Source organism: Crocodylus siamensis, chromosome 1 (genome assembly GCF_052110815.1).
Source record: "Crocodylus siamensis isolate JL-2025a chromosome 1, ASM5211081v1, whole genome shotgun sequence".
NCBI classification, from domain to species: Eukaryota; Metazoa; Chordata; order Crocodylia; family Crocodylidae; genus Crocodylus; species Crocodylus siamensis.
The window spans coordinates 330042105-330114193 of record NC_143395.1 but is presented as its reverse complement, the minus strand read 5'-3'; the positions used below and the strand labels follow the sequence as shown (position 1 = coordinate 330114193).

At 44.7% G+C, this 72089-nt stretch overlaps 1 protein-coding gene across 3 annotated transcripts; it reads right to left on the bottom strand.

The window, feature by feature from the left end:
• Positions 1 to 34464: 34464 nt before the first annotated feature.
• On the bottom strand, positions 34465 to 37713 carry LOC149874843 (uncharacterized). Of its 3 annotated transcripts, none has more exons than XR_016439973.1 (4): positions 37177 to 37713; positions 37016 to 37085; positions 36599 to 36757; positions 34465 to 34668 (listed from the first exon to the last, which is right to left on the bottom strand). XR_016439973.1 is itself a non-coding variant. In XM_090031702.1 (4 exons), exons 1-4 carry the CDS (start codon positions 37605 to 37607, stop codon positions 34601 to 34603), a joined length of 696 nt encoding a protein of 231 aa, XP_089887828.1. In that variant the 5' UTR covers positions 37608 to 37713; the 3' UTR covers positions 34465 to 34600. The 3 variants fall into 3 exon arrangements, 1 of the variants encoding a protein (XP_089887828.1); XM_090031702.1 differs by having other exon boundaries at positions 37209 to 37713; XR_016439972.1 differs by lacking the exons at positions 34465 to 34668; positions 36599 to 36757 and having other exon boundaries at positions 36975 to 37085.
• Positions 37714 to 72089: the final 34376 nt, after the last annotated feature.

Below are 72089 nucleotides of genomic sequence, written 5' to 3'. Positions count from 1 at the left end.
AAGCATTAAAATTAGTGTATTACCAGCCCAGTAACACAGGGGAAAGAACAAAAGTGCAGCCTTATTATAATGATGGCTATTACCAAAAAAATCTATTACGGTCACTTGGCATAGGAGGAGCTATTAATCAAAATGCTGGAAAATATGTTACCTGGAAAAGTACAACTCTCTCATGACAGAGAACAAACAAACTAAACATAATCAGTGCCAGACAGTAGAGAAGTCACCTGCTTATATGGAATCATTGTGAAAACCTTTGATTGTGCTAATATAGTCTGTAACCTTTACTTTTCTTATGGCTCACATTTTTTTTTACAATCCTGAGGTTGGAAAGTAGTGACATAATTATAGATAGAATGGGAAACAGACAATGGATTCACAACAATGATGACCCAGAGCTCTGCCCTGCCACTAATTTCTGGATTGCATGCGTGGATTTTCATATCATATTGTATCATATCATATTATACCAGGGCATACAAAGGGACTTCCTCCTCTGTTGCCATTGACTTGATCCATTTCTCACTACACACTAGTTCTGATGAGTTGAAAGCCATTCCATATCAAGCATAGATCCTGTGCGTTGTATTAGGCTCTTTCCAGGTTGCAAAACTTGAATTTCTGTCAGGAATGACAAAACAGAAGTCCCCACCTGCTGGCTAGCAAACTAAGGAGGCACAATAATACTATACCAGCTATAATAATATAAATTTGTTAAGCTCTTTCCTAATTCAGGGGGATCTCCTGCAAGTTTTTCAACCTTCTGACAGGCATATCAGATCTGCAATTAGCCTTTATATTGTGTTTATGCAGCACATAAACATTAACATACCTATTCTGCTCCAGGAAAAAAAAAGAAAAAAATCTTTCCTTTTCTTTTCTTTTTTCCCCTTTAATAAGCAGGGGAAAAAACTTCACATTCTGTGATAAAAATCCTCTGCAAGACTGTAATACTTAGATGTGTAGAACTATAACACTGCTAGAGTATTGGTCAGTGTTGTCATTGGCTTATACTGAGTCTTAAAAACCACTAGTATTATAGGGTTTAATCCATTTTATGGCTGCCTGAGAAAATGCTGCATAAGCTCCGGCTTCTTTAAAATGCTGGAGCTATAGAATTTAAACTCGCTCCAAGCAACTCAGCATATCACTCCAGTCCTAAGGGAGATTCACTCGGCAACTGCTTGTCAACTATCAGATTTACTTTTAAATTGCTTTAATGACTTTTAAGATGTACAGTTTGGACTTACCACTGGAAAAAAAGCAAGATATTGGATCAGAAGTAGGGCAACATAAAAAGCAAAACACTTTCCAAATATACCCCAAACTGAAACAGCTACACCTGTTCTTGACTTCTTTTAAGGACACTCATTTCCTCTCATAACCCTAACCATCCCACCCCAGTGCTCCACTTATTTTGTCTCACGCTGAAATGTCTTTTGTGTGGTTACAATATATATTTTTGTGTATTAAGCTTCCCTGCTGCTATTCCTCCCATAAGAAGTTAGAATGGAAAAAGCTCACACTATTTCCCCTTCTCTGGTGATGTTAACTGTCAAGCACAATTAAGATGAAGCCCCACACTACAGTGAAATGGAAGCAAACAGAAAAACAAGCAGCTAAAAAGCAATGTCTTTGCACTGGACTTGTGAGGTTCTTTGAGGAATTTCTTTGAATTGAAAGAACCCAGAACAGGAAGTTTAGAAGTTCATATAAATATTGATTTATACATTTTTTAGTACTTCTTCTGTAGCTTCTGATTTTCAGAGATACTAACACTGCCAGTGACTATTATTTCATAGATTTCATAGACATTAGGGCTGGAAGGGACCTCGGGAGATCATCGAGTCCAGCCCCCTGCCCAAAGGGCAGGAAGTCAGCTGGGGTCATAGGATCCCAGCAAGATAAGCATCCAATTTACTCTTGATTAGTTTCATAGATTGGGGGTGGGGAGGATTGATTGTACTTAAAACTAAGATGATGCCCACCCCCCATTTAATATGGGAATAAAAGCCCCTCATCTTGCATTGGGTACTGAGGGGTGGGGCAAAGTGATGGCTGTGGCTCTGACTCTAGCCTGGCCCAGCCCAGATTGGACTTAGAAGTGGATGGAGCTGCATCCACTGCTGCAAAGGGTGGGGTGCAGATTCAGTGTTGTGGGGGGGAAGAGATCCTACAGGGGGCAGGCTCCAGGGTGCACAGGCTCTTAGGAGTACAGATATCATTGCGGAATAAATTGGGGCGGGGGGGCAAGCAGAAGGGGTAAGGAACAGGCACTAGACCACTTGACTCCATGCCATCTACCCCGCTCTACTGTGTGGCTACCCTTCCCCAGTTGCCTACCTGCAGTGGTTGGTGGGAAAGGGGGGATAATTAGATGCTATGCCTGGAAAATTATAATAAATGTATATGCATTTTCCATGTATAGAACCTAATTATTGTATGTGTGTGTGGGGGGGGGGGGTTGTTTTAAATTCAGTCATATTGGATTTGGGTAAATACGGTATTACAAAAAACAAATGTTATGAATTAGGAGTCTAATTTTAAGGACACCATACTGAAAGAGTTATCCTTACTACATAGGAAATAGGAGGAAGTAATAGGACTTTCCAGAGATTTAGTCTTAACCCATAAAGCTCATAAAGTCATCCAAACTTTAAATCAAAGCAAATTTTGAGTCAAACCTTTGACTCAATTTTTACTGGTTTAATCTATGTACCATAACAATCGATTTGAATTGTGTTTGTAATTGCTGTTAGACCTTGGTTTCAAATATTTCAAATATATTGAAGGAAAATGATTCGGAATAATTGCACATGAAAGATGTTCCATTCTCTTACGATTCTTCAACTCTGGCATTAGCTATGGAACCCAGGTTTGATTTAGGAGTCTGGGATAGGCTTTGAAAAGTAGAACAGATCTCCCTTCTCCCCAGCACTGAAAGGTCTTTATTTCTTCTTGTTATGGTGTCCAATATGTGTAGCATGGCTCAAATTAATCCATGGTGTAAACTCATCTGTAGTTTAGGAAGATCCATCATGGAAATAATTGGCACATTACCTGGAATTGATGTCAGTTTTAACTTCTCAGAATAATTTCAGTCCTTAGCTCTGCCAATGTAGACAAAGATTATCACATTAAAAGCTACAGGCAGTAATTGACATTGTCATCACCTTTACTATTGAACAATTTTTACAGGATGTGAAAGTCTCTGCTCGATTTTGTATTAACTATTTAATTCCGCTGACATATCACACAAGCATAACCAATTTTTTTTTTACTCTTCCATATGAATGCACACACAACTAAGAGGACAATTTCTGATATCTTTTGAATTTCCAGTTATTCAAAACCAGAGAGTTTTCAATAACATGTCACTTGATAGTCTTATATGATTGTACTATAACAGTTTAGTTCAAATGGCCAGAACATTTCCATTTTAAAAACCAAATCCAGTCTTCTAGGCATCGAGTTTGCATATATTATTTGGGCTCTTCAGTCTCACTTCACTAAGTGGCTTCTGAGGAACAGTTAGGCACCAACTCTGAGGTATTTGTTCAGTATTTAAATGGATTCTCTCCCATTATTATTCATTGAATCAGACTTAGTACAGCTCCAAACCGACACTATTGACAATTGAATTATGAGAAGTGATGTCAGGGATAGCACTGACTATTAATGTACAGTGTTCCATTATAAAAGCAAGATCCAAGGACAAAAGTGAGAGTGACATAGTGAAAATGACTGAGCATGGAAGCTTAAAATGATTTTCCCTGGCTTATAGTGTTCAGCAGGATGAAGAAGTCTTCACCCTGAAAATGAAATTGTGTGTGGGGTGGTATTTGGGACAGGATAGAGGAAAACAATGAGCTCAGTTGTTATTCCACCCTGATTCTCTGGAGTAATACTGTGATAATTGTAATCCTAAAGTCAGTAGTGTAGCGGGGAGAGGCTAAGTAGGGCACCAGCCCCAGGTCCTGGCTTTGAGGGAGTACCAGTATTGCTCCCTCTTCTAAGGAGTCTTTACCATGAAGGGGCAGCTCTGCAATACCTGGCCACAGGATCCAGGAAGGCACAGGCCTATGCCCAGTAGTGCATCTGGAAGGGAGTGGGGGCATGAAAGTTATACCTCTACCTGGAAGGCTTTGCCATGGAAGAAAAAGCCATGAACTGGGGGTTGGGAAAGTGACTGAAGCACAAGGAGAAGTTCCTAGTGAGTTTGTGCCATTGCTTGTCTGCCAGTGGCAGCATCGCAAAGCCATGCTGCTCACGGGAGTGAGGACATTCAGGCAGGTAAGACTCTTCTCCTCTTGCCTCCCTCTCTCTCTTCCCTTCTCCCCTCCCAACTCCCTTGGTCAGCATAATTTCTCCCCCCCGCTCCCATTTCTGCCATAGGCACTGAAAAAGCTGACTATAACTCTGCCTGGGGTGATAGCAATTCTTTTAGCTTTCCCAGAGATGATAGAGAGGGGAGCATATCTGTTTTGCTGGAGAATTAATTTATGTGGGTCCCCTTTCCCAGCATGTAGATGTGGGAAAGGGGACCCACATGTAGACGTGGGTGTACATGCTCATGGTTGTAGGGAATTAGATGTGATGAAACTTAAATGAGGAAGCAAAATAAGCTATCTCAAAAGTTTTTAATCTGAAATAAATTTTCCCAGAAAGTACTGCAGATCCAAAAGGGATTTTAAAAATGTATTTGTTATTCAAAGCACACCTTGAAAATACGTGCTTAAGATTCACAGCAGAAAAAAAATACACAGCCCCAAGTATTCAAGCCTATGGCTGCCAAGTTCTAGAATGAAGCTTCATAAATAATCCTATAAGCATAGGCCCCAAAGATAGTGCATGCATTAAGATATAAAATAGTTCATATTTCTTCTGTCACCAGTTTAGTTTTTTGGGGACTCAAGAAGGATGGAATATGATAGTATTTAGAAATATAAAGCCACTCTTCTAATAAATGAAATAGAATATGACCCTAGATATCTTTAAAGAATTTGTATTTAGACAAAGAAGATCATTTTAATATTGTTTGAGTCACCTCATATATATGGGACTATTAAACAATAATGCAAAATACGCTGTGTTGTGGTGAATAATTCTATCACTCCAAATGGTTTGAGTATCAGAAGGAATGTTCATTATTAATTTACATACCAAGCAAATTTGCCAGAGATTGTGCAAATTGAGCTTCTTACACTGATTATCTTGTGTCTAAGTGATCGCCTTTAAGTTTATATGGAGCAACTGATTTTAATTTTTAAAAAAGAATCAGCACCCTACCTAGAAAATCTTGGAATAGAGATTCCTTAATTATAAGTTACTAGAGTGATGAATATTCTATGAATTATACAGCATTTTCTGTTCTACATAGTATAATGTAATGATCCTGGCAAATGCTTTGCCCCACCTCCGTTGCTCTTATAACCTTGTGTAGCATAGCAGGAATGTTGTCACCTATGGACCTTTCTTCCTGGGTAACTTCGTATTTCATACATCTCAGCTTGATGAAAAAAAATTGTATACCCTAACTTAGATGTCTTTCCCATCTGGAGTTCACTATTCCTTGGCCTCTTTACCTCTATGGCTATAACTTCAACTTATAGTGAATAGTAAGGTTGGAGTGGTTGTTGTAGCCACGATGGCCTATGAAATCAGCCCTGAGGAGACTACTGGTATTGGCTACTTTACTACTTCCAAACCTGTCTTTATTCACCAAAGACACTCCAGCAGAGAAACAGACTGCATCTTTGGATTAGACACTTGAATACCCAGTATTAACCCACTACAATACAAAAAGGAAAAAAAAACACACCAAAAAGCTTGAGCACAAATTTCTGGTTAACATCCCACAGTGGAACCTAAAATAAGGATCATCAAACAGTTACAGCTCATAATCCAAGAGTATGAAAGATCTATTCAATACTCTGAGACCATGAAAGAACTATTTACAATCCTTTTACTCTGGTCTTTTAAAAAACTTCCAAACTTTGCTCATCTATCAGAAGCAACCCCCTACTGATTAACAGACACCAACCTGTATGGAACCCTGTTTTAAGAATAAGTGGAAAATCTCTCAACTCATTTTGATTGCCACCAGTATCAGGACCATAACAAACCTGTCTAAATCTATGAGCCCTATCACAGAATGTGGTATACCTTATCTAGTGCATTAACACCATCACAAAAACTATGTGAGTGAAACTAAACAGCTGCTACATTCTGGAATACACTCTCATAGGTTGGGACAGAGACATCTAATCAACAGTAGGACAATACTTTTCACAGGAGAATCACTCCATTTATAACCTCACATGTATTATACTCAAGGGAAATCTACAAAACATATTCAACAGTTGGGCCTGAAAAAACAAACAAACTAGAACTTATAGGAAACTAAATACCATGAAGTAAACATAGGCTGTGGGATTTGTTACACCTTACACTGTAAGCTGCAGAAGTCTTAAACTTGGTGTTTTTTGGCTTAGTGAAGCAGTCACACCTGAAGGTGAAAAACATCACCAATTGTCCTTCACCTGCACAGCTATGACTTTCCACAAGAGGCATGGTGACCATGTGGTAGGTCTAGGAGCCTATGTTCAAAGGGACCTGATCATTTTTTTCCCCCAGAGATTGCATCCTGCCCATTCCCCCTCCACCCCTCGCCGTGCCACTGCTGGCAGGAGCAGTGAGCCAATCTGGGTAGTGGCAAGAGTTATTGCAGCCACTGGGTGCTCTGGGACTGCAGCGCTGACTCTGCCAACATCCCCAGGAGGTGAGGCCATGCCTGACAGTGCTGTGCCCTATTGTCTCCACTTGCCCTGATGCAGGAGGAGCCACTGCACTGCATCCTGGGATACTGGAGGACTTCAACTTGGGCAGAACAGCTGTGGAGAATGGTCATACTGTAAAGGAACAGGAGCAAAGTTAGGCAGATTAGAGATAATACTGCCTTGGAATGGTGTTATTTTTAATCTGAATAATGAGTTAAGCCACTTCAAGGTATTAACATGAAGCCAATCTAGGAATTAAGATCTCCAGAAGCTGCCAAAACTTACCATGTAAAAAAGGTTTTATATATCACATCACAGGATCTTATTTAACTAAGGGTTTAAACACACATCCTTTCAAATTTGACGAGCTTACATATTTGTTTATACAGTTAGTTATATTAACTAGTGCTCTGTTAGACTTCAACTTAATTGCCATAGTCCATCCTATCCTATTACTATCATCCCTATATTACAAATAGGGAAAATTCAGCTAAATTAACCTGATCAAGGAAATGTAAAGAGTCAGTGCAAGCACCTAGATTAGGAAGATTACAAACACTGTCCTTATTTCTTCAGATTAAACTAATTCCTCATTCCTCCATTGATCGGAAGAGATTTATTTTTCTTCTGTCACTGGATGGAGTTTTCTCCCTCATTATATTATGCAATATTTTCATTAATGAAGATACCTTTTATGTTTTTGTAGTACAAAATACCACAATACAGAAGAAAATGTCCTTCACATTAAACAAACAAACAAACTTTAATTCTCCATTATTAGTGAGCTCCATTGTCCAGACTGTGCACTGATGTTCAGTCTTTAGATACATTCAATTTTAGCCTGCACCATTTCCCATTATGTACTAATAACATTAAAGTTGCTTTAAATAAAAGGTTATTACTTTGGGGAAGTTGGAAAAAGAAAGCAGCAATACACAAGAAAAAAGTCCAAGCCTGTAGGGACAGATAGATCATGCAAAAGAACTTTTTTGCACTTCAATTTATTCATATCATACCCTGGGGTTTGTACCTTTAAGGGGAAAATACATAGATCTGGGAATCCTCATGTTCTCCTGTCGAATCTCTTTTCCCTCCCTGCCTCTTAAGGTCTAGTGGGAGAGAGGCAAGAATGTAGAATTGCCTGTTCTCTTCTGCCGTGATATAAAACTGTTAAAGGGGCATGGGGGATCGTTATAGACAAATACATGTGTGTTAGTTGCTAAAGATGAAAAAGTATATGTCTCTGGAGCTTGCCTGATGACTACACATTGCAGGGATTTCTGATTTTGGGGAATGCCAAGTTTCCTCCTATTTCTCTGTGGAAGGAAAAACAAGTCCCTTTTAGTGTTAAAAGTATATCAAATAGCTTTGCTAGTACAAATGTAAGGTATTTCCATTCTCTTAAACAGGGTAGCTTGTACAGCCTATGGGGGCCACTAAAAGAAATATTTGAACAAGAACATTGTTCAAACTTTCAAACTGTGGAATCCTGCCAGTGGCTACCGTCAAACTAAGATTAGCCTTTCAGTGTCAAGTCATTCTAATCTCTATGGCCAGGCCTTTACCTTGGGCAAAAGAAATAAAAAGCTGTTACCCTGGTTAATTTGTTAAGGTCCGTTAACCTATGATACCAGCAATGACAGCAATTTTGATTTGAGATCTAAATGTTAGCCTTAGGAACCACGCCACAGTCTCACAGATTCATAGGATCAAAACTAAGCTTGCCCTCCTTTAGCATTAAGTTTTCCACACACACTTGCAAAGGACTGTCTTGTATGAAAAAGATGACTTTGAGCAATAAAAATTGATTATACACTGAATCACTGCTGTTCCTTCTTTTTTGTCATGCAGAACTGATTTCCTCAGCCTTGATAGGATACATTAAATTAAAGTACCATGAGCAAAGCTCAGAAATTGTGACATTAGTCACATTGTTCTACAAAAGCAGTGAACCACAGCAGTGTTTGGTGGCATTAACCAACCCGTGATGGCTGCACCACAGATGATCTGTATTAGAAATAATGATATTAGACACTCAATATTTGAACTACAGATAACACTTGGTTTGTGATATTGTTTTTAACAAATGGGCAACCTCACAAATGTGTTTTAGCAGTTCTTTTCAGCACATACATTTCTATAAATAATTTTCATTGACAGTAGCCATATCATAAGATCATGACAACTGTGAATTTATCTAAGTACCAAGCAGCATGGGGGAAAGAAAAGGGAATCATCTACAGATGCCTTTTAGACCAATGGCTGCTTCTACCTGGTCTTGATGCAATAATTTAAATAACCTTGAAACATTATTTCATGGGAAATTATTGATGGAAGAGGGCATTGGATTAATAATAAGACCAGTCCTAAATTTAAATAGGTCAAGCTTGATTATGGCAAGCACTTATATAAAGTTTCAAACTGAAGCTAGGATTTTACGAGCTATTACTTTATAAAGAAAACTCTCCTAGTATGCATATTTTTGGACTTATGAGGCACCAGGCATTTAGCCTGATTCTGAGACCAGTAGGCATGTCCTTAAAGAGCAAGAAGCAATGAGTCCACATATTCTGAGTGCAACCACTAGTCTGCAGCAAAAAGAATGTCTCAGTGATTACAGGTGTCCAGGTAGTAGCCATATTGGACTAGAGACAAAAGAAATCAAAACTCATGGCAGAGGTAATATCTTTTATTAGACCAACTGGATACTTGCAAAAGCTTTTAAGCACAGGCACCCTTCATAAGGCATAGGAGATGGCCAATAAATGAAATGAAAATTCATATTTCACAGGAGAGCTGAAGGTGTGGTAAAGTCTCGTGTTTGGAACATTTCATTTTGTACAGATTAGGCTCAGAGAAAAGTGGGAAAAGTCTTTTTACTTCAAAGTTGTCTGGTGGTAAGCAGGATGCAGAATCATATTTCTTTCTGGTTATGATGCTTCATATTTCACAAAAGAGTGGAAAGATAGGCAGAAATTTCTTTTGTGGAGTGGTATCTCTATGGTCTGTTAGGATGCAAATTAGCCTAAACAAAGGGAGGAGTAGTGTGTCAGGTTTCAGGTGGTAAATTGTGCTTCCTTCTTGTAAAATTATGAAACCTGAGACCCTGCTTCTCCCTTTGTTCGACCTAATTTGCATCCTAACAAACCACAGAGATACCTCTCCACAAAAGAAATTCCTGCCTAGAAGGAAAGCTTGCAAATATATATATATATATATATATTTTGTCTGTGTGCATGCAAATACCTAGTTGGTCTAATAAAAGATATCACCTCTGCCACAAGTTTTGATTCCTTAAGTGATTACACGTGGAGAAACCCAAGCGTACTTTGTACTTCCTTGCTCTGCCAAAAAAATTCTAAATGCCTTCGAGCAAATCACTTAATTTCTGTTCCTCAGTGCCCCATTAATACTTCTGGATAAGTGTTTCTTAATCTTTCAAGGGTGAGGTGAGATGCCATAGTGCTACAGAAATGAAAGCCATGGATAACTCAAACAGTATGGCCTCTATTCCTTCTTTCCCCCATTAAACAGTTTCACCCCAAGATATGTAGTAGCTGTGCTTTTGCTGCATGGCTACTAGGTGAGAGGCATCTATTCTCCCTGTGAAAATGGGATGTGACTAACAGGCATAATATTTTGCATACCTTACATGCACAAAAAGAAAGTACTGTATTGATAATATTCTAAAAATTGACAATATTTAATAATGCCTTTATATTTGCAGAATCCCAAAGGCACAGGTTTTGTTACTTTGAATCATGCTAGTTTGTAGCTTGAGCTGTGAATACTTCCATTGATTTCTACAGGAATTTGCCCTGTGCAAGGTGTATTCCTTTTTTCAAGATTACAATGAAGGACTGTAAGTCCTTCAAGGTATTGCCATCAGGCAATCTACAGAGACATATGGTTTTTCACCTTTAGGAAATTCACTTGCCTATAGCTATCCTTGATATCCCCTTTCATAGTTTTGTATCATGGTGCACTTGAACACTCCTGATTTTGTTTCATGATTTTTTTTTCAAGTTAAGAGTTTTCATAAAATCAGTGACCTTCTCTGTCTAAAATCTCAATATTTTAGGCAAAGAATACCCCTAAATAAAAAAAGATTTAAGTGCTATTTAAACCCTGATTATCAATGACACTACTCACCTGAGCAGAGGTTTGTGGATTTTGTCTCTAACCTGTTCATTGGGGTACATCTGGAGCCCCAAGTTTCTTCATGATAAGCCTGGGGACAGCCCTGGGTCCAAGGCTTCCTGATGTTGGATCCTGATACTCAGCTGACCATCAGGATCTGGGCATCTCCAGGGTCCAGAAATAAGCTGTTTTAGCAAGATTGGTCTGAGGGAAGCTCCCGTCTAAAGCAGGTCTTGGGTTTGGGACTCTGGGTACTTATTTAAATGCCTTTTCCCCCATCCCCAGCTACATACACCCATTCAGAGAGGTGCCCAGTACTGTACAGCTGCTAATGTTGCATTGTGATGGGGTATTATGAACCTGACAGGAGATATACTGTCCCCATAGATGAACTTACAGGGCACAGGGAAATTATAAAAGTGGGAGTGTGTTTAGTTGGGACTCTTAACTGCTTGCCCACTTTTTAAAGGTCCAGGGTGCAATGAGGCTAATATCAAGGAAAGGTTCTCTAGTGTCAGGTTCATGCCCACAGAAATATCTATGTCTCCAGAGCCTGTGAAAGTGGTAGCTGGGGAGTAGGGAAATGTGTGTGGCAGGTGTAGCTTGGGAGCTGTCTCAAACTAAGGAATGTGGTCTCCCCTTGCTGAGAAATGTTATGCTTCATTCCCAGAATCATGCACACTGTCAAGCACGTCCCATATGGGAGGTTGTGTGATTTTTGGAATGCAGCAAAAATCCCTTAGCCACCAATTTTGGCACTGCCTTAACATCTCCCAGAAGTCAAAGTGACATTTTGGAATTTTGTTTTCCCGATGCTTAACTTGTATACATAAGTCACTATGTAGGCACATACCTGAGTGCAAATGCCACAAGTAAAGTGAAGGAGAGGAGAAGGAGGCAGAAGTGAAACCTCTTTGAAGTTTGGCCCCCAAGTTACATGGTTGAGGTATTTGTCTGGGGTTTAAACTTAAGTCCCTCTCAGGCTCTCCAGCAGAGCACGATAACCACCATTTCATAGATTACAAATTATCCAGGAGTTTCTGTACTGTGTCTTTTCAAGCTGAGTAAGTGCTTCTTGCATTTAATTATTAAAAGGAGTACCAGAGAGTGATGTAGATGACGCTTGACTTGTGGCTTGGTGGCAGTTAAGATGAAGGTTCAAAACCTCTCAGAAAGGTGGGGAAATGTAGAATCTCAGTCTTTAGCTTTCCAGGTAAATGCCATAACCATTCACTTACGGTGCTGAAACATGGAATGGTCTTCCTTCTCCTTCTCAGTCTTCTTCTATCCACTAAACATAGATTTAGTAGTGCCAACATGTTAATGCCTTAGACACCAGTACATAACCACCATAGTACATGCACAAAGGCAAATAAGTGCCTGGCGAGTGAGCAGCTCTCGGGGGCTGAGGGAAAGGGGACAAATGGGGAACTCCCCCTCTCAGATCCCCCATTCTTCTACAGTGCGACTATGTTTAAAAGAAAGCCCCATGGATTGTAGCTAACCTCAAGATCTCTGACTTTCTGTTCAGAAAAAAGATCCACATGTTTGATGCTCTGCGTTCTCTAGCCCTCTGTCACTAGCCAGCCCTGCTTTACGGGACTCATTGATCCTGCCCCATTACTAAAATGCAATGCAGAATAGTGCTAAGCCAGTTCCGTGGTTACATAACTTCAGGTATACATAAGTTTCTATGATATATTTGGCATTAAAGAATAATTGGCTAAAATGTGTACACAGCCTTGGGAGCATGGGCTTTAGGACAAGGCTCCATCCTTGACAGGGCAGTACCCTCCTCTGTAGGGCACAGAGCAGGGATCACTTTTGTTTGCTTCTGTTCTGACCTTCTGACTGTTTCCTTCTTGATAGCTAGCTTCAGTTGTGGTGGGAATGAGAAAGGTTTGAAGATAAAGTAGGATGATTCCTAGTCGTATAATCCAGTATTTTGTTGACAGCTATGCATTTAACTTCTAGTAGATAAAATAAAATTTAGTCCTATGGGAATCTTTACATGTGCTTTGGGATAAATGGTGGAGGTGGAGCAGGGGGGATTTAACTACAGCAGTTCTTGGGAGCCACTCTAATTAAAGCACCCACAGTGTCTCATGCATTCAGTGTCCTGGACTTAAAAATAGCAGCAGGGGCACTTTAACTAAAGCACATCAAAGAAGTTTTAGTCGAAACATCCCTTCCTCAATTTTGAAGTGTGGGGACAGAGAATACACGTGACAGAGAGGCTGCTGAAGTTTGCTAATTAGCATGCTGTAGCAGACTTAGTTAATCGAGCCTGTTCTGATGTGTTCTATTTAGAATGAAATAGAGAAAACTGGTGGAAGTATCACTAGTGTGAATTTAAGTAATGTTAAAACTAAGGTTTTTAGACATGGATACTTGACTTAATAACGAGACACTGAAGGATCTCTCTTCTTTTTTGTGTAACATTTGAAAGAAACTTGCGCAAGTGAGTATCAATACCTATCAAAACAGGAGAACCTTGAGAATTTAACAAGAGGCTATGAAGTGTGTAGCATGACTTGAGTGGTGAAGCATGTTCACACTAAGCAAAACTGGCAGCACAAATGGAATTTAAATGGATGTATAACCTTTTCAAAGGTTAGCAATTCATTCTTTTCTTTCCCTTTCCTCTGACTGAAATAAAATTCTCCATAGTTCCAGTTAGAATTGAGATAATATAGGGACTCTGATAAAGACATAAAATGGGGGAGAGAGGGTATTTTTAAGGGTTATTGCACTGGAGGGCTCCAAATCCCTATTTTCTGCTTGCAATAGATACATAGTCATGTCCCCAAGTGTACGATACTTCCTCACTTACAAAGGAATTGTAAAGATATAGCTTTACGCTTGTGGGGATACTTGAATATTGTGGTGATAAAAGCCTATGAACAGACAGACAGAAGGATGACAGACAATCAATAGAAGAGGGTTTTTTTACAGACCTTGTAAATATTTTTTTTTAACTTAAGTCAGAAAAATAATTGTTTTATTGTTACATTTTCTGCACCTTTCCCATTTCCTTTTCCTGTATGTCACTCCTCTTTCTTGATTACCCTTATTAATTCTTTGTTCTTTATTTACTGTGAATGTTCTCTCCTTACTTTGTGGCTTTATCCCACCCATAATAGCCCCCAAATGTCTGATTGACTTTACCCAGAGTCCCCATCCGACCAATGTGCCATTGTATAAAATTTACAGATCTTGTATTTTCCCAGTGAGCCTATCAAAATTGTCATCTTCTCCAATACATATGGGTTGTTTGACTATCAATAAAGATAAAGACTGTCAATAAAGCCTATGATGATAATAGACAAAATGTTAAATCCCCTCTTCCACCTTTATTTGTTTTTGGTCTTCATGCTGTAAATGCCTCATAAAGACATTTTGAACTTACATAACATTGGAAAGATTCTCCATCTAAACTGTAACACTCAATTCCTATTCTTACACACGAGAGACAAAATACCATTTTACCTACTGTACAAACAAAGAGCAGTTTGAGATTAACTGTAAGTTACCAAAGGTGGAGAGGTGGTTATATTACTCCCTCTGGGTCTGTAAGTGCTCTCAATACTGGGTCAGGATCAGCCTCCAGAGACATGAAGACATCTTCCTATTCTTATAATGGGCACTGTACAATAATTGAGTAACTCAGTGTAAATGTTCATGTGTTGCTTTAGCCTGATGATTACATCTTGATGTGAGGTCTTCAGCATTCCTACCCTTAGGACTGGACAATTTGACTCCAGATGCAAACTGCTAATGGCACAAACCCTCATTTCACCTGCCATACTTGATGTTACATATTAAAGAAGATGGAGGTTTTCTATTGTCCCATTAATTGCTTGATCACAATGTTCCTTAGGACTCCACCTCCCCTGGCACACCAACTTAGCAAGAACCCAATGTCATCTGTCTCAACCAGGTTATTAGGGTAAGGAATGCACCAACAATGACCTCAAGTACTTGGTGCATATTCTGTACAAGTCAGAAGCCTCAGTTAATTTCAGTCCTCTGGGTTATCCAGCTACCCCTATTCAAAGTCCTATTCGCCTGGTTAGGGGTTCTCTTCAGAATCAATGAATAGTGAATCCACAATTTACGTGTTCTTTCAGAGTTGTGGAAGAAACTTTTCTCCACTCCTCAAACAACTCATGATTAGATGTCTTACTTTCCTCCACAAGACAGTGAGTTCTCCTTCCTTTTCAACTGGCTCAGGAGCAGGTCCAGGTCTCTCCACCATCACCTCCCAGGTAAGTTTAAAGACTCTTCCAAGTCTTCACATGTAGGAACTGCAGTCACTTTCTCTCTTCCACCCTTGCTGGGTCATGCTAATTTGAAAGCCAGCTTTTCATCTCTCTGGCTTCCTCTTCTGAGTGTGTCCTTCATAGGGGTTGGGCACATCTTTATGGTATGGTCTGGCCTATAGCCCACCAGCCACAGCCATCATGCACTGACAAAGTGTGGCAGCAGTGGTGTTGAGGTTTGGCATCTGTGCCACTGTTGCACACACCGGTAAGCCCCAAGGTTGGGTTCTTTCAGTACTTCCAGGATGCTGGCTGCCTTGGCCATTTGCATCTCACCACCACTCTCAGTCATTCTCACACTGCACTTCAGTTATGCACTAGGTGAAACAAAGTTCTGTCATAGAATTTTTCATAGAGCCATATCAATAAGGGTTTTGTATTTGCAATTCATTAGATGATTAATTTGCTGCAGAATCCATGCTTTGATTCAAAGAAATTCTAAAGTACCATTAAAAATAGACAAAATATTCCAAAATGTATATATCTGAAATTACCTTACTACTTAGGTGCTTATGGCACTGGACAGATAATATTTCATTAGCATTGTAATAAAATGTAAGCCCCTACTCTGCGATAAATTCCCCCAATCCATTCTTGAATTGTACCTGAAAGAATCAAGAGTAATGTTCCACTGATTATATTAGTGTAGGGATTATCTTCTGTGGCTAATCCCAAAATGGCTTTTTGCTCAAGCTATTATTTGCTTTCCCACCATCTGACTATAAAGGCACAGTGTGCAGCAACTCTGGGATTGTTTTGCATCTGTTCACTCCAGAACCCAGTGTATTTTAGATGTAGATTTTATACAATGTTATCTTTAAAAATCTAAGTCATATATTTATGAATGTGCTTGCATTTAATATAATACCTACCTAAGTTTCTGCTCATTTAGTAACAAGGACACACACTAGAACCCAGAGCCCCCTTTTTCTAAGGCACAACCTGTTTCACTAAGCCAAATCATAACCTCACAGAATCATATGGTTAGTTGGTATTTACCCTATTTTTTGAATCTAAAATGACCCTGAATTTAAGATAACTACAATAATTAAATTCTATACGTGGAAAATGTGTGTGCGTGCGTGTGTGTGTGTGTGTGTGTGTGCGTGTGTGTATTTAAAATTGTACCCTCCGATATATATATTGTGGAGGTGTGTGGGGTTCGGAGGTAGATTGTGAGAGAGTTCATGGGGGGGTTATGGGTATGGGGTTTGTGGGGGGTATGCATAGGTGTGTGTGTGGGGGGGGCCCTGCCACACCCTCCCCATGTTGCAAAGCCCCCACTACTGGTGCCAGTAGTCAGCAGCAGGCCCTCGGGGCACTCATAGCCCACTACAGGTACAGCCTCCAACTGGCACATGGCACCACCTGTGGTGCACAGACCCAGTCTGGCCTTCTAATGTGTACCTTCAAGCAGGACTGGGTTGGATCCTGCCTCCACATGGGGATCCCAGTGCCACATGCAGGAGCCACGTGCCATTGGGCTGGGCTGGCTAACAACAAGCCCCACACCCACAACTCCCCACCATGAACTGACCTAATATCCACTCCCAAGCCCCATACCCCCACATGTCCACCTACAACCCCCTCAAAAAAAAAAATATATAGGTAATACTTAATCCCTCCCACTGCAGCAGGGGAACAGGCAGTGGGGTGGCAGGTATTGTGTGGAAGTCAAACTTCTTGCCCCCTAATTATTCCTCCCCCCCACCATCTCTGTTCCCTGCCTGTCCCCTGCCCCACAACCCCACCTTCTGACCAGTTTCAGGTCCCCCAGTTCTTTAGCCTCTGCTCACCACTTCCCCCTCCACCCAGCATCTGTTCCTCCCCACACCTCTTTCCAGCTTGTGCTCCATACTGGCAGGCTTCATCCCTGCTCTTGCCTGGGTAAATAAGCACAGCCCCAGGCAAACAGCTATTGTAGCTTTGTGGGTTGTGCACAACTTCTATGGGGCTGGGCCGGGGCTGTATTTGGTAGGGAGGGCTCTTTTCTCATGTTAAATTTTATGGGGGGGGGCTTTCTTTAGAATCCAGAATATAGTAAAGACATGACAACATAAAACAAACACAGTTATTTGTAGTTAAAAGGAAATTGTCCATGAATTTAAACAAAAACTGGCTCTTATTAAAAGGCCATGCTTAAATTTCAATCCTGGATTTCAATTCCATGTGACATATTGAGCCAAAAATCTTCATCTAAACAATTCTGGGATCATTTTTTCCTATTTGTTCGGAGGGGCGAGACACAAGTGTATGGGTGCATTTTCAGTATTTTCCTAGGTAGATCTCAGATGTGAGAAATATATATTCATGCAATTTTTTTGCAGGAATTAATCAAGTTGCCTTTGAAATATTTAAAAAATAACTTCAGATTTTTTTTAATGTAGTGTAATGTAAGTAATAGGTCATTTTACTGTAAACAAACAAAAGGTTTTTTTATGGTAAATGCCGACATGCTGAAGGTATTCCAAATCAACTATAACTTCATAAACAGTATACAGAATTAATGTCAGAAATCTAAGGTGAGAAGCACAACTTGTTACATAATTAAGAAGTAAATCGTGTATCCACAGGAGAAATATTATGATATCGGAAATAAACATAAAAATAACACTGGAAATAAACAATTACTTTAGGAGACTACTAGGGAAGAGTAAAGTATATCTACTGATACATAAATCTTGAGGTTAGCATTTTCATAACCTTAATTTCTCAGTAGAGTATTACTGTTAGTCTCTTACCCCAGTGAGATTCCAAAGCTCTTATAACATAATTTGATTCAGAAAATTCAAATGGAATTTCAGCTTTTCAAAAAAAATTCAGATTTTTTCTGTCACAGGAAATTTGACATTTCTACATTTTGTTCAGGTTTGGAATGAAAATTTTATTCAACATGCAAATTTTTCCTGCAGAGGAGAAATGACCAGTTTCCCCTAGCTCTTATCCCAGGTATTGGTCTGGGCCTATCTTGACTCACAAAGCTGTTTAAAAAAGGCTTACAAACTTAAGCTGTATTCAATCCATATTTACAGTGACATTGTAGAATAGGAAATAGAGCCCAAAATGTTGATGCATGCATTTTGTCTTTGATATTGTCCAGGGGACATTGTAATTTGTTTCTAAAGCATGATATATAATTCATCTTTTTTTCAGATTTTGCCTCATAGAAATCATAAATTACTATAAGGAAAAATACTATCAGTTACCTAGTGAACAGCACTTAGTACCACACTCTCTGTACACTGATTTATGAGGAAACTATGGGAACAATATACTGTATGTAGGTAATTAATATGTAGAAGTCTAATTAATTCTCTCCACATATTCCACAGCAAAGTAATCTTGCTGGGAAAGAAAACTGTACACTTTTAAAGCATGCTATTAATACTTTAGGTGTAGATTTCTGTTATTTTCCTTGACTGCAAAGAATCATGTGGTTTTTGTTTCTTTGGAAACAGCATACTCCATAGCGAGCCCCACAGTCCTGTGGACATGCATCGTGCCAAACTGAACCACTTCAGGAGTTGTGATTTTTTTTACTATAAAAATAGCTTTGATGACTTTAGAAACCTTAGGGCTAGCAATCTGGAGAAGTGGAGGAACAGTCTCATCACATGATCATTTCTAAATGTGACATGACATTATTCAACTTCCCCTGCCTGAAATGACTATACAAGGATTATACAAGTGCACCATGTGGTACTATACATTAGCAGATTGTATAAAGATGCAACAGGAAACTTTCTGTTCAGGGAATTGTTGGGAGATAAAAATACATATAATTTCCCCAGGTGATTATGCTGATAGTACTTTCCTATATATACTTCTTATTTTAATATTTATTCAGCTTTTATAATGTTTTTGTCATGTATTGTAAGCTTCCCTGAGTCTTTTCAGGAAACTAATAAATATAAGTAAATTCCATAGGAAAGCTATATTATGAGATAATGATGAAAACTAAGTTATACATTCTGTTTTATAATTAATATAAACAGAATAACTTTTATATTTAAGATTGTATTGCAATATATACATACATGATGTCCTGTTTTATGCAAAAGTGTAGAAAGAGGTATAATTCTTTTTATCAATCGATCAATAAATCCTGGTGTATTCACTGAAAGGGAACTATTAGGCCAGTTAGAGCCATTATGAGATTAATTAATAGACAAAACTAACTTCTTCTTTTTATTTATTGTTGCAGGGCACTGAAGTGCCCTGCTCCTAGGAAAACGTACAGGTGCCGGTTGCTGGGGCAACCACAGTTTGATCAGCTGACCGGAAGGGGACATGGCCTGGCCTATATAAACAGCCAGGCTAAGGCCAGAGGCAGTTCCCTGATAACATTCAAGGGTGAAGGAGGTCTGCTGGAGCAAGTGGCGTAGAGAAGTCCAATGGCCTGAGCAGCTTTGGTTCAAATATACTGGGAGGAGAAAGCCCTGGTAGGGAGTGGAATGACAATTAGCCAGGTGGTTTACAGATTGTGTTTTAGCCAGGAGGCTTAGTTTGAGTTATAGCCAGTTGGCTCATGTTATTGCATTTGTTGTTTGTTATTACACTGGAGGACTGGGTGAGGCTAATAGGGGTTGGAGGAGGCCTCATTGTTTCTCCACAGTGGTGTGGGGACCCTAGTGCCAGAGAGGGCACTGCATTTAGGGATGCACTGACCCCAGCCCTGAGAAGGGGCACAGTGCCTAGGGGGCCAGGTAAGGTCGAGGCTGCCTGAGCCCCGCAGGAGTGGTAGACCTGAGGAGGGCATTTAGGGGCCAGGCATGGCTACAGCCACCTGAGCCCCAAGCACGGAGAAAGGCCCTAGGACAAGCAAGAAGCCCCAGGGAGGGCACAACCGGCAAGAAGCCCCAGGGAGGGGATTTGGGGCCAGGCACAGCTACGGCCACCTCAACCCCATTTGTGAGGCGGGGCCCCAGTGCAGGCAGGACCGAGAGAGAGATCTCCAGTGTGGGCACAGCTGTTAGAAAGGCCAGAGAGCATCCACGGGGAGTGCAGAGAAAGGCCCCAGTGCGGGCAACTGAGACGAGCCCAGAGGGCATCCGCGAGGGCGCGGTCTATAGCAAGGCAAGCAAGAGGGTGCCATGAGGGCACAGCAAGGGATTTTGACAAGACAACATCCAGGAAATCTGCAAGGCTTGGGACGTGGTATCAGGGGTGGTAGGAGCCACGCGTAGCCCTGAAGGGTTTAGGGCATGGAGTCAGCTAAGACAGGGCACAGACCGGGATACATCAAGGGTACCATGTTCAAGGGGTTGAAAAGGCAGCCTTCCATAACACTGACATCAAAGATGTGGCGGGCGAGAGCGAGGGTGCATTGACACCGACTTGGCATGGTAGGGGGTGCTAGGAGAGATCACCGCTGCTCTTAGGACCCCGCCCCGTGACATTTATATTTAGAAAAAAAGAAGATTTAATGGATTTATAGATTAATTTATTAATGTAAAGATTCATATAATTCAGACATTAAAAAATCATATTTATTCATTAATATCAAGAAAATAAATTGTAAGGTTGATTTGGAAACAATTAGTTTAACACAAACAGGTCTTAGATGTGAAACCAGTGTTAAAAATAGTTACCTTGGTCATCTTACATGTACTGTATACTAGCAGGTTATCGATAGCTTCAAGAGCACAGGAAGCTGAAGCAGAGGGGCAAAAGGTGGTATCCAGGGAATGTGGTTCTTACTAGTATGGCTTATGCTGTATGTCTTCCTCACTGATGTGTTCTACAGGGTACGCAGGTCCTGACCACTTAAAAGTGATTTGTCATTAATGGCTCAATTTTTAGTTAGATGTTATCAAGTGGGGTTCCCCAGAGTTCTGTCCTTGGTCCAGATTGTATAATATCATCATTTATTATTTGGATGATGGGAGTGAGTGCAGACTTAGCAAATGTGTGGATGACACTAATATGGTTGGAGTTGCAGATACTCTGGAGGGTAGGAGTGGGATCTAAAATGGCCTGGATACACTGGAGAAAATAGGCACAATCAAACAGAAGACATTCCAGAAATATGGTTCCAAGATCCTGAACTGGAGATGTAATAATTTTATGAATAAATACAGGCTCAGGGATGAAAGGCTAAGTTGCAGTACTGAGGAGAAGGACCTGAGGTAACAGTAGACTGTACGCTGAATATAACCCAACAGTATGCTCTTGTTGCAAAAACAAAGTAAATACTGGATTATATTAATAGGAATACCACTTACAAATCAAAGGCAGTGATTTGGAACAACTGGCCCCTGTGCATGGCTGCAAGGCCTGCCTATTCCTGGTGCTGTCCTTGGGCACAGGCACAGCAGCAGGAATAGGCAGAAGGCCTTGCAGCCAAGTATGGGGGTCAACAGTCCCTGTGTCCTGGAAGCAGAGGCAACCTGTTCTCAGCTCCAGGCCAAAAGCATAGTTAGGGGGACCTGGAGGCTGTAGCTAGGTTCATGGGTGATCCTGGTAAGCAAGGACATAGGTTTTCTTTTTCCCATGGGAAAATGTGAATTTTCCCTTTTAAAGGGGAAACCATTGGTTTTCCCATTTTCAAACAGCTCTTTGTAGGCTGGCAGAGTTTAAGGCTGCAAGAGCTACTTGCAAACAGGTTGGAAACTAAGTCAGGGCAGCCATGGAGCCTGCCCAGCCTGATGGCATGTGTGGGGACTGTGTGGGAGGGTGGGAGATTTGTGGGAGGAACACTATGTAGAGGGGTACCCCCCACCCTGACAAGGCATACAGCCCCTGCTGCTGGTGGCAGCAGCCAGATGCATGCGAACCAAGCTGGTTCCATGGGGTTCCCAGCACTGCATTTACGAGCCACATGCTGTCACCCCAGGATGACTCCTGCCCCGCCACATGGAGGTAGAAGCCAGCTCAGCCCAAAGGCACATGGCTTCTGCATACAGTGCTTGGAACCCCATGTGGAGGCAGGAGCCAACCCAGTACTGCTTAAATTTGCACACCAGTGGACAAGACTAGGTCTGTACACTATAAGTGCTACCACACATCAGTGGGAGGCTCTGCCTACAGTGGGCCATGAGTGCCCTGAAGGCCCACTGCTGACTGCTAGCACCAGAAGCAAGGGCTTTACACCGTGGGAGGGCCCCATCACACACACCTATGCACACCCCCCCACAAACCCTACATCCACAAACCCCACACCCATGAACTCCCCCAAATTCCACCTAGACACCCCACACACACCCACATGCCCACCCACAAACCCACCCCCATAAAGCTCACATGCACAAACCCCCCACCTACATACCCACCCATAAACCTCACACCCATCCCCCACCCCACACTGCCTCCCAAGCCCCACCCCAAAAACCCTCCACACCAACCCCACACCCACCTACAACCCCTACAAACTTCCCCCATGAGCCCCATTCACCCACCCCACCACCAACCTCACACCCATCACCCATACCCCTTCTCTCCCTTCCCCATAATGCCCATATCCCCCTCACAAATATCACACCCTGCATGTCCAGTCACCAAAATGGGATGGGACCTACTGGTGGGAGCCACAGCTGCAGGGGCATTGCTGCACTGCAGCCCATGCCCCATGCCCACACTGGTGCTGGGACATGCAGACCTAGCATGAGAGAGCTTCTGGTTCTGGGAACCACTTGTTGGGTGGGAAGGGCTGTGGGGGAGGGTTGGAGGTAGCAGTGAGGGTGGATGATGGGCAGTGGAGATTGAGGTGGCAGCAGGATCTAGGGGGTGTATGTGATGGGACAGGGGTGGCAGTGGGGGGGTGTCTGTGAGAGAGAGATATGAGAGGTGAGGTAGCACTTCAGGTAGGAATGGCTGCCAGAGCCAGGCTTGAAACCCCTTTGCCCCCCTAGAGCAGCCTCTGCAGGGGGAGGATACCTTGAAAGGGAAGAGGATTTTCCAGCCCAATCCCTTAAATCCAGTCAAAGGCTTCCCAGGAATGGCAAAGAGATCTGTGGTGTTACACAAAGTGCCAATTGCTCAAATCATGAGCGAGACCTTATAAGGGAGGATAAGGCAAAATGCCGCGTTTATTGATGAAGTGCTTAATACACACACACATACTACATTTATACCCTAATTTCTGTTCTGAGCTGGTATACATTACCAGTCTTATCAGTACTTGGATCAACTTAGTGGCCAGCCATGTTGATCACTGTTCTTCCTTGAAGGTCAATTGCCATGGTTCTTTCACTGTTCTGTGGTGTATTCTTTTTGTTTTCGTCTTTTATCTGTCTGCTTTCTTCAGCCAGTCACCAGCTCATGTTTTCCTTTTTGACAAACACACTGTCACCCATTCTCTCATACATACAGCATACAAAGGTCAAACACTTATGTCAAGCTACAGAGCAATACAAAATGGAGTTTCTTAAGGCAATGCAAAACTCAAGAAAATACATAAGATTAAAAGCAATAGGCAAAAAGTCTATGTGTATAACCACAGGGCCTGAGCACAGTGGAAGAGAGAAGAACAGCAAGGGCTGGCACTGTTCAGACCCACAAAGCAGTGATGGGACAGCTGCAGTGGATCTGTGTCCTGGTTCTGGGAGGGAACTGCTGCCTGAAAAGAGTGTGTGTGGGGCAGGCAGGGGCCTCAGTTTAGGATTGAGGGGCACTGGAAGGGCTGTGGGAGGCAAGGACATGGACAGTGGCAGGACACCAGCATATCAATGCTGTTCAGTGCCACAAAGCTGGTGAGGGTCCAGCAGCAGCTGTCCCTACATCCTGGTGAGAGAAGGGACAGGGACAGCTCTGATTTTTCTATGATAAAAAAGCTAGAAACAACTACAAAAGTATAGATACTTAGAATTTATTTTATTGTGATAATGGAGAAACTGATAGGCTTCCAAATTGCTTTAAATTTGTAAATATATCAATAAAACATTGCCCAACTGATATCTATATTTAAAGTGGAGTTTCATTTTAATCACAAAAGAACATGAATTTGGGGTATTTTAATGAGAGAATTGGAGGTTTTTATCCGCTAATTTGCAACTTTTAAACAGCAAACACAAGGATCCCTGCTGGTTAGGCAAGTGGTGAGACCTGTCTAAAGGAGCCTGTCCTGTGCCAACACTGGGGACCCAGCTGAAGGGCAGACAAGGTGGCTGACCTATTGGCCATTTGGGGCCAGGAGGACATGCTTTGATAGTTCAAAGATGGCCACTGCAAGGAGCACATCTTCTGGGCAATAGCTGTGCAGATGCCAGAGCAGGAGCAATTCATTTGGGTCTGGCAAGGGAACAACAATGGAGCTGTAGGTACAAGGGTGTGGATTCTGTTGCATGTGGCAGAAACTCCACTGCCAGTCTGATGCAGTGGGTAGAAGATGCAGGGGGCATTCCAGGTTAGTACAATTGATGCAAGGGGTAGTGTCCCAGGTACCAGGTGTTTGGGCCTCAAAATCTGTCTATTTGTATCTTCCATATTAACGTGGGCCTTAAGGCCCACTCATGTAACTAATAGCCCCTTTGTGTGGCTAAAGGGTGAAAGATACAACTAATTCTTTGGGACAACAAAAGCAAAAAAAAAGGATATGAGTGACATGGATGTCAAAGGGTAAAAATGTAAAAATAAGTTCTCCAGAGGGGGTCACAGAGCAGAGACTCCTGGGCCATACCCACCAGTCCTCAAAGACATCCAAGGAGCTGGCAGACACCACCCACTGGTGTTCTGCCCAGAAATGTGCCCAGACAAGTGAGAGAAAAGTGGCCCCATAGTCTCTGGGCACCTTCTCAGCTAGAGCCTCATTTCTGGTCAAGTACAGGGCCCACTTGACCAGCTCCAGGAGGAGGTTGACCAGGAGGTCCCAGGACTTGGTGGAGCCATGGATGAGGTGACCAAAAACAAAAAGATGGGTTGTGAAACTCAACCAGAACATCAAGAGGAGGTTCTAGAGGTGGAAGTGGAGGGGCTCCAGCCTGGTGCACTTGAGTGTCATGTACACCAGGGTCTCCCTCTGCCCACAGAAGGGGTAGGAGACTGGGGTGTCTGTGAAGCTCAACACATGCATTCCCAGGGCAATGGTTTGATGAAAAAGCCACCAGCTGAGGTCCCCAGTGGCTTGTGGGATGAGGGTGGAGTACAGGCTCAGCCACTGAGGTGCCCCAGCTACACCCTTATTGAACAGGTCCTACCATTTGGTGTCTGGGCAGGATGCAAGGGTGGCATGATGGATTATGTGGTGCATGAGCATGTAGAAGTGGGGGTGATGGACGGTGGAAAAACAGACAGGTTTGATGTCCTCCAGCCAACCCAAGTGGTGCACTGGGAAGGACCATGAGGCTGGGCAAGGCACTGGCCCCAGGACAAACTCCGGTGGGCTGGAGAACACGGTGGGGTGGGACCACCAACATGCAAGACTTAGTCAACAAAGGCAAGGGCATTGGAAGGTAGGGCAGATTTCACCTCCTGGACCAGAAAGCAGGTCACTCATGTCGTGGGTAGCCAGCACAGCAGGGTCTACCTATCATAGTCCAGGAGGTCTCCAATGTGTGTGACACCAGCCAGTATCAACCTCTGTTGCAACTAGGGTACCTCTGTCATTGGCACCTCCAGCTGCGTGTTCCAGAGGAGGGGCTTGATGAGCAAGTTGGAGTCCTGGGTGAGTGTTGTGGGAGACCTGGAGGTGCAGACCAGCCTCCAGGCCCAGAGAAAGTCCTGGTAGAAATCTGGAAGCCCTCACAGGTCTTGCAGGGAGAAGCCCAGCAAGCCGCAGAGCTGCCAGTCATGTTGGAGCCCTCAGAAATGGTGGAAAAAGGTGCGTCCCAGATGGTCCTATGCCACGTGGCTACTGAAACTGTATAACAGTTCCTGTGGGTTGTAGTCCATGCAGAGGAGGGACATGGGGCACCAGTTCCTCAGGTCATGGGAATTCCCCTTCTTTACCAGAATCGTCAGCATGACCCTCCAACATGATAGGGGGAGTGCCCCACTTCCCTCAGATTCATCCCAGGCTGCAGCAAAGGCCAGGCTGAGGACATCCCAGAAAGCCTGGTAGAACTCTATGGTCAGCCTGTCAATGTCCAGAGCCTAGTTGCCAGGTATCAGGCAGAGGGCAGCTGAAAGCTCACCCTGAGTAAAAGGAGCCTCCAGCCAGTTCCGGTCACCCACTTTGACCTGTGGAAGTCCTTCCCACAGGGTCTGGCAGGATTCAGCATCAGGCAGATCCAGAGAGGAAAAGCTCTTTGTAGAAGGTCCATGTGTGGTGGCGCATATCATTTGGATCCATGAGAGGGTGTCATCATCCACCAAAAGGCAGGTGATGTACTTCCTGGCCCCCCTGCCTCCTCTCCAGGGCATAGAAGAAGCAGAATCTGTGGTACATCTTCAAAAGGAGCTGGGCACATGAGCAGACAAACACACTGTGGGCACAGTGTTTGTCCAGAGCATGGAGCTCTTCCCACTTCTAAGGGCATTATCTATAGAGGAATGAGTTGGTGGTGAGGCACCTCACTCCAGCTCCAGCACTTCCTGCTTGAGCTGCTGCCCAACTGCATCCTTCTGTTGGGTGTGACCCCGAGTGTACCTGCAGCAAAAAAGCTGGATGTGCACCTCCTTCATCTTCCATCATCTCTGACCTCAGGGGAAAGCTGCCCATTACTCCCACCAGCATGGTCTGGGCCCAGACAAGCTGGTGATCACTGACAGAAGTTGACTGTATGCCAGAGTCATGGGCCCAGGCAAAGTGCAGCAAAGAGGTATAAACCCAATCCAACCAGGAGTGGCATGTCTGCTCCTCCCCCATCTTAAAAAGGTGAAGACAGGAGAGCCGGTAGGGTGACAGCCTTGTGAGATGTCCATAAGGGAGCATTCCATTGAGATATCCCAGAGGACACCCAGGTCGGCTTGATTCTGCTCCCTGCCTGACCAGTCTTGCATGTCTAGGGTGACATTAAAGTCCATGCCAAGGACCAGGCACTTGTGAGGGTTGAAGGTGCCAACGTAAGTGGCCACTTGGTGGAATAAATCCACCAACTCTGGTTCCCTCACAGGGGTGTGCACATTCTGAAGGTTCAGAACCAGCCCTTGCACTTGGACCTGGAGGTACATCAGGCAGCCCAGCACCACCTTGATGTCCTGGAGAACCTCCAGCTGCAGGCATGGGGAGAAGAGAGTGGCCACCCCACAGGACATGGTTGAGCACTGACTAAAAAAGACCCTGCCTCCCCACTCCAGCTGCCAATTAGGCTCGTTGGCCAGAGTCATCAGGGTCTCCAGGTTTCCCCCCTTCTGAAGGAAGGCGAGCACCTGGCATCTCCAGAGATTCTGTGGATGTTGAGGATCATGAACTTAAATGACCTTGTGGTTGGGGGCTGGGGAGTCGATGGTTCAGCAGGGGACTCATGCATCTCAAAGCCTTGTGTGGGGTTCACTGGCTTGTGCAGAACCCTCCCATAGGTATAGTGGGTGTCTATGAAACTTCAGGCTTGCCTTTAAATCCAGGAAGTGCAGCTTTTGGGCCCCTTGCCTTCCCCCACCAGAACCCTTGCAGTGATGAGAATGCTGTCAAAATCTCCCCAGTAGTCCAAGGCAAGATGTAGTTTGCTGATGGACTGCTGGGTATACTCACAGCCAAGAAATGCAAGTAGCTCACCCCTGGTGACTGCTGGGACTGAGAGGTCTACAGGCTCCATGGAGCCTACCAGTTCTTGGACTTCCTCCTCCTGGGCTCAGAGGGCTCCTTAGGCACCATCTGAACCCCCCCAGTCTGCTAAAACCCTGGACTCTGGTTGACATTAGAAGAGCTCTGCAGCCCCTTGGGATAGGGCTGGGGGTAAGGGTGAGTGTGGGACAAGATGGTAAGGTAGAGCTGGAGCCCTGGGGGGTCTGTACTGGGTCTCCAAGAAGATCCACCTGTTGATTAGGGAATCCCACCCCAACTCCCTTTGGTGCAGGAACATGGGGCAGGCTGGAAGTGAGGTTTTTATGGGAGAGGGAGGAAAGAGACCCATCAGGCACAGGGCTAGCTTTGGTGTCTGCTTTAGTGAGCCCCAAGGTGCCTGTCTCCCACAGATTATCGGGGGTGGGGGCTCCCCTGACAGACCTTCCTTTGAGGTGGCCTCAGTCTAGGTGCCCCTGGTCTCAGGGGATAAGTCCTGGCCAGTCAAGTGAGGGGCTTCTTCCATGGGCTCCTGTTCATGACTGTCCATCAGTCCTGAAACCTCCTCCATGGGGATCACCTATTTGATCTTTCCCAGGGCTGGGGTGTGAGGCACGGCTGGGGAGACCTCCGGAATCTGGGTTGCTCCTTCCACCCATGTGGTGGTCTTGGGAATGGGAGAGGAGTCCTTCACATCAGGGGGCTCCACCTGCACCTGAGCCTTCCCCTTGGCTTTGTGCGCAGAGGGGACCTGAACCCACTCAGTCATGGTGTGGTCCTCAGGTGGACAGGATCCAGTAGGAGAAGATGAGGGCTAGGCAGGCGGCAGCTACAGTGGGGGCATGACTAAGGGCAGGGGGAACACTCTCTCTCTCCCTTTGGCTACTGCTGTCCTCTCCTTGGTTTGTGGGCAGGGTCTCCTGAACTCACAGAGTGGCTGGATGACGTGGCTGGGGTGTGAGGGAGGCCTGAGGAGGGAGGGATACCAGTGCTAGGGGCACCCCTTTCACCAGTGGAATCTGCAGAGTCCATCTCCTTGAGGTCCATGGGGCACTCGTGATGCAAGTGCCCTGGGGTGCAGCACCACAAGCATCACAGGTCCCGCAGCATATAGAAAACCCTCGCCAGGCACCCCCCTCAGCCTCCAGATGCTTTCCCACCACCAGCTGGATCATAACCTCATGAAAGACAGCATGTGGCAGAGACCAGGGTATCGGCACCCCAGTGAGAGGGCCACCACCTGGGAGATAACATTCCCCAGGTTTTGGAGCTGGGGGGAGCAGGGCCCAATTAGGTATGTAGAGAGAGATAAGACTGCCTGCTGGAATCCTGTCTGTCCCTGAAGTGGAGGTTGCAGGCTTCTCTACCCCCAGAGGAGTTTGGTCAGGCTCTGCCTCCAGGGTGGGGGCTGCAGGGGCTTGCATAGAATCTGTCCCCATAGTGGGGGCTGCAGGAAGCTCTGTGGGGGCATCTGCCTCCCCAGAAGTTTCCTCCCCTGTCATTGCTTCTCATGTGGGAGGGGAAAACAGAGAAAACCAAAATATACAGTGGGACTGGTGAACCTAATAGGGGCAGACTGGGGTTGTGGGGGAAATGGTGGGGGAGGGACATGGGAAAGGGGTATGAAGCTCATTGAGATTAGGTTACTGTTATGCATAGTTCAGTTTGAAAAATATCTAGAATCCAAAACATGGTACAGAATATTTTCCCTATATCTATTAAGTGATGCAGCAGCTAGAGGTGATAACCCAGTGCTATGGCCTCTGTACTGTCTGCTAGTAGGCATTTCGCTGAGTTTGAAGTGTTGGCTGTGAAATATAAAGACCTAAGTTTGTGGAAATACATGCCTAAGAAACATCTCTGTTTTTGATCAAGACCCATAAAGATGAAACTCATAAAGATGACATTAGTGGAAACAAATGAATGACAAGTTATTGCCATAAAAGAGAGACTAATGACGGAGTGTTTTCTGTGGGAAAATTCTTACCACAAAATGTACTTTACCATTTTGTCTAACCAGAGCTTGCATGCTGGTTAAACAAAGGCATGCTTATTTTACCCAATTTCATTCTTTAAACCTGAGACAAGTTTTATCTTGACTAGAAGGAATGCTCATCTCTTGGTCTTTGGTTGGAGCTATTTAGAGTTTAGGTAAGTAGTTTTCATTGTTGAGAGTACATATTTGCTTGGGAAAAAATATTTTTAAAAATCAGATCTAAATAAATACTATTTGGAAATTCAATAACTATTTCTGACACAAATGTTATTCTTTGCATTAGGCAGTTTAATTGCTAGAAAGTAAGATAGAGCTCAAACTTTCTATTACATATAGTTGACTTCTGCATTTCACAGCCTTAAAACCTATTTATATTCATTTATTTAATATCCTTCACCTACCTGCCACAGCTCTGGATTCCATGTATGCATGGCTGCAGATATTATTATTAGCTTTGCTTAATTATGTTCCGGAGTCTTTGTTATAGAAATCACCTCTGAACCTCTGTGCTTCACAGATACAGGAACACTGCGTGGAATTTCATTTTCCTTTCAATCCTCACAAACAAATCATTTTATCATCATGTATAAGCTTTTCTCACCTGCCATTATAAGTGTAATATCAGTTCAACACAGAGGTGAGTACTCTATATTTGCCTTTGTAAGAGAAACATCTGGTTGGTATTCATCAGCTATTTTCCCAGTATTTATTCATAACTGAAATAGCCACTTCACAGTTGTTAGGTTTGAGTTTTTTTGTTATTTGTTGTTTTTTAACTTGTATTTTAATAATTTTTAAAGGGGAAAAAATCTAGTCAGCATTAATCAGTTTTACCCATACATTTTCACTATCGAAATGCCTGCATGACTCTCATAAACTGTCATTGGTGCTGACCTGAGGAAAGCTATCAAATAGTAATATGCAATTTATTATATGAAGACTGAGTCAACATGCTCTGGAGTGCATTTATGGAAAGGAAAACATTACAATTTACAATATGGTTCATGCTCTGTACCCAAAATACAATATTTATACGATGTAACATCTGGTTTCCTGCATCAGACATTGCTTATAAACAAGCTATGAAAATATTCTGCACTGTTATCAGTCATGTGTCAACTGTCAATAACATTGATCTGATCTTATAATTAGGGATCTACATAAGTCATTGTAGCAGGGCACTAAGGTGCCTGCTACTGACAACAGTAATATGGGCTCAGCTGCCACTCACTAGGGCAGCACAGGTGTGGGTTGCCGAGACAACCAGTCTGATCAGCTGACCAGAAGGGGACAGGGCCTGGCCTATATAAACAGCCAGGCTGAGGCCGGAAGGTTAGTTCCTCTCTGGCAGTCAAGGAAGGTGGAACTCTGTTTGAGCAAGCAGAGCAGGGAAGCCGGATGGCCTGAGCAGTTGCGGGGTGATGATACTGGGTGGAGGAAACTCTGATAGGGATATGCAGGAAGAATAGCCAGGTTGGCTTGCAATTTACGTTATAGCCCAGGGGCTTTGTGTTTTCTGTTTTGTTGTTATGTTACACCGGAGGACCGGGTGAGGCTGTAGGGGTTGGAGGAGGCCTCATGGGAGCTCCCCACTAGTGTTGGGGTTCCTGGTGCCAGAGAGGGCACAGTAGTTAGGGGGTGCACTGACCCCAACCCTGAGAAGGGGGTTCAGTGGATTGAGGGCCAGGTAAAGGCCGAAGCTGCCTGAGCCCAATTGTGGGAAGCCCAAGTGTGTTGTAGGACCCGAGAAGGGGGTCTGGGGGTCAGGCATGGCTATGGCCACCTGAGCCTCGATTGTGGGGATCATGAGGCAAGGCCCCGGTGTGGGTTGCAAGAGCTGTGGGGAAGCCGGCCCCGGTGTGGGCTGCGAGAGCTGCGGGGAGGCCGGCCCTGGTGCGGGCTGCGAGAGCCACAGGAGAAGCCAGGAGGTGCCCGTGAGGGCACAGGCAGGCAACGGAGATGAGTCTGGGGACCTGTGAGGGCACAGGTGATTGTAGGACTCACGTGTAGCCCGAGAGGTTGGAGTGCACCGGGCAACTAGGCCGAGCCAAAATACATCAAGGCACCGTGCCAAAGAGGGTAGAAAGGCAGCCTCCCTTTTACTATATCAACATCAAAGACTTGGCAGGTGAGATAAAGAGGGTGCATTTGGGACTGATTTGGCACAGTAACTGGATGATAGGGGAGTTTACGGCACCCCTCGGTCACGCGCTGCCACAGTCATGATGGCTGAAAGGGAATACTGTGGGCTGCTTGCAGTACATAGAGCTGATTTTGTGGCCTTATTGTGTAAAACCTGCCCCTCAACATTGACTGATTCCTATTTCCTTGTTCACTGAGAGCCTTTTCCTTACCTTGTATTATTACCACTGCAGTGTTTCCCCACCACCCCTGGTTTTTTCCCCTTCCCTCACCCGTTTTACCATTTTTTCCCTTTCTTTTTACCTATTTATATTTTCACTATACCCTCTCACATTGAGTTTCTCTCATTCCTGTTTTCCTTTTCTCTATTTCCTTTTTCACTGACAGCCTGTTTTCTACCTGTTTTCTACCTCTATCACTGTAATGTCTCCCTTTAGCCTTTTTCCCCCCTGCTTTTCTTTTCCCTCCCCTCTCTACTTTACCTCTTGTCTTTCTAATTTCTACCTATTTACATTCTCACTGATATCCTGCAACATTTTTAGCTTCTCTAATTTCTTGGAGTCTCAGAACAGCAGCGACTCGCTATGCCTGAAGAAAGTTGTCTGTGCCCAAAAACTTGCCAAGAACTTTTTTTCCCCAACTACTTAGTTGGTCTAATGAAAGATATCACATCTACTCAAAGAACGTTGCCTGTCTATGGCTTTAGACCAATATGGCTACAACCAAAAAAACCCTAAACCCTTTCCATACTTTTGAGACTGTAACCCTCAAACTGCACAGAATGTTGATGAAACTTACTTGATTAAAATAAGAAAATTCAAATACATACTCATGAATACGGAAGCTTTAGAGAAATATTATACTTCATCTTTATGATTTAGCTCATGCCTTGTGAAGATTTTAACAAAATCCATATTTTTTACAAGTTCTAAAATAAACTTATTGTATTAAAATGAAAAAAAGGATGTTAAAAGTTCATAAATACTAGATACCCTTTTTAGTACTCCTTTGATACACATTTATGATTCCAAGAAGCTGCCACTTCAGTTGTTTCTTTAAATTCACAGTATTGCAATATAAAGCAATATGTATCAGTATAGCTAGATAGATAGATAGTATATCTTTATATTATAAAGAATATATATCGGTTTTTGGATTTAAAAAACTAATGCAAATCCACAGTTTTCTGAGATTAAAATGAAACTCCACAACAGATATAGGCTATATTTATAATATATTTATAGTGGTGTTTCATTTTGATCATGGAAAAATGTAAATTTTTTGGTTACTTTTTAAATCTGAAAATTGGGGAGTTTATTTTTTTTAATCAGAGAAAACCAGGATCCCTGATGATTACTTCCATATTGCGATGGTGGACCTTATGATGTCTCTGTATCCTCATATAATCTTCCAAAGAACTGTTAGTAGCCCGATTATCCGGCCTGCCACGTCTTGGATTTTATTATAATATGTTCTAATTTATTATTCATAGATTCATAGATTCATAGATGCTAGGGTCGGAAGGGACCTCAATAGATCATCGAGTCCGACCCCCTGCATAAGCAGGAAAGAGTGCTGGGCCTACATTACCCCAGCTAGATACACATCCAACCTTCTCTTGAATACCCCCAGGGTAGGGGAGAGCACCACCTCCCTTGGGAGCCCGTTCCAGACCTTGGCCACTTGAACTGTGAAGAAGTTCCTCCTAATATCTAATCTAAATCTGCTCTCCTCCAGCTTGTGGCCATTATTTCTTGTAACCCCCGGGGGCGCCTTGGTGAATAAATACTCACCAATTCCCTTCTGTGCCCCCCTGACGAACTTATAGGCAGCCACCAGGTCGCCTCTCAACCTTCTCTTGCGGAGGCTGAAAAGGTCCAGTTTCTCTAATCTCTCCTCATAGGGCTTGGCCTGCAGGCCCTTAACCATACGAGTGGCCCTTCTCTGGACCCTCTCCAGGTTATCCGCATCTTTCTTGAAGTGCGGCGCCCAGAATTGCACGCAGTACTCCAGCTGCGGTCTGACCAGCGCCCGATAGAGGGGAAGTATCACCTCCTTGGACTTATTTGTCATGCATCTGCTGATGCACGATAAAGTGCCATTGGCTTTTCTGATGGTTTCATCACACTGCCGACTCATGTTCATCTTGGAGTCTACTAGGACTCCAAGATCCCTTTCCACTTCCGTGCCACCCAGCAGGTCATTTCCTAGGCTGTAGGTGTGCTGGACATTTTTCCTCCCTAGATGCAGCACTTTGCATTTCTCCTTGTTGAACTGCATTCTGTTGTTTTCTGCCCACTTGTCTAACCTGTCCAGGTCTGCTTGCAGCTGCTCCCTGCCCTCCGGCGTGTCCACTTCGCCCCATAGCTTAGTGTCATCTGCAAACTTGGACAGAGTACATTTCACCCCCTCGTCCAAGTCGCTGATGAAGACATTAAAGAGTATCGGTCCAAGCACCGAGCCCTGCGGGACCCCACTGCCCACACTCTTCCAGGTCGAAACCGACCCATCCACCACGACTCTCTGGGTGCGACCCTCCAGCCAATTCTCCACCCACCGGACTGTGCAGTCATCCAAGTCACAGCCCCTTAACTTGTTCACCAGTATGGGGTGGGATACCGTGTCAAAGGCCTTCCTGAAGTCCAAGTATACGACATCCACCCCTCCTCCTGCGTCGAGGCGTTTTGTGACCTGGTCATAAAAAGAGACTAGATTGGTCAGGCATGATCTACCTGCCACGAACCTGTGCTGGTTTCCCCTCAGCATAATTTGTCCTGCCGGGCTCTCACAAATGTGAGCCTTGATGATTTTCTCAAAGATTTTGCCAAGGATGGAGGTGAGACTGACTGGCCTATAGTTACCCGGGTCCTCCTTCCTCCCCTTCTTGAAAATGGGAACCACATTGGCCCTTTTCCAGTCCTCCGGGACTTGACCCGTGCGCCACGAGCGTTCAAATATTCCCGCCAGTGGCTCTGCAATGATGTCGGCCAGTGCCTTCAGTACCCTCGGATGGAGCTCATCCGGGCCTGCCGACTTAAAGGCATCCAGTTCCTCCAAGTGACCCTGCACCACCTCAGGGTCCACGCATGGAAGTCTGGTGCCTTGCTGCTGCCTCCCTACACTCCCAGTGAGAGACTTGTCATGCCTCTCACTTGGGAACACTGAGGCGAAGAACTCGTTGAGGAGTTCAGCCTTGTCCCCTCTGTCCGTCACCAATTGTTTCTGCCCATTTAGCAGGGGTCCTATTCCTCCCTGGGCCTTCCTTTTACTCCCTATATATCTAAAAAACAATTTCTTATTGTCTTTTACTTGGGTTGCCATCCTCAGCTCCATGGTAGCTTTGGCCTGTCTAACTGCCTCCCTACAAGCACGAGCAGAAGAGGTATATTCCTCTTTGGTGATCTCTCCCTGTTTCCACTTTTTATGTGCTCCCCTTTTGGCCCTTAGTCTCCCCAGGATTTCTCTGGTCAGCCAGGGAAGCCTCCTGGCCCCTTTCCCTCTTTTACCTCGCACGGGGATCGTCTCGCTTTGTGCGAGAAGGATAGCTTCCTTAAGGCACAGCCACCCTTCTTGGGCTCCCATCGTTTCAAAACTACTACTCTGCAGTGCATCCTTCACTAATCGCCTGAGTTTGCTGAAATCAGCTTTCCTAAAGTCCAGCACGTTCACCCTACTGGTTACCTTACCCACTCGACGCCTTATGTTGAATTGTACTTTTAGGTGATCACTGTCCCCCAGATGGCTACTGATCTGTAGGTCCCCTACTATGTCATCTCCCGTTGCCAATACCAGATCCAGTAAGGCATTCCCCCTAGTGGGACCATGTACCTCCTGCGTCAGGTGGAGGTCCTGTACACAGGTTAGAAACCTGCGTGAGCGGTGGGACTTTGCTGTCTGTGTCTCCCAGCAGATGTCCGGGTAGTTTAGGTCCCCCATGACCACCGCCTCTTTAGCTTTTATGGTCTCTGAGAGTTGCCTCAGGAGCCCCAAATCTATTTCTTCCCCTTGATGTGGGGGTCTGTAGCAGACCCCTACCACCAAATCCTTTTCTCCTTGCCCCCCATGTAGCCTAACCCACAGTCCTTCTACTTCCTCATCCTTTGATTCTGTCTTGATGAGGGTTGATGTATATTGCTCCTTAACATAGAGCGCAACCCCTCCCCCCCTTTTCCCCACTCTGTCCTTTCTGTACAATCTATAGCCCTCAATATGTACCGCCCAGTCGTGGGATGGATCCCACCAGGTTTCCGTCAGCCCCACTAAGTCGTAGTCGTTTAGTGCAACCAGGAGCGCTAGTTCATCCTGCTTGTTCCCCATGCTCCTAGCATTAGTATATAGGCACTTGAGCCCTGTGACTGGTGCTTTTGCTACCCCCTCGCTCCAAGTCCTAAAGGGCTTTTTGTCCCTAACCTTCCCGTTCCTTACCTGTGCCGTATTGCTGTCCACCCCCTGCCTTTCACGTTCCCAAAGCTCTCTTTCTTCAGGCTGGGCTGTCCTTGTGGGTGCCACCTGGTTTGGTGGTCCACAGCCTCCCCCACCCTCATCTTCCCCTCCCCCCGACGAGCCTAGTTTAAAGCCCGCCGGAGGAGATCCGCCAACCTGGAAGAAAACACACGCTTACCTTTGGGGGACAGGTGAAGCCCATCCCAGCTGAGCATGTCCCTCGTTGTAATGTGTGGGTCATTGTCCAGGAAGCCGAAGCCTGCCTCGAGACACCACTGCCGAAGCCGCCAGTTGGTCTCTCGGATGCAGTTCTCATGCCGTCTTCCACGTCCGTTCACTGGTAGGATGGAAGAGAATACCACCTGTGCACCAAATTCCCTCAGCACGCTGCCGAGAGCCTGGTAGTCTGCCATCAGGTGATCGGGGGTTCTCCTGGCCGCATCATTAGTACCCACATGGACAAGGACCATGGGGTAGTAATCGGTGGGCTTGATCCTGGCCTGGATTACCTCCGTCACATCCTGAATCTTAGCTCCAGGCAGGCAGTAGACCTCTTGTGCTGAAGGGTCCTGGCGACAAATGGGCCCTTCCATACCTCTCAGGATGGAATCGCCTATGACGAGCACGCGTCTCCTCCTCTTCTGGGTCCTCTCAGATCTCTTGATCTGTTTGGAATGTGAAGAATGTGGCATTTCTTCCTGCCCAAGGGTTTCCTCCTCCCTTTCCATCTCCTGCAGAGTCGCCAAGGCCTCGTACCTGTTCTCCAGTCGGACTGGAGAAGCTTGTACCTGCTCGCTGCGAGCCGCTCCGGTCCTGGCTGTGACCGTCTGCCACTCTGCCGTGGAGGTCCTTCCCTGGGCTGCTTCTTCCTTGGGTGCCTGGTCCTGCAGGGAAAGGAAATAACTGTCAATTTCCTCCTCCGCCTCCCTGATCCCCCTCAGCCTGCTAACCTCCTCCCGGAGCTCCCTCACCTGTGCCTCCAGAGCCCTAAGCCGGGCACCTGCCGGACAGGTGTGGGGGCTCCCAATCTCTGCCCCCCCCGGCCCTGCTGGGGATCCCCCGCAAGCCGGGAGGTAGGGGGACATCAGCTTCCCCATGGGCTCGGTCTGGGTGGAGGCCTCAGACCAGCCCCGGTTAGCCTTGTCCCCCTGGGCAGAGGCCCTAGCAGCACTCCTCGTAGACACCATTCTAAGCTGCTGTTTGTAGACCTGTGTGGTGTCTACGTCCTACCCGTACAGGAGTCCCACTCCTGGCCCTCCCAGCCCGCCCGCCGGCGCGAACGCCTGCGCAAACGCCGGCGCGCTCTTACAGAGCGCGCCTGTTTGCACACTCTGTTCGCGCTGCGCGGCTCGGGAGCGCGGCTCCCTACCGGCTCAGCTATATGGGACCCGGAGGGCTTCCCCTCCGGATCCGGCTCAGCTGTGCCGAGGCCCTCCGCCCCACTTACCTTCGGGGGATTCTTCTTTTTCCCTCCCTTTCTCCTTCAGAAGCTCTCTCTTTATTTTTTTCTGAGACTTCCATCTCCTCTTTCTTTTCCTTTCCGGGAGCTTCTATCCTTATATAGTAATAGCTCCGGAAGCGGCTTTTCCCAGCTCTTTTCATCACATTGCTGTTTACTCTTTTACAGATATCCTTAAATTGAATTTAATCTACCACCAGAAAAGAGAATTCAGGGCCTAGGAAGAGTCCACATTTACAAAATATATAAATTTTTTACATAAGTTTTGAACACAATATCTTACTAGTATACCAAATAATCCTAATATACTGTATTTACTAGAATATTATAGAACCCTGAATATAAAGGGGGGCCTTGCAATAATTAGCTTCTATATCTAGAAAAAAAATAAAAATTTGTTGTAATTTTCCAGATACAGAATCTAATTTTTGTAAGTTTTCCTAGAAGGTATTCCCTTCCCACTGCTACAGCAGGGAAAATACATCTGGTGATGTAAGGTAGTCCCCTTGCCTTCTGCCCTACAGTTTCCTCCTACAGTGCCTTCCATATTCCCTTTTCTGCCAGAACTTGCTATCCCTGATAAAATGGAAGTGAGGACAAATTTGAAAACATTGACTTTGAAATAAACATACCTGTAGAAATTTACATGTAGGGAAATTAGTATAGGTACCTAAAGACTTAGCTCATCCAAAATGGATGCATTTAATGTTCTTTGAAACTTCTGCAAGTTTTAGCACTGGTACTCCATACACACATTTTAAAACAGTACTTTTGTACCTACATAGATTATTTTGTTTGCTTTGTTTGTTTGTTTTTTAAGGAAATTTTTTCTTGTCCCAAGTCAAATTAGCCATACCAAGTCCAAATCCATGAGCCATTCAAGAACCATATGTGGCCATACTACCAGCAAACATCCTCCATCCCCACCTGGGGCTTCAGGCACTTCTAAATCCATTGGTGGATGCATGGCAAATGATTTACCATATGGCTCATTGGGCTGGGCCCCATCAGAGCCAACATTATTTCAAGCAATGGTGAGCCCATAGTTCAGCACTGCTCAATATGTTTGTGTATTTCAGATACTCCACATAAAAGATCCACATGGTAATTAATCCTCCCTGCCATCACTCCTAATGAGTGGAACTGTGTATTCTTCTCATGAGTCCTGGATCCTCCAAATATGTATATACAGGTGAAGTGCAGGGCATCCTGGTCTGGTTCCATCTCATGAGGGGGAGGAAGGGAGGACACACTAATCATATGCAACAGGCTGAGAGAGGGACTGACAGAGGGATTCTGGGTGAACCAGTTTGGGACCTGTGTGGTGATGTTTGCTGGATATTTGAGGCTGAAGAAGAAACAGGAATGACTGGAAATGGAAAATAAAGCCATAGCTCAACTTCTGGAGTGAAGAGGAAGTTGAAATGTATTCACTGTACTAGCTCACAATGATTTGGATATGAGTCAGCACTGAGGAGGAGAACTGAGCAAGATTGGCACTCCTATACATGATATTCTGATGGGGTTCATGGGCCTATGCTTGTGGTAGGTTCCCATCAGTGGCATGGTTTCTCAGCCACCTTTGGCTAGGTTCAAGTGTAGTTGGCAAAGCAGAGTCCTGGTTTACTTACCACATTGATGCTAGCAGTTCTATGGAGGGAAGTGATGGATCTCTGGAATGGAAAAGGATGATGAGTTTTTGGAGCCTGGAACAATATCAGTGGTGATTTTGTAGAGGGCAGTGACAATTATGGAAGGGAAAGCAGACCAAGAGATGACAAACAAATCAGAGAACAGAAGCAAAGATTGAGTCTGATGGAGGATGGATGAAGGGGAAAGAAGGGATGAAACAAGGTAGAAAAGAAAGGTGTGGTGGTATTGGTGGTTTTGGAGGAGGCTTTATTGAAGAAAAACATGAGGGAAGAGTCCAGTCAGCAGGAAGAACAGGAGAAGAGGAGAGGAGGTCAGAAGACAGAAATGAGGAAGGAAACACTGATTGAAGGGAAGAAGACTAGTGGGAGGAATAAGGCAGACCCACAAAGAGTAAGGAAATGGAGGGAAACAAGAGATAGAGCAGCAGGTAATCTATGCCTAGAAATAAAAGCAGTAGTAATTGAGGAAAAAGAACAGAGATGATGAATAAATATGAATTCATATGAATGGAACAATGTGGATTTGGGGTGACTTTTTTTTTATTAGAAAATTAGGAGGATGGTGGTGTTAGCAGAGAAAAGTAGTACCCCGGCATAAATCTAGTGCCAACAGGGAGGAGGGAAGCAGACAGGTTTACAAAAAGTGCATTGGTGCTAATGTGATCTGATATTAATGGAGAAGGAAAAGGGAAATAGGGGAAGTGGAAAAGTAGGGAAGAGTGGGAAAGACAACTTTTCTTAAAAAAATCAACTGGTAAAGACTATGGCAATGTGAAAAGGGGAGGATTAGAGCTGAAAGTGTCAAGCAGCAGAATAGAAGACTTGTAAAGTGCTAGGATTCTGAAATTTGAATGGGAAAGCATGATTGTACTGAACCTATAAAAGTCAGAAGTCAGAACTGTGTTATCAAGAAGAGAAGGGATAAGATTATACCACTAGTGGGGTAAAAGTGGAAAAATATGTTTACATATGTGTGGAATCCAATGGGGGAGGGATTTCAAGCATTTTGTAAAGAGATGGGGATGGCCCATTGTGGTGTATGGGAGCAGATTTAAATAAATCCGAGTCATGATTTTGCTCAAAAGTGAAGAAATGGAGGTGGGGCAAGTGCAAACGATTGTAGAAGAGAGACTGAAATAAATGGTGATGGAGTTTGAAAGGGAAATGTTAGAGATTTTTAAGATATACTTGCCAGCTGAAAGATAAGGAAGGATCACCCTGTTTATGAAATTAAAGTTCTATGTAGGTAGAGGTATGCAGCAAATTCTGGTAAGGGATTTCAGTGTCATTGTTGAGTAGGGGTAGAGGAGAGGGGACAGAGGGGAGGAAGAGCTAAACAGCTCATCAAAAGTACTGATTAATGTAATAAATGAAGTAGGTTTAAATTGCATATGAGAAGGTGACTGAAAAAATGGAACCAGTTGGGAAGCAGGTATCAAGGACTGATTTTGTTTTCATGTCAATGGGACTAGGAATTGGAAAGAATGAGATTTTAGATGCAACAGTCAGTGATCACTGGATGTTGAGAATGGAAGTGAGTTTAGAAACAAGCAAAGATAGTGGTAAAAATGTGGAAGTTAAATGTTCGATTATCACAAGATGAGAAGACCAGTTGAGAATATGTGAAACTTTATAAAGGATGCAGGACTCTGAAGAGATGCTACAAAAGCATCTGGGAGTGGTGGACTATGATGAAGAGAAGAACAAATACATTTTTCAGAAATATTATTGAAAGAGAGGTGAAGAAGAGGATGGAGGAGCTAGAAGAACTGCAGGCCATAAAACAGGAGTTAATAGAGGAGATAGTAAGAGGATCAAAAGTGAAAGAAGAACTGGAAGACAAAGTGATGGACTGAAGAATGGTTCAGAAGGAAAATGAATGAGAAAATCTTTCTGACTAGAACACCTTGGATGGAGAAGGGGGAAAAGATGTTATAACTATTTGTTTTTGCAAAATTGAGGTAAAGAAAGAAGGACATTAAAGAAGTGGGACCTGAAGAAAGAAGCTATGTTGGAGAGAGGGCAAAAGGTGTTGGACATGGCAGTGGAGTTTTACAAAGAGTTGTGCCCATAGGTGGTGGAAGGCCAGAAGTAATGGGGCTCAGCACCCCTTACATGGGTCAGCAGGTACAGCCACAAGGCAGCCCAGCTATGGGCTTCAAGTGGCTTCAGCAGGGGTGTGGAGGGGCATGCATGCAACCAGAATCACAGCCCCACATGTGGATCTCTGGCTACCCAGAACTAGCAGGCAAGTATCAATTTATTCTGTGAAGAGGAAAGAGCTGGGTTGGGAGGCGGGGCAGATTGAGGCCCCTGCAGTGAGGGAGGGAGTGGGGCAGAAGCAGGGGCGAGGGCTGGGTTGAATGGGGCCCCAACTGGGCTATGTGGTGAGACAATCAGAGCCCAGGCAGCTCAGGGGGCTCCTGCCACTGTGTTCACCCTGGTGGAGGCCTGGGAGACATATGCCCGCCTGATCTGTGCACTGGGCTATGCACACTGCTGCAACTTCCCTGGGAACTGCACAATTTCATGTGCATCCTGTCACTGTGCTGCACTGTGCCCCCTGCCCACCTGGCAGCGGACACACATGGCATCACTGAGTTCCAGAGGCAGCCTCAGTGGCAGCAGCACAGTGGCAACCACCTACAACCCATGCACAGATCGGCATGGCGGGGTACAAACCCCCAGTGCCCCTGGGTGTCTTGCCTGGGCTCCAATTATCCCACTACTTGGCCCATTCACCCCAGACCTTTCCCATGCCTGTGCCCCACTCCCTTACTCACCTTAGGCCCATCAAACTGTTCCTCCCATGGCCCTTTCCCTTCCCCCCACTCCTTCCCCCCACAGACTTACCTGCTGGGGGAATCATATGGATGCTCTCAGCCCCCCGCAATTTTTTTGCTCCCTCTGCCTAAAATTAGGAAAATTAAGGTGTTACTTGAGGGGATAAAGGAAGGAGTAGAGTATGGAAAGTGACAACAAATTGGAGAAGAAGCTAAGTATGAGAGAGGTGGCAGACTGCATAAAAGCTGGCAAGACAGGTATGGCACTGGAAAGAGATTGACTTCTAGTAAAATGCTATGAAAAATGTTGGCAATAGCTTGGGGCATATATAATGGAGACATACAGGGAAATAATAGAGGGTGGGGAGATGGGGAGGATTTTGCAGAAGGTGTGGTAATTTTGAAATTCAAGAAAGGAAACCAAAATGTGTTAGACAACTGAAAGCCAATAATGCTTTTAAACATTACTTATGTTTGATGGCAAAGATACTGGCCAAAAGAATGTATGACATTTTAGCAAATGTGATATAAAAAGAAATGTGTGCCATTCCTGAGAGGAGGATGTCCCTGTCCTTATGGTTTATGAGAGAATCCATATTGGATATGCAGGAGAGGAAAAGAAATATGGTAATAATGAAATCCAAATATAAAATACTGAAACACTCTTTTGGCATAGATATAGACAATTTTGACTTGCATTTGTTTGTCTCCAGTAGCAAAGCATGTGATTCAAAGGTGCCTAATCCTGGAATTAGCATTAAAAAAAAAAAAAAAAAAAAGCAATTCAGTGCAATTGTAAATCAATCCTGAAATGAGAGAAAAAAAATTAGGTGATATTTCATAGATATCATAGATGTTAGGGCTGGAAGGGACCTAGAAGAAGTCAGCTAGGGTCAAAGGATCCCAGCAAGATAAGCATTCAAGCATTTCTTGAATGAGTCCAAAGACTCATGAGACCTGCACCACTTCTGGAGGGAGTCTATTCCAGGTCCTGGGGGCTCAGACATTTTTTCTTATGTCCAGCCTAAAATGGTCTTGGAGGAGTTTATGATCATTGGTCCTTGTTTTTCCTTGGGGCGCTCTGGTGAATAGACGTTCTCCCAGGTCCTGATGAACACCCATTATGTACTTATAAGCAGCCACCAGGTCCCCCCCAAGCCTGCACTTTTCCAGACTGAAGAGTCCCATGGCTCTCAGCTTCTCTTCATAAGCCCTATTTTCCTGCCCTCTGATTGTGTGTGGCTCTCCCCTGGACTCTCTCAAGCTTCTCCACATTCTTCTTGAATTGTGGAGCCCAGAATTGGATGCAGTACTCCAGCTGTGGCTTCACCAAGGCCAAGTACAGTGGGAGGATGACATCCTGAGATTTACTTGAGAAGCATCTATGGATGCAAGCTAGAGCGGGTTTTTTGCATTACCAGCTGCAACATTGCGTTGGTGGCTCACGTTCATCTTGTGGTCAGTCATGACTCCCAAGTCTCTTCCAGCAGTGGTGCTAGCAAGTGTAGCTCTGCCAACCCTATAAGTATGCTGTGGGTTTTTTACCTTATATTTATTGGTAGTGAACATCAGATTACTGGTATTGAACATCATTTATTGGTATTAAATGGTATATAACTGATGTTTTCTATTTCTATCACTTTAAAAATTCCTGATGACTTCAGCTTTAGTTTTGTTGACTAAGGAAAGTTATCCAGCTCTGTGGATATGTAAGTTAGCTATCAAATTCTGTGTATTTGAGTTCAGTTCCCATCAGTAAGAGCTGTACATGATACAAGACTGGTCTAATTCCTTAATCTTCTTTTGCTGAAATATTTTGCTGTTCTTTTCACATGGCAGTGACAACAAAAAAGAAAAAGATGCAAAAGTAAAACTTTAAAAATAAATTGCAGAAAATGTTAAAATACGAGTGTGATGGTGAAAAATACAAGCAACTTGGAGGAAAAAATAGATGAAAAAATATCAGAAAGTAGTTTATTTTCAAGTTTGGTGTACCTATCTATTCCTCCTTCACATGTACACATTTAATTCTCATTAGCTTTAATGTTATATTCATGACTAAAGGGAAACCTGTATTTATCCATGGGAAATAGCACATATTTCATTTGTGTAATATTGCAGATTGTGTGCATGTTTTTATGCATCAGACTGATATGTTATACAAATATTCTATCCCCGATGATATTAGTAATTAAAGTTAATATCCCCCTTTCCTATGTATTTTTAAAGCAGCCATAAGAGTGGATTTAAAACAAGACCCCTGCACTTTTCAAACTTCAGCATTAAAATGCATGGCTGCAACTACCATTACACACAGAATTATTTAAATCTGTCATTTTATGGGACCAGGCATCTCTGAAAAGTACTAATAATACTTATTATCTTTGTTGATGCTTCATAAAACAGTATTAATATGGTTATGTATCTTTTCTGCTGACAAGAGAAATAATGTGACAGAGATATTTACATTAATTAAAAGTTATTATGGAGTGGAAGGAGTGAGAGGGACCCAGTTATGTACCCCCATCTCTCTTAAAGACTGTTAGGACACTGAGAAAAACAGGGAAAATGTCATTGTTTTCAACAAGTGCATGTTCTTTTTAATTGTCTCCTTTAACTATCAGTCCTCCTTTTCTTTTCCTTTGATTTTTTTTACTTGGATTTTTTGTTTGTTTTTTGGGGGGTTTGTTTGTTTTTGTTTATGGTTTTCTCTGATAAAAAAATCCCTAATTTTCAGATTTAAAAGGAACCCCAAACCCACATTTTTCCATGATTAAAATGAAACACCACTGGTATATATATATTAATTCATTTTAATCATGGAAATATGTCTAAAATGATTATCTAATAAAGCAGATGAAGCTATTTCTTACCAAATGACATCCACTAGTGTACTTTAGACAAAACTGCACTACATATATTACTTTAAAGTGGTCACTTAACAAAGAGGGCTATCTGTTGAGAATGGCTGGGGTTATAGGTTTGTCCTTATTGAATTAGCCCTGCACAGTATCTATACACTTTTGTTAGAAGAACATTGCAATAACTTCAGTATCTATTACAATAACTCTGGTAAATGTAAGCTGTCAAATAAATATATATAACATGTCAAGCATAGTATTTGACTTCCCTGCCAGCTAATTCTTAAAACCACAATGTACTGGATTATATCTGTCTATACATTAATTTGAAGTAATGCAACATCATAAATTATAAACACTTAGGTTAGATTGTAAAAATAAAAAATATATAAAAATTAACCCATTTCCATTAATAGGATATTGGTAGAATTTTTATGTGTATTTATTAGATATTTTAGATATTTATTTATTTTAGATTTTTTTTTTCTTGAATCTGGGCAAAAAGTTATATGAAACATTTCATTTCAGTTTGATAATCAAGTATGTGATATTTTAGTTTGAGTTCATGTCAGAGACATCAAGCAGTTTTGATTTCAAGTCGTACTACCATTTCTCCAAAGGATATTCTCCCTATCCAAAACATGGCGCCTTGCGGTCTTCCCATGTCCCTCAGAAGACCACAATGATGTCTCTTTATGATATTTCCATTTATTTTATTTTACCTCAGAACATTCTGAAATCTGAAAAAAAAAAGCCCGTATCCTAGCTTTTCGTCCCAGTGGAAAACAAAGTGTTTGAAATAGTGGAATTTTTGCAGAATGAAGGGTAGTATTGTATGTCCCAATGAATCATAGGTTTCCCAATGACAAGACAAATCACTCAGATGATGAATCAAAAGGCTATAATTTTTGCCTCAAGAATGCCAGGTGCCCTGCCTAACCCAGTCTTCTTCCTGCAGTGGAAACTAAGGTTGAGATATTCCAAAGACGTTGAAGAACTAAGGAACTGAAGAAGGGGTATGGTGAGTTTTAAAGTGCCTGAGAAGGAATGGAGATGGTTATGCTGGCCACTGGATAGCTGCGGGGGGAAAGGGAGAAACAGAGTTTTCCTCCTGGTGCTTTCCTCACTCAGGTGGCAACTGCTACTGGTGGGTCTGCTGCTGTAGCAGTACAGGCTTTGGCTCCTGAAGCTGAAGGATAGGCAATAGTGTGATCTTCCTGGGGGCCACTCATAGTGCCCCCATTCACTCCACTCCACCCTTTAAGAAGGTACCTGGGGCTGGTGCCCCATCCTAGTTGCACTACAGTTCTCAACTTCCAATGGTATGTTAGGAAATAAGCTACTGCATAGTAACCATCATGAAAAAAAAAATGTGTGCTGGTGCTACTGCACAGGAAGTGTAGGTACTGTGCATTTAGTTAATACTTCATTAAGCAAGTACTGAAGTAAATGTGGACTAACTAAGGCACATTAATGAATGTGCAGAATTGCCCACTGTAAAACAGAGTGCTGCTTTAGTATAATCCCAGTACTATATTGTGTATCTTTTCTACTGCTTCAGAGCTCAGAATTTAGGTAATGTATGTTATTACACTTTTCCCCACTGACTGTGTTCCTCTGTAAGAAGAACACAGTCATGACATCCCATCATGACATCCCATGATTCTGCTCCTGAATATGACTCTGGATGGAAAAACAGAAGAACTGCTTCAAAGAAATGTGAGGGATACAATCTTGCAGGCTTAGCAGGAATACCAAATGTGGGGAAAAAAGAAATTACACTGTATAACCATTTTTTGTGAATTTTAGCATATGATTTAAGTGGCCACCTCCAAACTCTCAGGATTTAGAAAGGCACCCTCAACTCAACATCACATTTCCATCTAAAAGTGTACCTACAATTGTCCTTTTGTTACAAAAAACACAGAGCACTACTAGAAATAAAATAGATGAGGTGAAAAATTACTTGATTCTATATTGTTTACTTTGAATATTTGACAGAAATTTATGATTTGACAGATGAGTCTCTGTTTTGTTGCAGGTTACACGTGTTTCCTGAATAATAGCATAAGCTCACTCCTATGTATTGGCTACTGCATCCTCACTCTGTTTCCAGACCTGGAACAATAGTGATACTACCAATAAAACCTGAAACAGAACAGTGGAAAGAGCTACATATACCCACTGAGGAATGAATATGGAGACATTTTCATAGAATCTTATGGTTGGCAGGGACCTAAAGTGTCATTTGAATGAATGTACATACTGCATGAATGCCAAATGTGCTCTTCTTTCATCATCCCCACCATATGCCTATCTAGCCTCTTCTTGAAAATCTCCAATGAAGAAGATTCCTCAGCTTCCCTTGATAGCTTCTTCTACTGTCCTACCGTTCTGTCAGGATAAGGAAGTTTTTGCTTGTTTGTTGGGTTTTGTTTGTTTGTTTGTTCATTTCATTATTCCCTCAGTTTTAACCTGCATCTCTCATTGCATTTTAACTTATATGAGACAAGGGAGGACTATTGTTCTCTCTCTTCTTTATATCAGCTTTTCAAAAAATTGAAAACTGCTATCATCCCCTGCATAATATCCTTTTCTCCAAATGGTGATGCTATTGTATCCTAACTACAATACTGAGTCTCCTTCTCTGACCCTCCATTTTAAATTAAAGGGAAATTGGATAATTGAACTTTCCTTCATCCAGAAAGAGAGTCTACTAGGTTAATGAGGCTCTTCACCATTGCCAAACAAATAAAACTGGAAGGTACTTATGTTCTGCAGAGATAAATCATAGAATCATCAAAGTCAGGTCGGAAGGGACCTTATAGGTCTTCAAGTCCGACCCCCTGCCAGGGCAGGAGAAAAAAAAAAAAACTGGGCTGAAATGATCCCAGCTAGGTAGGCATCAAGCCTCCTCTTAAAGACCCCCAGGGTAGGAGCCAGCACCACTTCCCTTGGAAGTTGGTTCCAGATCCTAGCTGCCCTGACTGTGAAGTAGTGCCTTCAGATGTATAATCTAAACCTACTCTCTAACAACTTGTGGCCATTATTCCTCGTTGCCCCAGGGAGTGCTAGGGGGACAAGGTCTCTCCCAAGCCCTGGTGGTCCCTGCTAGTGAGTTTATAGACTGTCACCAGGTCTCCCTCAGCCTTCTCTTGTGAAAGCTGAACAGGTTCAGGTCCTGCAGTCCCTCATTGTAGGGTCTGCCCTGCTGCCCTCTGATCATGCGGGTGGCCCTCCTCTGGACCCCCTCAATGTTGTCCACATCCCTCCTGAAGTGGGGCGCACAGAACTGGATGCAGTACTCCAGCTGTGGCCTGACCAGTGTTGCATAGAGGGGGAAGATCATCTCCTTGGCCCTGCTAGAGATGCACCTATGGATGCACAACAAGGTCCGGTTAGCCCTGCCAACCGTGACCTCTCATTGTCAGCCCATGTTCATCTTGGAGTCAATAATGACTCCAAGATCCCTTTCTGCCTCCATGCATAAACATGAAGACAAAGTCCTAAGACAGACAAATAAAATGGGAAGAGCAGAAAGCTCAAATAAATAGGGAGTAGACCAGCATTAGATAAAGCTCACTTGTATACTGAGAATAAAATGCAGCTCAAAAAGGAATATTTTTCTTTGTCTCATTCCCTAACTGCATCAAGAACTCACTGCAGCAGATCTTTTTTGCGTAGAATTTGCATAAACCCTGGTAAGTGTGGTTATAGAAGGTAAGGACTGGTGTGAGGGAATATACACTTTGCCAGTTTTTCTCAAGATGGAGTCCAGCGTGCAAAAGAAGACATCCTGATCCATTTAAGACCTATTGACCAAGCTCTTTGAGTTGTGACACACATTACCTCAGAATCAGAAGATCAGACTAGATTATTCTCATCAGAAGCCAAGAAACATGAGGGTCAGATAGAAAATTTGAAAAATCTCAGGAATCAGGGAAGGGTTTGCTATGCCTCCAACATCAGAGTGCTGAAGGCTGAAAAGAAGAGAAAATATGATCCAGCATTCAACACCCCCCCCACAAAAAAAAATAGAACACAAGGGAAACAGAAACAAAGAAAGCAAGGACTACAGCTCCTGAATACACATGAATAAAAGAAGTAGCTCCAGGTAGGCTCATCAAAGGTCACTACTTGCATGTCAGACAGAAAATAATTTGCATAGGTTGGCCTCTAGGCCTGAAAGAAGCACTGTAAATAGTATAATACTTAGGGGAGAGGGAGGAGGGAGTTAATCAGCCAAGTTTATGGGTTAAAGCTTGTACAGACTTTTTTTCTGTGAGACAAGAAATACTGTGGATAACTTATTTTCCCATTTTCTCCCCTTTTCATGAACTTTCACACTATTAGTTCCAGGTGTAAATTGAAATACCAAAATGTTGTTGTGGAGGTGGTAGTATCTAACCTGGTGCACTCTCCTAGGCTTCCATAGACCAGATTGCGCTGTCTGATATTATAACAGTATATACTGACTCTTTCCTGCCATGTCTTGATTACTATATGATGTTAGAAGTCGGGAGATGTTAATTATTATCTACCATCATAATACCTGGCAATCTGTCGTGTGGGAGTGGATCATCTAAGAAAGCAACTTTGCTTCCACTTTTTCTTTCCTTTTCGTTTTGTGACGTGTCTAAAGTGTCGACTATCAATTTACAATTACAGCCTTATGATGTTCAAATCTGGTTTGCAATGTCCTTTATTTGTCAATGTTCAAATTCACATCTATTATCATCTTGCTATTTGCAAGACTATCTTTACTTCTTTGCATCAGTTAAACATTAACATCAACTTAAACAGAAACCTGCTTGGATATAAACTTAACTGAGTCACAGCTTATCAATAATGTTTAAGACAATCCTGTCTTTCTTGTATTGAATTATATTTCTTATTTTTCTTTTCTTTCTTTGCAGGCATGCTCCCTCTTCCTTGGGAGTTGCAATGACTTCTCTCTCTATGACTTTTGTGGTTTTTTTCTTCTATGAACTTGTCTGAACAACTCCTAGACACATCGTGCACAACAGCCATGCCCCAGTCCCGATATGCTCGAAAAGGGAGCAGAGTTCTCCTGTGCCTATTCTCCTTTTCTCAAAGGTTACCTCTGTTGTTTCTTGTTTCTTTAGGGCTTCTCTGTTTACTGAGTCCTGCCTGTCTCCCTCTCTCCCCAAGAGTCCTGCCTCTCTCTCTCTCTCCTTCCAACCGGGCTTTTTTCTCATCACTTGCTGCTCTCCCTCCTGTTTACGCTGGCTGTGCACCTGTCTTCCAGCCTCCGCCTCTCTCTGGCTCTGGCCCTGCCCTCTTTCTCCATGGCTTGCCCCAGCATCATGGAACAGCTGCTCTGAAATTGCTGCTCTCCTTTGGCTCCATTTCTTTCTCCTTCTGACCCTTCTCCTGCCTTAATTTACCCCCTCTGTCTCTTCACAGTTGCCTGAAAATATGTTTTCACATTTGTGATGAACACTTTTATGCTTGAAATACTGCACGTCTCCTGAAATGATTTGTTCTTTCAAAACTTTTTTTTCTTGTCAAAATTTTAGACATTCCAGCAAAGTTAAAAGAAACACCCAGGCCCAGAATACATAACCTATCATCTGATGTCCACAAATGTCATCATTCCTTTCACTCAGTAGTTGGAATGATAGGGAAAGTTATGATAGGTCATTTAAAGTACTAGGCTTGTCAAAGTCAGAGAGATTCAACTTAGAGTACACCTGGTTCATTTGAAAGATCATTTATTATTTCTTCTTGGATCTGCCGTTATTTTTTCGGCAAATATATTCATACATCCTTAACCTTTATGCTGTCTCTTTCAGGGCATTAATTGCTCTATGTGGGCCTTGTACACATGACAAAAATTGCCCTTTTTTGCAATTTAACTGTGTTACAGTTTTCATGTACAGTTTTGTTTTTGTTTTATTGTTTTTTGTGATTTAAATGTCTTCTTTGCAATTCAAAGTAAAACACATCCTGATGCATTTTAGTTTGGATCTCCAGGAATGAAACTGATAAGACTGTGGATAAGTCATGTGAAAACAGAAATAGACTCAGTTCTGTGTAGTAAGCCCCTTTATCCACCAGATGTTGCTACAACTTGTGTGTAGTGAGCCCCTTTGTCCAGCAGATTTTAATTTAAATTGCAGATAGGAGAGAAAGAGGATACCTGCAGTTTTTAGGTACTTGGGTGTAATGTGTTTTTTTAGCTGCCAGGTGTTGTGCACCAGGTCTTGCAATCCACTCAGCCCAACATGAATCAGTCTTCTGTTCTGCATGGACACTCACAGAAGGATATTTCCTTTTTCAGGTGAACAACCCTTAACAGGATATGCACTGGACATGACCAGTGTGGACACCTGATGTACAAGTGGCACCTAAAAACCTCACCTGGCTATGTCTGTGGAAACCCTGATCAAACCATGGAGCACATAACAACATCCTGCCCCAGATATAAGTTTGAAGGTGACATCTTAGAGTTACACTCACTTTCCAGTGGTGCATTGGTCTGGCTGGGTGTGACAGGGAAATAAGTCTGCCCTGTCACAGGACTCTAGGGCAGTGAAGGGAAACATAATTTAACTTGGCAATGATCCCAGGGAGAGAAAGGAGTGTGGATACCCAGATGGAGGAGAGAGGAACCTGGATGACAACAAAAATGAAGAGCTGTGTGTGCGGAGAGAGTGAAGGGAGAGTTCTGGCTGCAAGAGATACAGGAGATGGCCAGAGGATTTAAAGGAGAACAGAGCCCAGAATTAGTTCCTGAAAGAAGAAGGAAGAAACCCAGAAGAATTATGGAGAGACTATAGGAGTCCCAGAGAGAGACTTACCTGGGAAACTGAAGTGAGGTGATGACAGAGATCTATGAGTTGGTGAGTCTGATACCTGGGGACATCTGGTACCTTCCCAGGGACCTAAAACAGAAAGAAACAAGAGTGGATAAGGATTAACAAAGGGAAGAGAAGCCCACATTTTGATCTCAGTAGAAAATACAAGGTGGAACAGGATTGCCACTTGCTTTGAACCTGTGTGGAGGAGAACAGGGCAGGCAACCAAGGAAGTGAGGGTTCCCAAAGAGAGGGAACTAAATATTTCCAAGATGTTAGTTGTCTAACAGAGACATAATAACTGTGCAGAATAGTTATTTTGCTGAATCGCAGAGGCAATATCGTCTTTGTCTCTCAGGACTGTGTTTATTTCCATACCTGATTCCATCAAAGCTGTGGCAGAAGAGAAATAAAGGAAATAAACCAGTTCATAATGAACTGATAGCCTGCACCACAGAAGGCACTTAGTGGGTGCAGTGTTCTTCCCACTGCTCTCACTGTGAGTTCCACAGCTGACTATATTGACACTGGGGGCAGCATTCTCAGTGCTGCTCCCACTGTGAACCCTATAGCCCATGTTAACTGTTGGGCTCACTGCCAAGTCAGTGAGGGGAAGAATGCACTTGGTTTGAGCTCCGCTGATCCCTGTCAAATGCAGGGGTCATAGCTGTGGGACAGCCAGTGCAGGAGAAGCCGAGGATAGTGATCCTTGGCTCCCCTTGCACTAGAGATAAGGTGCAATAGTATCCAATGTACAATCTCACAATCATGTATCCTGTCCTGCACGTGTGACACACAGTAACCTCAGTTACTATGCAGTAGTGCTGGTGAATGTCTTTTTTATGACGCTCCTGGACAGTAGCTTAATAGTACTGTACAGTAGTGTTGCATCAAGGCTGTTGCCACATGACACTACTGCACAGTATTATTGGGCAACTTTGTAGTCAACATCTCATGTCGAGGTGGCCCCTGAGAATGCAAAAATCGCCCTAAGGCAGACAAGGTCCTTTGGGTAAATCTGATATCTTTTATTAGACCAAATCAAATAGTTGGGGAAATTCTTCTTAGCAAGCTTTTGGGTATAAATTTAAAGTAAAATGCAACTGCAGATGCTTTTTCAGCCTGACAAAGGATATTTTTATCTGAAAGCTTGCTAAGAAGAACTATTCTGTTTATTTGAGTTGGTCTAGTAAAAGATATCAGATTTACTCAAAGAACATTGTCTGCCTATGTCCTTAGACCAACATGGCTACAACCTACTCCTCTGTAAAATCACCCTAATGTTTTTAGAAATAATTAAATGTAATATTATTACATTAAATATGAGTTTAAATTTAAAAATTAAATGTACATTAAATATAAGATATACATTTTCAAAACAGTTTTCCTGCAAATTCTTAGCAATTAAGTTTACTATCTCATAGATTTCATAGACATCAGGGCTGGAAGGGACCTCGGGAGATCATCAAGTTCAGCCCCCTGCCCAAAGGGCAAGAAGTCAGCTGGGGTCATAGGATCCCAGCAAGATAAGCATCCAATTTACTCTGGAAGGTGTTCAATGTAGGTGTTTGAACCACCTCCGCTGGCAGACTGTTCCAGACCTTGGGGGCTCAGAAAGTAAAGAAATTCTTCCTTATGTCCAGCCTGAAACGGTATTGCAGGAGTTTGTGACCGTTCGACCTAATCATCCCCTGGGGCGCTCTGGTGAAAAAACGTTCCCCCAGATCCTGGTGGTCACCCCGATAAACTTATAGGTGGCCATCAGATCACCCCTGAGCCTATGCTTTTCCAGGTTAAAGAGTCCCATGTCTCTCAGCCTATCATCGTAAGAACTGTTTTCCTGACTTCTGATCATGCACATGGCTCTCCTCTGGACTCTCTCAAGCTTCTCCACATCCTTTTTTTGAATTGTGGAGCCCAAAACTGGATGCAGTACTCCAGCTGCGGCCTCACCAAGGCGGAGTACAACGTCCTGGGATTTGCTAGAGAAACATCTATGGATGCAAGCCAGCGTTTTGGTCGCTTTACTAGCTGCAGCATTGCATTGCAGGCTCATGTTCATTTTTTGGTCAATGATGACCCCCAAGTCTCTTTCTTCTGTAGTGCTATCCAACGTAGCACTGCCGAGCCTATAAGGATGCTGCAGGTTTTTTCTCCCAAGGTGGAGAACCTTGCATTTTTCGGTGTTAAACACCATCAGGTTCTCGTCCGCCCATTTGCTGAGCTTGTCCAGGTCAGCCTGGATCACCCACCTATCTTCTGGCATGGATGCTTTGCCCCACAGTTTGGTGTCATCGGCGAACTTGGCCAGTCCACTCCTGACTCCAATGTCCACATCATTAATGAAGATGTTGAACAGTATAGGTCCAAGGACAGAGCCTTGAGGGACCCCACTGGTCACAGGGCACCACAATGAGTGACTGCTATCAATGACAACCCTCTGGGTCCGACCACAGAGCCAATTTCCCAGCCAGCGGATCATGGTGGAGCCAAGGCCACAACTGGCCAGCTTGGCCAAGAGGTGATCGTAGCATACCAGATCAAAAGCTTTTTTGAAGTCAAGATATATGACATCAATCTCTTCTCCCTCGTCCAGGTGATAGGTCACCTGGTCATAGAAGGAAATGAGATTGGTCAAACAAGACCTACCCACAACAAGCCTGTGCTGACTATCCCTTAGGATGTTAGCCTGGGGCAGTCCATCAAGGATGGCCTCCTTAATAAACTTTTCTAAGATCTTCCCCAGGATAGAAGTCAGGCTAATGGGAGCAGGGTTCACTCTCCTCCCTTTCTTGAAGATCGGCACCACATTGGCCTTCTCCCAGTCTTTGGGCACTACACCAGAGCGCCAGGAGTTTTCAAAGATCCATGGCAGGGGCAAGGCTATGACGCTCGCCAGCTCCTTGAGTACCCTGGGGTGCAGATTGTCAGGGCCGGCTGACTTGAAGGTATCCAGCTTCTTAAGATGTTCCTTCATGAGGTCAGCATTTATGGAGGGTAGGGGATCCCCATCACCCGGATCTCCCTGTCCCATAGCAGGCATGGGCGTCCCATGGGACTGATGAAGGACTGATGCAAAGTACCTATTTAATAGGCTTTTTCCTGGGCGTCAGTTGTCAGTTGCCCCATCTGGTTTAGCAGGGGTCCAATATTTCCCTTGCTTTTCCTCCTGCTCCCCACATATCTGAAAAAGGACTTTTTGTTGTCCTTGATGCTTGAAGCTAGTTGGAGTTCAGTTGCAGCCTTGGCTTTCCTGGTTTGCTCCCTGCAGGACCGGACCAGCGCAGAATAATCCTCCTTGGAGGTGAATCCCGTTCTCCATCCTTTGTAGGCTTTCCTTTTCAGCTGCAGGAGGTCCGCTAGGTCCCTGGAGAGCCAGGAAGGCTGCTGTGCCTTCTTGCTGCGTTTCCTCCATGTTGGAATAGATTTAACTTGTGCATTGAGGATCACTTCCTTGAGAAACAACTACTCTTCTTGAACTCCCATCTCCCTGGGGTCATGGTCCCTAAGGGCCTGACCGACAAGCTTTTTGAGCTTGTCAAAGTCGGCTTTTCTGAAGTCAAGGACTTCTGTGTTGCTGACTGACTTGCCAGCTTTACAGTGGATGGTGAAGGTGATCAGCTCGTGGTCACTGTCACCCAGATTCCCATCGATCACTAGGTCACCGATTAGGTCGTCCCCTGTAGCCAGTACCAGGTCGAGCAGCGCTTTGCCTCTCGTTGGCCCATAGACTTCTTGAGTCAGGTAGAGGTCATCCACAGATGAGAGAAAGCTTTGCGACTGCTCAGATTTTGCTGAGTGATCTTCCCAGGAGATGTCCAGGTAATTGAAGTCACTCGTGACAACCAAGGTCCTGAAGCAAGCGGCCTCAGTCAGTTCCCGGGTGAACTCCTGGTCAAGCTCAGTACTTTGAGTGGGAGGTCTGTAGTAGACTCCCACCATGTCCCCTGTGCCGTATTCCCCACGAATTTTTACCCAGAGGGTCTCTGGCTGTCCATGCTGGTCACCAACATCAGCTTGCAGGGACATGTAGCTTTCCTTCCCATAAAGAGCTACACCCCTGCCCCTTTTGTCAACACGATCCCTCCTGTACAGAGTATAGCTCTCTATACCCATGGTCCAGTCCTGGGTGGAGTCCCACCAGGTCTCCGTTATCCCAATGACATCATAATTCTTTGCACTGAGCAGGAGGATGATCTCCTCCTGCTTGTTGCCCAGGCTCCTGGTATTAGTGTACAGGCAGGCAAGTGTGCCCTTGGGGGCTCTTGCCTTGCCCACAGATTGTACCAGGGCTGGGGCAGGGGTTGGATCCCTTAAGTGCCTTGGTCTGCTGGCTGAGCATGCTAATTTCACACTAATAAAACCTTCATACGATGGCAATTCAATTTTGTTTCACTGCTTCCTTGTGCTCCCCTCTCTGTATCAGTTTTGTGAGTCTTGTAGGACTGTCTTGTAGGACTGTGCAAAACTTCAGGTGATGATTTGATTCAGAGGAGATTCGGCCCAATATGGTGGCCAAATCTCCAACTCTGAATCAAATCATGAAAGATCCAAATTGATTCAAAGCTCTCCAAATCTTCAGAAAGGATTTGGAGATCTTTGATGATTCATGCAGTCCCTGGTGGCTGCAGCAGGGAGCTGGAGCTGACTCCAAGCTGGTAGGTACTAGGGGCAGAGGAGGGTGGTTGGGGAAGGGGACCATGGGGTGAACCCTACCAGCCACCATATCCTGTCTGCTCACCCAGCAGCCCTAATGGCAGCCCAGCTCTTGGTCCTTTAAAGAAAAGCCCAGGTGCTCACCAGGTGCTGCCAGGTGGTGGGGGGCAATCCCTCCTGCCCCCCATGGCCCCATGCTACATGGGAGGCTCTGCCATGAGACCCTTGACCCCCCCCCACTCACTCTCCCAGCCCCGCCACAGCTGCCATGCCCAGGCCAGCTCTGGCTCTTTAAGAAAAAAATGGAAAAAAGCATTGAGACTCACCACTCCCGCAGCAGCCTCAGGGCTTCCAGGAGCTTGTGAAGAACCCCCCACGTGGGGCAGGGCAGGAGGGGGCAGTGGGGATTGCCCTTTCACTGGCATGAATGGTGAGTCTGGGGGTTTCTCTATTTTTTTTTAAAGGGCTGGAGCTGTCCCAGATGGGGCAGCTGTGGGGGGGAGGGGCTGGGGGAGTGGCAGGAGGTTGGGGAGTCAGCTTCCCATGTAGTGTGGGATCCCAATGCAGTGTGGGACAGAGGGGATTGCCCCACCCTGCCTGGCAGCACCCAGTCATGGGTGGAGTCCCACCAGGTCTCTGTTATCCCTATGACATCATAATTATTTGTTAAGCAGGAGGACAAGTTCCTCCTGCTTATTCCCCAAGCTCCTGCCATTTGTGTACAAGCAGGCAAGTGTCCTGTTAGGGGCCCTTGCCTTGCCTACAGCTCCTTTCAGGGCTGGGTCAGGAGTGGGCTCCTTTAAGTGCCTTGGCCTGCTGGCTTTGCAAGGGTTGGTCAGTGGGCCAGCAGTGGTAGTAGTCCCATCATCCCCTGATGGGCTTAGTTTAAATCACAGTGGAGCAGGTCAGCCAGTCTGGCTGAGAAGATTTCCCTCCCCAGCAGAGAGGTGGAGGCCGTCCCTTCCCAGTAGCTCACTGCCTCTCTCACCAAAGAGCAGATTGAAGAAAACACCACCTGCCCCTCCAACCCCTTTATCCCCACTCCCAAATCCCTGTAGCACTTCATGACATGGCTGGGAATGCTCTGAGCCTTGTCATTTGTGTCCACATGGATAAGAACCATAGTGTAGTGGTCAGTGGGCTGGAGGAGTGCAGGGATCTTCTCTGCAATGTCTTGGATATGGGCTCCCAGGAAGCAGTAGACTTCCTGAGCTAAGGGGTTGGGCAGCAGATTGCCCCCTCACTTAGGATGTAATCTCCTAAGACAAACACTGCGTTTTGTTTTATGGAGAGCGGGGGAGGTCGCTATAGTTGAGCTTGTGCTGTCTACCAGAGCTGACAGTTTAGCAGGCTCTACTGGGGCTGCAAGAGGTTTGTACCAGTTGCAAAGCTCCAGTGGGGTGGGGAATTTGGTGCTGCAGGCCTTCGGGCCCTTGATCACTTTGGTCCAACCCCTTGGGTGGACAGCATGGGAGGCCCCAAGTCCTCACTTGTCCTGGAAAGTGACCTTGGTCTACCCTCTGCTTCCAGAGGGTGAAGGGCCTGGTAGTAGGATTCAGTCTCCTGATCATAATCCCTAATGGCACACAGTCTCTGGACTGTGGCCTGGAGTTCCTCCAGCTGGTATGCCAGAGACCTCAAAAGACAGCAGACCTCACAAGGGGAAGTGTCCATGCTCTCGGACCCCAGAGCCTGAAAGTGTGTCAGGCAGCCCCTGCAGCCAAGATCCAGGGGCTCCATATGGGTGGGGGCCTCTGAGGATCCAGACGGGGGGGCCACAGACCTCAAAGGGACCCTTGGGTTGCGGTGCATGCCCATCCACATTTTACTGGTGGTAGTCTGGCTAACTGTGGTTGCCTACCGTTAGGGCTCACAATCAGGGCCTTGGGCCCTCCCGCTCACCCTCCTGCCCAAACTGCCCTAACTTACATGTTGGGAAGACAAGCACACCTGTTTCTGTGGCCTGTTCACAAGGCTTTGGTTGCATGGCTGCCTGGGGGCTGGATGAAGTAAGAGCTGGGGAGGGTGTGTATCCCTCCCTAGCTTGGATTCAGCTGCTCCACAGCTGTCTGGGATTGGGGTCCTTCCCTCCCTGCCATGGGCCCCACCTACCTCTGTGCTGGAGGTCTAAGTGTCCCACTGGGGAGTCCTGGGGGTCCCTAGGCTCGATGGGGTGCAACAGGCTTCTACCTGTGCGTCTCACTCTGAAATCAATTCAGGACAGTGATTAAAATCACTGAATCAAATCACTGTCCCCCAAATTGGCCAAATCTGAATCCAAAGCAAATACTAGCTGCTTTGCACAAGTCTTAGTCAACATCTGAAGAACATATTAAGGTATGGAAATGACTTAGGAAGAATTTAAAATCTAAATCACAAAGTGTAATCTTAGATAATTGCACTGTTTGGCCACAAAATTGCTTTGACATTGATTTCTTAGCACCTCTAGGTAGACCTACACAGAAGATAATGAACATGCTCAGAAGAAAATCTTATTGGCCAAATAGACCTTAATTCCCACCTAACTTTTGTTGAAATCCATATCAGTGCTGAGACATGAAAAATCTGCCTAGACCTCAGTTCTTTAAGCTTGGATAGACTATGCTGAGCAAAACTTTCAAAATGAGAATGTACACGCAGCACAATAAAATATTGTTAAAGTAATAATGAAAGCCTTTTAACTAGAATATTAATGGCAAGAGCACTTGTCTAGAAACTGGAGGTGTGTGTAGATTAAATGGGGCCCCTAAATTGAAGCAGTGGATTTTAAAAAACCCTGCTTCCATTTAGGGTAGATTAAACCCCCATGTTTTGCACACACTCCACAGACTTACCTGCCTCTCTGGTGGGGAGGGGAGGGTGAGCTGCTGATGGGTGGAGCGCTCCCTGGGCTGTGGGGAGTGAGGACTGGTGCTTCCCTCCACAGCAGCAGCACCCACCCACAGGCACTTGGTTTAGGTGATTCCAGGGGGTACCGCAGCCATGGACGGAAGCACCGAGCCTGCACACAGCTCAGGCAGGCAGGCAGGCTTGGGCATGGTGCATGGGATCAGGTTCACTGCTTTTCTTGGGTGGAGCCTGATTTCCTGGGCTGCTGCCAGGCTGCCTGCAGGGCTTCCTGCAGAGCTGTGGAGCTGCATGGAGTCCAGTGCTTTGCTCTGCGGCTATAGGGGCAGCAAACAAAAACTACTTGAAGGAGTTTTAGTTTGCTACACCCCAAGTCATTTAAGGTGCATTACACCACCAAATTTCTTGCAGCAGCTGGAATTAATGCACAATACATGACCAAGGCATGCAAACACCAACACCATTAAAGCAGTGCAAAAGCATTTAGCCCATTTTAAAGTGTTGTGCACACACTCCTCTCATTTAATCTACACATGGCCTGGGATATCTACATTCTATGTCCTCTGTGAAGGAAGACCAGTCCTCCATGAAGGACATTTAAATCTATATTTTCCCCTAATCTTAGGGGAAAGAGCTAGGTTGGGTGACCATGTCTCATATTAAAGGTCACCCACTAGTCAGCCAAAAGTACAGTGTTTCAGGGCCCAGAAGAAGACAAAGAATAAGGTAACGTGACTCTGTGGCCCTCCTCTGGAAGGAGGAAGTCTATTGCCTGCTGCCAGGACAGATTAGGCATTTTACTTCAGGCAGTCTTTGGTTTTAACCACAAAACCTTGGCTGCCTTCTCCCAGGAGAATGCCTGCTTCATTGGCTCTCCCTGTTGTTTGTTCTCCTAATTATGTTCTGATATGCTGAGTGATACAATTTCAAACAGGTTTTTGGGGGAGCATACAGCTTAGCCCATAGTCTGATAGTTAGGGCATGTTCGTTGGGAGTAGGATATGTGGGTTTGAATTCCTTTATTTTGAAGGAGGGCTAGAACCCTAATCTTTCACTCCTTGAGAAAATGTTCATGCTGTTAGTTTATTGAGAAAAAAGTGAGCACCACTATCCCCCATTTTGATAAGTGAAAGGTGCTGTAATAATGTTAAAGTCATTGCTGCCCTGTCTTTGAATGATCTGAATTCCTATATGCTGGTAACACCTCCCATTTAGGCCTGAGTCATATTGGGAAGAGGGAGTTCAGACACATCCCTGGGCTCTGCATTTCCTGACTGTCTGTAATCAATCCCAACTTGATCCAGCTTAACTTCTAGGCAGTCTGGATCAGCTATGAAGATTTTCTGGTCTCACCAATTCAGTGTAAGGCCAAAATATCTAACCCTATTAATTAGGATCACTTACCAGAGGCAAAGTGCCTACATATTAGGCATTGTGGGCATGTCTAGATGTGCATTAACATACTGTTGTTACTGTGTGTCACACATCTGAATTCCACCTGAATTATGGTCATGGACTTGTGGGTCATTTGCATGGCTCCATACCTTACTTACACCATGCCCCATGCCTACTAGATGACATGCTTGCAGAAGCTCTGCCTATCACTGATTCAGCCCTTATCTAGGGGCCTTCTTGCCCCTTGGACTTTCTGAACTCCACCCCAGCTCTCAGATGCTTTGGTCCTCTCCTGTCCCTTCTCCAGTTACCAGACCCCTTGATCTCTCCTCCAGCCCTCTGGGCCCTCAGACCACTTGGCCTCACCTAACCTTTTTCTAGGTGACTGGACATCTCTGTTTCTCTTAGTCTTCTCTCTAGGTTGTCAGCTCCTCTGTATTTTCTGCCACTCTCCAGGACCTTGGCCCTATCTGGCCCTGTACTCTATTCCCAACCACTCACTGGGCCATTGGACTTTTATGGTCCTGGCTCTCTCTGGTTCTTCACTGGGCCTCTGAAACCACCTGGTCCTGGTCTTCCCTGCCCCATCACTGGGCCTGTGGACCCACATGGCTCTGGCTTTCCCTGGCCTGTAACTGGGCCTCTGAAGTCACATGGTTCTGGCTTTCTCTGGCTCCTAAATGGGCCTCTGAACCCACATGGTCTTTGTCTTCCCTGGCCCCTTGGACTCAAATGGTCTTGCTCTTCCCTGGCCCTTTTGTGGCTTCTCACTGGGACTCTAGATGCACATCAAGGGCTTTTCTGTTGGGGTGTGCTCTCCTAGGTTTTCCCCTCCATGAGGCCACCCACAAAGCAGTAGGAGCTGAGGCTTTCCAGAGCCCCATCCTCACCTTTTGCTTCAGTGAGCCAGGCATGGCATTTCTTGGAGGCTGCCACACCACAGGCAGCTCCACCACACTAACCAACTCCAGTAGGATGCAGTTTTAGTTTTTATTCAGGGCTGGTCTTCTGGCCTACCTGCTCTATCACCCTTCTCTGGGCTCTCCCTAGTTATCCAATGCCACTCCTTGGAGCTAGAGTCATACAGCCTGGTAGTTAGCAGCCATCTTCTACCCTCTGAGCCCTCCATCACTAGCCCCATCACACTCTCAGACCCACCAGCCATCATCATTCCACAGCTGCATGTCCCTTGACCCCTATCTCTCTCAGTTGTGGCCCTCACCAGGGAACTTTCTGTCTCTCCTAGGCCCGGGACCTGTCTCCAGGCCAGTTGAGACTCCAGGCTCTCCCAGCTCTGGCTGTCTCTCACAGTGGGCTCTCTCACCCTTTGGTCCCTCCTAGCCCCTGGCCCCAGCATAGGCCAGTTCAGGTTCTCAGGGTCAGCCCTCTAGTCATCAGTCCCCTCATCTCTGTGGGTCCACCTTTTTAGGTTACTCCAAGTGTCACTCTCCCTCTCTTTGCAGGCTTGGAGCCCTCCCTAGGTCTTGTTACAAAGCCCTTTCCTTCTCTGGGCACAAATGGACCCCTCAATAGGCATCCTCTATTCTGTCCCACTCACAGGGTTTACCCAGACCCTCCACCAGGTCTCTCAGACCCTTAGCTCCTCTCTCAGGGATCACTTGGCTCCTCATCAGGCCCACTATTTCTCAGCTCCTCTCCCAGGACTCACCTGGTCTCTCATTAGGCCCCTGTCACTAGGCCTGTCTCTTTCCAGACTCATCTGGATTCTCAAGAGGACCTAACCTACCCTCTATCAATGGTTCACCTCAAGAGGCCCCATGACTTTCAGCCCCTCTCCTAGGGTTTGCCTGATCTGAGATCAGTGATCTCAAATTAGGCCCCTCTGCATTCACACCACAAACTCTCAGGCCCCTCACCTCAGGTCACAGACTCTCAGCCCCCATATCAGGGATCTGGACTCCACACTGGGTCCCCAGGAACCTCTTTCATCCCCTTAGTTCCTATCAAAACCTCCAGATATCATTTACCTAGATAACATTCAGAATCTTCAGCCTTCCTGCTGGAAGGCTGCAGCTCTAAAGATGTTACAGCCTACTTTTCTCTCAGGGTCTGGTCTTATACCTTGATTACACCCAGCCCTTCTCCAATCAGGAGACTCCCTTTCAATCAGGTGACTCCTTTGATCAAGCCTAGCCACACCTGGGTCAGCTGACTCAGCCATTAGCCCTGACCCTCACCTGCTGGTGGCTCAACAGTTTGCCTGACCTTTTAAAGTGGCAGGCACTGAAAATGTCCTGCTAATCATGGACAAATGTGGATTTGGGGTTACTGTTTTATATCTGGATAATGGGGATTTTTTTTCTCAGATAAAGCCAGGATCCCTGATGATGAGTAAATGGATACATCTTAGAGGTAAGGTGGGTTATGACTCATAGTAACTTGTACAATGAAGGCCAGTCTATATTCTATCATAAAACAATGATTGTTTTTATTAATAGTAGTATAACACTGCTATTAATGAAATAATCACTATTTAATATTAATAACTTATGATAATAAATAGCTTTAACCATTTATTATGGACATATATCTTTGCAAAATGCTCTAAAATGTGTCTGTAAAATGAAAGGAGAAAAAAAAAATCAAAATAAGCCAGATTTTGCTACTGTTTGGCTTTCAAGAGACTGCTCCTGAAAGAAAATAAGTAATAAACTAAACATGCAGGATCATAGACTGATAGGCTGGATTTACCACACACAAAACTGATGGTTTAATTATACCCTGTTTAGAGCTGTAATAGCACTGTCAGCTTAGTAAAGATAGAAAGCTTTATTTTGATAATTCTGTGGTGAAAAATCATGTAATTTTATTATCTACTTTTTCTCTAAAATGGCGATTTATCTTGAAAATATCTTCTATTCATCAGCCGCTGTGTCTCTATCTTCAGTTCTTCCATTAGAACTTTTTGTATATCTTTGCCATGTTTAAAATAGTGATATGAGGTTTACTCTGCTGCATATTAATCACAACCATACTGTGCACATCTTATTACTGCTCTTTTCAGGGCAAAATGTAAATGACATGAAGTTTTATTACTAGATTTGGTATTGTTCCACGGCATTTAAAAGCTATGTGTGCAATAAATACAAGGCACTTGTCATTCACAAAAGAGAAGAGAAAAAGAACTACATGCTCTTTGATGCATTTATGCATGAATCAAGTATTCTTATTAGATCATCCTCTACATGATTTTTGATAGACTTAACTAGATAGGTGATGTATTGCATTAAAACTCCTACTCAGTTATAAACTATGAATGTCTTTTAGTCTGGTTTGTTGACTGAGGATTTCTGCCTCATTTTCTGGTATGGTATCTTAATATTTATTACTATTTTCTATCTTCATTAATTCCCTAGTTTCCTAGATTTGAGGAGAATTGTTCAGCAGATGCTTCATTTGGAAAATGAATTCTCTGTATAGTGTAATTGGAAATTTTTCTTGTCTCACTGCTCATCCTGTGAGGTATTATTGCTAGGCTTTTTTAATTTTTAGATTAACATTTTGAAATTTTAAATAAGACAGTCTTGTAGCCTTATAATTTCACCTCATATGTAAAAAGGACATTTCTTTTTTTCAGAGGAAGAGTTTTTTAAAATTTAATTTAGTCCAGTTTATAAAATTCTCTTCTGGGCATATCAAATTGTAAGACATCAGGTGTCATGTCCTGATCTCAGTTATACCAGTATAAAATTGGAACAATTTAATTGAACTTAAAGAAACATCTCCTGGAAAAATTCCCACTGATTTCAATGGTAGTAGGTTAATAGCCATTTTAAATCAGGCCTAAGCTAGGACTTAAAGACTAACTGGCTCAGGGAAGCAACTGCCTACTTCCTCAAACACTGTGAATGTTCTTTCAGAAAGAAAGGTTTGTAAATGGAAGGCAAAAAGATAGGTTGATTAGAATAATAGGGATAAAGAAAGCATTTAACACCTTGACAATGTCCAGACTCAAAGCCCCTTGAGATGCTGCAAGAGGCACATGTGGGAACCAGAAAATATTCCCCATGCTGCAGATTTTCAGTGCAGGGGCAAAATTAGGTCCTTGGATATCTGGTGGCCAAACCCACCCCCAAAAACACAGCAAATAAAAGTGTGGCAGGACATGGTCCTGGACCGTGCCCTAAGGCAACTGGAAGCTGTGTCCTCCAGAGAGATGCTCTGGTTGCTACCACAGCATCTCTATGGTTGCCCCTCTCCCTGGTGCTGAAGTATGCTGCCTGCCAGTGCAGGCCAGGCAGGATGTCAGCTGCAGGAAGCTGGACTTAGGCTCCAGTGCTGGTAGGTTGGGGGTGGGGACCTGGTGGAGGGAGGAGGGGAGGACCATTGGAGGACCATGGGGGAAACCTGCTGGCCCCACCCACTCCCCCAGCCCCCCAATCATTGCTCCACCTGGCCCTGCCTGCCCCTCAAGGCTCCCTGGTCCTTGCCCTGCCTGGCCCCACCCCCTCCCTGCCCCCTGAGTCCCTTGGATCACACCCCACATCTGCCCCCAAGCCTCCCCATGACTGCTCTGTCCAGCCATACCCTGACCTGCCCCCCTTAGCCCCTCTGATCACTGTCTCACCTGGCCCCACCTGCCCCCTGTGCCCCCCCATGGCTGCTCTGCCTGGTCCCATCCCCCACCTGCCCCCCAAACCCCACATCACTGCCCCTCCAGGCCCCAGCATCCCCACAATTTAAAAACAAACAAACAAACCCTTCAGTAACTCACCAGCTGTAGCAGCTGCCATTGAGGTCACTGCCCCCCACTTCCCCGCACAGTGTGCGGCTGGGTGGCAGCCACAGAGGCCCCAGAATGTACCCTGCTGCCCTGTGCTGCTTGTGAGGGCTTTGCCAGGAGGCCCCAGAATCCTTGCTTCTGCTGTGAGTAGAGTTGTTTTTTTTTTTTTAATAATGTACTGGAGGCTGGAGTGGGGAGAGCAGCAATTGTGCGGTATGGGGGAGCAGGTGGGGATGGATCTGTTTGGGGCAGCCATTAGGGGGATGCAGGAGTGGGAGATGGGGCCAGAGAGGTGGGGGAGAAAACAGGGATGGGGCATGTGGGACCTGCAGGGGAGGTGGTAGCCCCTACAGAGGCCATTTAGTCCCTATTGGGGGGATGTAACCCCTGTGGGGGCACTGTAGTCTCTATTGAGGACCTGTAGGCCCTATTGGGGGGCTGTAGCCCCTGTTGGGGGGCTGTCGTCCCTGTGGGGGGGGGCAGCAAAACATACAGGAATTTATAATTCATGTTATGATGATGATAGAGACACTGGTAGGCTTTGAAATTGCTTTAACACTGTACATATATCAATAAAACATTGCTTGACTGATAGCTGCCCCTCTCTCGCTTTCTCTCTCTCTCCATATATATACTGGTGTTTTGTTTTAATTGTGAAGCAACTTGGATTTTGGGGTATTTTACAGAGTGACTTTGGGGGTTTTTTAATCAAGGATTTTTCATTTTTCAAATAGGGAACATCAGAACTTTTGCTAGGGAGGCCAGTGGCAGGACCCTGCCTGCTCAGAGCTGACACGGTAGAGCTGTAGCAATCCCCCCAGTTTTTATCTTTTTTAAAATTTAAAAATACATTCCTTCCCCTTCCTCAACCTTTTCTGACTTCCTCTTGGACCTCTTTATTCTTTATAAGTAGTTATAAGTAGTCATACATCAGTTAAGATAAGCTCTTGTAATCCATTATGGTGACAAGCCCCTTTTTATATTGTAAATAGTGTTCTGTTATTTTTGTATTACTTTTTACTGTTTTATATTGTATTCCTATTATGTTTTTATTTATTTTTACTGTTTTATATTGATATTGCATGATTTAGGCCTGTTCCTATAACATAACCAAAGTAATGTCAACCCTCCATCTTGTAATGTTACATTTTCATTTTGGAATGTGAAGTCTCCATTTTGTGCCTCTGCCTGGGCATACCTTATTGTAACTGTGTTGCAACTATGACTCATACCTACCTCTCCTATGTAAATTGGTTCCTGGGTGAATGAGGATGAGAGGGTGCTTAAGACATAATGGTAGCAGGCCTAAAAATAGCTCCTGCTTAGTGACCGGACTGTCAACTCAATATTGGACCATCAAATCAATGATTGGACCACTGGCTTTCATTGACTCTCCATGAAACCATAGAACTACTCCCAGGACCCAATATTTGAAAGATAAAGACCCTGCAAGAAACCAGCAACATAGAAACAAAGAACAAAATATAAACCAGAAACTCCACCATTGTATTGCACCAGACAATGAGGACACCTGGAACTGCATGACCTCATTTAAACAGGACTGGCCCTTGCCCCTATAAAAGGTGTGGTAAAGTGTGACCTCCTTGGAATGCGCTCTCCATCTCGACCAGCACTATGTCATGTCATCTATCCACCCAGAGGCCCAGCTGGTGACACGCTCTGGACAGTACCTTGCTGGAGAATACCCCAACTGGCCATTGAGGATCAACTCTCAGCATGGGATAGATAGCTCTCACCCACATATTCCTTCCAAGCAAGGGACCTGCTTTCTATTGCTATCCAACTTGACTCCAATTCATCTACTAAGCCTTTTCCCTCCTGCTACCATTGTGTAAGTTTGTGTGTGAGTGTGGGAACCAATAATTTCATGGTCTGTATATTCTGTTGCCTGCCTAATAAAACTGATATTTTTGGACCCTGAGCTGGCCTTTGTCTTGCTGCACTTAATCTCCACACTCCTTGACCCCACCTCTGACCCAACCTGATGTCTAACTCCTGTCCCTCTGTCCTCTGTCCTTCTGCTCCCAATCCCAGCTCTCCCTCTATGTCCTAGCTTCTCTGCCAGCTCCTGCTCCATTACCTCCACCTCTCCAGACCTCCTAGCTTTGCTCCATCACTTCCACCTCCTGGCTTTCAGCTTTCTTTCCATGGCTTTTATCTGCCTCCACCTCCCAGCTCTCTACCCCAGCTTTCCCTACCATCTCTCCAGCTTCTCTGCCAGTTCTTCCCCCTGCAGCTTCCTACCTCCACCTCCACTGCCTTCACTCTCCCAGCTCCAAGTCTGGCTCTCCCTGTACCAGCTTCATGGCCTCCTTTGCCTGGGGCCTCAACTGCCCCTTAGTCACCAAGCACCCCAATTACCCCCAAGTGCAAGGTAGTGTTAATACACACAGCTTCTGAAGTGCATGTTTGCTTGTGTATATATGTGCATCTGTGTGGACCCATAGTGTTGTATGTGCAGTTTGTGTGTGTGTGTACAATTTTGTGTCATGCCCTATTGCATGACAGCATGGTATTGAGATCCTGAGCATTGATCTGATTTATGTCAAGACAACAGACCCAATTGGGGCCAGGAGGATATGCTTTGACAGTTCAAAGCAGGCCACCACACCCGGAACATCTTCCAGGTGATAGCTGCCCAGAAGGTCAGGCAGGGGGTACACATGGCAGTAGTGATGCAAAAAGACCAACTGCAGCCACAGCCCACTGGCAGCTGGCCCAGAGGGACAGCTGCCTCTACTGTTGTGCAGTTCCATCCAGCTCTTGCAGGTGTTCAGGAGGTGACAGCCATGCAGCATCCCCCCCACCCCCCACCCCCGCCAGACTGCTGCAGTGGGTAAGTACAGGGAACTCTCAAGGCTGTTTCAGCAGTCCAGCTGGCACAAGAGTTATTGCTCCCAGGTGTTCTTTGGGAGGACAGGAGCTTCAGAGCCAGGCCTATGAACTTCACTTCATCAGCCTCCTAGGTAGAGAAACTCATGGACTCAATATAGAGACTGGATTTTTGACACACTGCAACTTGTCAGACTTCTAGCTGCCCTGATCTCTCTCCACTTTTATGTGTGCTACTAATCCTCTCTGCTCCACCCCAGCCTGTCCCTCACCCCCTGGTGCCTCCATTTCCATTTTCACTGACTGACTTTCTTGCCTGCATTGCAAGCCAGCCTCTGACATCTTTACTATTCCTTCCATCCAGGTACAGTAAACACAGACACCAACTGCAGGTGCTTCCTCAGCCTGACTAAGGTTTTTTAACAAAAAATTTTCCTAAGAGTATTTCTGTAATTAACTATTCAGTTGGTCTGCTAAAAAATACCGGATTAAATTAGCCTAAAGGAATTACCTTATCTGCTAGTTCCATGTCTTTAGACCAGCACCCCTAGCACGTGACTGGAAGGACACAGGGACTTGGGCACATCTAAGCCAAGGGCTGGAGCTGGCAGGGAGAGTTCTCTGGCATCTTCTGAAGAAGACGCTCCTGCAAGAAAGGAAAGAAAGACTCTAGTCCGTGATAGTTTTGGATGCCTGAGATGCTGCTGGTGCTACTGTGCTGCTTTCTAATGTATTACCTGTTGTCATTTAACATGGTGGACCAGGCTGAGGCTTTAGAGGAGGAGGAGACCTCATTAGGGCACACTACCATGTTGTGTAGTGGCCCCAGTGCCAGTGAGGGTGCACCTTAACAAACACACAGTGTCACCTATATCACAAGTTTTGTTTATCAGCACCCTGAGGTGCAGTTTCCCAGAAACCCCATAACAAATCTCCTTGAAACTTAGCAGGATTTGTGGCCTCAGCAGGGGCTATCATGCATGCAGTTTTGCCCTGCTGTGCCTTAATACACACGTGTGACATGAGTTTTGCTTTTGAAAATTTGAGGTGTAGTTTCCCAGAAGTCCCTGAACCTATATCCTTGAAACCTTGCAAACTTCATGTCCTCAGAAGTGCCTACCACCCCTGAAAGTTTCATCCAAATCAGGCAAAAAATGAAAAAGTTATAGGCAGTTTTGTGCTTCCCCATTATATCATATGGGCAAAACCTTGAACCAGTGAAACAGTTATAACAAAACAAAATGGAACAGTAGCTTTGAAATGAAATGAAACTTGAAGTGGTGGGGAAATCTTGAGAGGATAAGGAGACTTTTTAGAAGACACCTTTTTCTGGGATTTGCTCTTCCCAGCAGCAAAGGGCCAAATCCTCCCCTATGGAGGGAGTGAAAGGGGGGGGGGGCAAGTTGACAGCACAGAGCTGCCTGACTCTGATGAAACAGGAGGTGACTGGGAGGAAGGCCCTTCCCCACCACCTGATGGAGCTCTTATGCCAGAGATGGATGAGCCATTATCGAGTGCAGCCACAGAAGACTCCACTGCAGCTGGCTTCTTCTTCAGCAATTGGGTTACCAGGTGGGCCCTGCTACCACAGCAAAGACATGAGGTGTCCCCAGTGGTGAGGTAGACCTCCTACTGCTGCCTATTAATCCAGAAGGACATGGAGAGAGGCAAACTCCAACCCTCCCTGTTAAGAAGCATGAACAGCTGCCTTTTAAAGGACAGGACATGCCAGAGATCATGCACTTTGCTGCCAAGCGGCAGTCTTCAGATTGGCCCCGTAACTATTCTATAAGGGTGCAGGTGGTTACTGACGTCCTCGTCTGACAGAAATGGAGGCACACACGAACAGCTGGTGTGTCTAGAGGCATTGTGAGGCAAAAGTACTCATAACCAACACCCCTCCTACCACAATCTCATTCACTAAAGAAGGGGAGCTCAGAAAGATAATGGGAACTGAACTCACCCAGGCAGCATAGAGGACATGCTTGCAACCTATAAGCGACCCCACAGTAGCAGTGCACTTCTCCACTCCAATGGAGAGAAGGCATGAAGCTGAAGACCAAAGCTGTAGTCCAGAGGGGTTGAAGCCCCAGCAGTGAACTGCTGGGAGCTTCCTCCAGCCATTCTGATGAAGAAAGGGTTAAGCCTGCAAGGAACCAGAGGAGTGGCAGATGGGCAGCCCTCTACCAGCAGGGAAAAAAATACTGGAAAAAACAAACTAACTAACCCCCAGGGTAGTTAGAGGGTAAGCAATGTGGCAGGGAAGGGAAAGGAATGGAAGGAGGGAAAAAAAGAGGAAGAGGAAAAGGGTGACTGCAGGAGAAAAGACTGGGAAAAGGGGAAAAAAGGTAGGAAAAGTAATGAAAAGTGGCGACTACATTGGGAAAGGATTCAGATTGTTTAGGGAAGGGGAAACAAAACAAGAGAAGGAGAAAGTCTTACAAAACAGGGAGAAGCTCTCAGAGCTCTGAGCAGATACTTATGTCCATGGCCATATTGAAAACACAAAGAAATAAAGAAAGACTTTTGACTTTTAACTACTTTATTCAGGGGTTCAAGGTACAAAAAGTTGGCCCCTCTGGGGTCCAGATCTAATATACAATGCAAAGACAAACAAATTAGCATCAAACCAAGAGCAGCAAGTCGGTCACATGTGGGGGCATTTTGGAAATCACCACCATCACTACCTGGGTGTCTAGGGGCATGACAAGCTAGTATATGCTCACAAAGTCCAGGCTCTCTGCACACACCTTGTTGACCAGGGTGGAAACACTCAGATAAAACACTGGGACTGTGTTAACATGACCTGCGTAACATATGTTACACTGTCCCAGGAGACCAGCTAGGGCACCTAGGTGACCTTGATCCCAACATAGGGAGGTGTGTGAATCCTCAAGGTAAGGGGTTGGTCTTGAGAGGCATCCTCATGCCAGATACTGGGTGTAGGAGCAGCCATTCCTGCTATGACAGTGTTAATTTCAAAAGCTAAAATCTAAGAGAACCTGAAAAAAAAGATGTATATATTAACTACAGATATAAGTGTCTGGGAATGCAGCCAGAAAAAAACTAAATGAGAGGGAGAAAGGGGTGGAGCAAAAAGAGCCCGGGGGGAGGGAGCAGATATTAGGGTTAGGGGGAAAAAAACAGACACAGAAAAAAAGAAAAGAGCAGGGAATTAAGAGCACTCCTTGAAAGGCAAAATATTGAAAAAGATAAGTCCCCACAACAAACAAACAAAAAAGAGAGAAAGAAAGAAAAAGAAACAGTAAGGAAAAAAACCCTGTGAAATAGTAACTTGCAGACAAATAAAACAGAAGTGGGGTGGGGAGACAGAAAGCAGAGTAAAACAAGAAAAAAACAGGGTGAAAATGCAAGAAAAAATGAGAAAGGGAGATAAACAGAAGCAGGATACCTTTAATCAGGTGGGAGTCAGAAAAGAAAAGGGATAGAAAGCAGGGAATCTTACATTCAGGATCACCCCACGCAGCTCTAAGACAGCCTGGTCCAAAGTGTCCAAAGCAGAAGAAAGGGAGAACGGAAGGAAGGACTTCGACTTTTAACTACTTTATTCAGGGGCTCAGGGATACAAAAATGTTGG

Excerpts from the sequence above, each read along its gene's own strand:
- LOC149874843 (XM_090031702.1), bottom strand. The coding sequence starts at position 37,607 with ATGGTGTCTACGAGGAGTGCTGCTAGGGCCTCTGCCCAGGGGGACAAG. Across the intron at positions 37,086-37,208 it reads GAGCGGCTCGCAGCGAGCAG|ATCAAGAGATCTGAGAGGAC; the intron begins GTACAAGCTTCT and ends CATTCCAAACAG. Across the intron at positions 36,758-37,015 it reads AGGCGATTCCATCCTGAGAG|TGAACGGACGTGGAAGACGG; the intron begins GTATGGAAGGGC and ends CCATCCTACCAG.